This window comes from Vombatus ursinus, unplaced genomic scaffold, assembly GCF_900497805.2.
Source record: "Vombatus ursinus unplaced genomic scaffold, bare-nosed wombat genome assembly UNPS02009205.1, whole genome shotgun sequence".
Lineage (NCBI taxonomy): Eukaryota > Metazoa > Chordata > Mammalia > Diprotodontia > Vombatidae > Vombatus > Vombatus ursinus.
The window spans coordinates 35,797,695-35,868,442 of NW_020948983.1; the positions used below are offsets into that span (position 1 = coordinate 35,797,695).

General features: G+C 39.5%; 1 protein-coding gene across 2 annotated transcripts; it reads right to left on the reverse strand.

The window, feature by feature from the left end:
• Window positions 1-24,260: 24,260 nt before the first annotated feature.
• FAM174B (family with sequence similarity 174 member B) lies at window positions 24,261-57,813 on the reverse strand. 2 transcript variants are annotated; one of them, XM_027852119.1, is made up of 3 exons: window positions 57,356-57,813; window positions 38,136-38,279; window positions 24,261-25,205 (listed from the first exon to the last, which is right to left on the reverse strand). In XM_027852119.1, the coding sequence occupies exons 1-3, from the start codon at window positions 57,673-57,675 to the stop codon at window positions 25,202-25,204; spliced, it is 468 nt and encodes a 155-aa protein (XP_027707920.1). In that variant the 5' UTR covers window positions 57,676-57,813; the 3' UTR covers window positions 24,261-25,201. The 2 variants fall into 2 exon arrangements, with proteins under 2 accessions (XP_027707920.1, XP_027707921.1); XM_027852120.1 differs by having other exon boundaries at window positions 38,148-38,279; window positions 57,356-57,812.
• Between the last annotated feature and the right edge of the window lie 12,935 nt (window positions 57,814-70,748).

Genomic DNA, 70,748 nt, shown 5'->3' on the forward strand with positions numbered 1-70,748 from the left:
CTTGCCTAAGTCCTAGCCAATGTTGTCAACAAGAAACCTATTTCAATAACCATCTTGCCTTATTGTCTCTAAATTCGCAGTTCTTTTTGAAGTCTAAACTGTATCTGGTACATATCTATATCCACCCACATGACATTCCAAAGCAGGAGTTGCAAAATCAATAGTGGTACCCCTGCCCCAATCAGGCCACACCTAGAACAGTATATTCAGTTCTGAATGCCACATTTTGGGAAGGATATTGTTAACCTGGAACCTGTTCAGAGTTGGGAAACTAAAGTGTTGGGGTCACTGGAGAGTATGCTGAGCAAAGATCAGTCAAAGGAAATGGAATGCTTAGCCTAGAGAAGAGACTCTGTCAGTGGGTTTAAATAGTCCTAAAGCTTGATCTCCATGGCTAGTTCTTCTAGAAAAAAAAATGTAAGGCCTTGAATGTTTGTTGAATAACAAGTGGCTGTCATTTGGATTCCACCTAAGTGATGTTTCTGAGTATCTGATTGGCAGAAGAGAAATTAGACTTTTTTCATTGGAGTAAACAATAGAACTAGGGAGCAGGAGTGGAGAGGGAAAGGAGGAGGAATTGTGGAGTAGGTTTTGGTTCAATACAAAGAAAAGCTTACTAACTCTGCCTCTAGGAATAAGTATAACTTAATGGAAAGGGTGAGAGCCTAGGAGCAGAGTTCAATCCAAATTAAATTCAACAAACATTTAAGTGCCCAAGCCAGAAACAAAACATCACCCACTCTTAGGTAACCTACAGCAGGTTCAACTTTCACCTTCTACCTATTCATTTAACTATCTGTGCAATGACGGACAAGTCTTTTAAAGGCCCTCATCTATACATTGAGAGGGTTGGGCTATTTATGACCACTCAAGTCCCTTTTAGTTGTAACATTCCTGTCTCCTCCTTTTTGCTTCAGTTTCTCTTTATATACTTCTTTCTTCAATCATGTCCGAGTCTCCTATATCCTAAAATAGCTTCCATTTGTCCTGACTGCCCCTTTGGGGCTATCGTTCTATTTCTTTCCTTCCTCTTGTTGCCAGACTTCTCTGACGAATGGTTTACAACTACTGCCTCCCCTTCTTCTTCTCCTATTCCCTTCCTTCTCAAACTTGCAATCTGGCTTTCTAGCTCCACCATGTTGTTGAAACTGCTCTAAGGTCACAAATAACCTACTTCTATCTGGATCAAGGCTTTTTGCAGTCTTCATCTTATTTCCCTGCATTTTGTCATTTGGTACACTAAACAATCTCCTAAATTCTTCAAACCTTCTCCGCTCTTAACTTCTGTGACAATTTGTTATCATTGTATTCTCCTCCGAACCTCCACCCCCACAGACACACACCTGTTTCCTTTGTTGGGTTCTAATCGTCTTCCCCATTACCTCTCCTTTGGGTATCCCCAAAGACTCTGCTCTGGAACTTCAGTTTTTCTCCCTATACTTTCATTCTTTCTTAGTCCACTCATTTGATTAATTTTCACCTATACAGTAATAATTACCAAATTACATCTCTGGACCCAACCTTTTTTCCTGCAGCCCATTCCTTATTTACCCCTCCTTACAATACAAACCCACTTGACTGTCCTACCATCATCTCAGACAAATTCTGTGTTAAAAAAAAAACCTCATTTTTTCATCTTTCCCATTTATGTCAAAGACGTTACCATTCTTGCAGTCTGCTAGCAAAGAAATGATGAGGTCAATATCTACTTCTTTATACTTGTTGATGTCATTGGGAATTTAGAAGAACAAAAAAGGCCATCTTCTCTTCATGTGCGTTTTTTTGTTGCAAAATGAGAAAGATTTCATCTGTCTTTATATTCTCTGTTTTTTAGTTCAATTAGACTATAGGATAAAATATTTCTAAATCAAGGTATTCACACAGTGGCCTATAAACCATAGTTATAGAGGGAACCAGGCTAATGCTGTATCCCAGGAAAGAACTCTTCTCTGTCTTTAGGGTTCACCTAGAAGGTAATAATCACCTACATTTCTGTCCATTCAACTTCAATTCCAAATTCTTTGACATGAGTCAGAGTCTCTTTGAAAAATATCTTGGATGTGAATAAAATGCTAGTTTTATCTCTGAAATGGTTCATTAATAAATAACAAAGTGTTTATAAATATGCAAAGCATACGATTAGTCAATTCCACAAGTTCTCTGAGATGGGAACATTAAAAGCATGCCCTACAGAGAAGAAAAAAAAAGTCAAAATAAATTTAGAGTCTCTCTATAACATACAAGCAATGAATACCGAATAATTTGCTTCTGATAGTTGTTACATAAAAGCAAATCATTTGTCCCTTTGAACATGAACGACATGTCATAACTATAATTTACACATATGGAAAACTGTATAAAGACTGAGTTATCAATGAGAACAGTAGCAAATAACAGCTGTTTCAACAAAATTTCATGTATCCTGACTTGTACTAATCATCATTTTATTTAAGCCCAGAAGACCATAAGAAATGTTACTCATTCCACTGAAATATATCTCTCTTGAACATTTAAATTAAAACTTGAAATAGTCATGTTATTTCAATGGTTTATTACAAAGACAGTAAGGCCTCTCACTATGAAATTCTGCAGCCCCTCCAGGTATGTAGTTACAGAGCCAAAGACACAGGGATTGGAAGCAGTGTGTGTAAACTTCATACTCTAGACTCCCTCCCACAAAAAAAAAAATTTCTGGGGTTTCTGTACTTATTGCAAAACAAGCAGAAGCCTCTGTCTATAGGGGGGTGGAAGTGGGGACAGAAGGGGGGTGTGGAAGGCGGGAAGAGAGGAGAGAGAGAGAAGAGGAAAAGGGAGAGAGAAAAGAGGAGAAAGAGGGAGGGTGGGGGAAGGAGAAAGCAGGGGGAGAGAGAGACACAGAGACAGAGAGGAAGAGAAGAGAAGAGGGGTAAGGGGTTGAGGAGAGGGAGAGGGGGAGAAGAGAGACAGAGACAAAGACAGAGATAGAAGCAAAGACAGAGAGAGACAGAGAGAGAGAGAGAAAGAGAGATCTTTGCCTTTCATATCCCCTCATCCCCGCACAAAAAAAAAAATGCTGGGGATTTTTTATGATACTTAATCCTTTGACAGAATGAGCCCTCAGTAAGGCATCTCATTGTCATCTTCAGATAAAAATTCTCTACCTATCATCCCAGAACAATGTTGTCCTTTCTTTGAAATATTCCCTAGAAAAATTGCACTGCCAATCTCCTCGGTTTTATATGATTAGGTTTGCAATCCCATCTCTCTGGAGGTTTATTCACTGCTCAAAAGAAATGAACTCATAATCAGGGGTATACTATATTGAATAGAGGGTCCAACCATCCCTTATTTAAGTCCAGGCATGGTCAAGAGATATAATTAGCACACATTTCCATTTTTATCTTAACAACATTAGCAAATATTAAAGAGATTGCATGGCATAGTGGATAGAGTGATAAACAAAGTCAGGAAGAACTGAATCAAATCTGGCTTTTGACACTAGCTGTGTTACTGTGGTTAAGTCACTTGAACTCTCTAAGTTCAGTCGTTTCATTCTTGTCCAATTCTTCGTGATGCCATTCGGGGTTTTCTTGGCAAAGATACTGGAGTGGTTTGCCATTGCCTTCTCCAGCTCATTTTACAGATGAGAAAACTGAGGCAAACAGGGTTAAGTACTTGCCCAGGATCACACAGCTAGTAGGTATCTGAGGCCATATTTGAACTTAGGAAGAAGAATCTTTCTGACTCTAGGCCTGGTGCTCTATCCACTGCACCACCTAGCTGCCCTGAACTCTCTAAGACTTATCTACTAAACTTTGAAATGACTTGAATATGTTAACGAACTAGTCCCAAGGTGGCACAAATAAAAAGTTAGTCTGTTCCTCCAAAAAACCCTATAAAAATGAGACCTCAAGCTCCTGGCCCCCACAAAATCTTCCATTTCCATTGGGTCGATGCTGCCTAGCACTCCCAACTCTAATCCATATTTATGTGAGTTATACTGTCTGCCTCTCTCCCTTCCCACCTCCTTCCCACTGCTACCTGCCTTCCTTCACCATCCCATCCTTCTGTCATCACTCAATCTGCCTTTGCAGCCCTTTCGCTGCTTCTCTCTGCTGTGTCTTTTGCCCCTACACCCTCCATGGCTAACTAAAGTGTGATTGCCTCCCCATTTCCCACTGCTAGTTTTGATCTTTCCTGGTAAGTACCCAAAGACCTAGTTGTGCCTGCCCCCATTTCATAATTACATAAATTATCAATTCACTTGTTCTGGGTCCTATGTCTTCCTTAATGATGTCAAAGATTGTGAATGGTTTTTAACTGCCATGTCACATTGTTGATTCATTAAATAGCCTTTTATTCTACTGAAATACCCAAACTTTTTCAACATGATATCTACATCCTAAATTTGTTGCAACCGATTTTTTTTAACCCAAACGCAAGACTTTAGATTTTTCTCTATTAAATTTCGTCAGATTTGGTCCATTTTTTTTTTTAAGATCTTTTTGGATCCTGATTCCATTGTCACTTGTGTTGTTCTAGCTCTGTGTTAGATTATTAAATTTGTAGTGTTTTTACCTTCATAACAACATGGAGGCAGCTAGGTGACTCAGTGGATAGAGCACTGAGCCTGGAGTCAGGAAGACCTGAGTTCAAATCTGGCCTCAGAAACTTACTAGCTGTGTGACTCTGGGCAAGTCGTTTAACTTCTGTTTGTCTTAATCAGTGGATTAAGAAGGAAATGGCAAACCACTCCAATATCATTGCCAAGAAAACCCCATGGACAGCATTGGCTGCTATGGTTCATGGGTCACAAAGGGTTGGACATGACTGAACAACAACAATAAATAATGTTGAACAGATAAAGGATAAGGACAGATCCCTGGGGAACCCCTTGTAGATACCTCACTCCAGATTGACAAAGATCAGTTAACCACAACTATTTCAGATAAATCAGGTAAGAATCCAGCTGATTTTACTGTCTTTCAGGCCACATTTTTTCATTTTTGTTGATTTGGAATGATTGACTTTGTGAAATGCTTGCTAAAATCCAGTTTTATCACACTCATGGCACTTTCTTGATTTCAAGTCTAGTAACCTTGTCAACAAAGGAAATGGGGTTAGTCTGGCATAATTTGTTTTTGATAAAACAACCTGACTCTTATTGATCATTTCTTCCCTTTCTGGAAGCTCACAAACCACCCTTTAAAAGTAACAAAATCAAGTACACAAGTTCATAATTAGAAGAATCTATCTTTTTTTCTTTTTTACATGTAGGCAGCTGAACAAAGCTGAAGAAAATATGAAATCATGCTCTCTGGATCCACTACAAATTTATATTACATAACTTCAGCTAGGTCTTCACTACTACAGGGTAAGCCTTTTAGGCTTCCTTTGTTATTAACTCACTGTCCCACTCACCACCATGACTCTTCCAAACCTTTTCATTTCTCCTCAAAAGTCCCATTTTCATCTCTCCTCATATTTTAGAAAAAAAATTGAGGCAATTCCTTGAGCACTTCCTCTTCTCCCCTTGTCCTCATCTCAAATCACCCAGATGCCTCCTTCCACTTTTCTCCTTATTCAACAGTCTCAAATGATGAGGTGGCCTTTCTCCTTGCCAAGGCAAACTGTCATGCAGGCACGAGTGATCCTATCCCAGCCCATCTTCTCCAGCAAACGGCCCCCTCTTATCATCCTTACTCTCACACTTATCATCAGCATCTCTCTGTATACTGGCTGCTATGTCCTGTGAGGCCTCAAGAATCCTATCTCATTGCAGCTGGAGCTTGAAGAAGTACTGGACATTTCAAAATAGATGCCTCACAGATATCTTAAACTCAACATGTCCAAAACTGAACTTATCCTTTTCTCAAAACCCTCCCTTCTTCCTAATTCCCCTATTACTTTTGAAGGTCTGACCATCCTCCCAGTCAGCCAGCTCACAAATTAGGTGTCACCACCAACTCTCTACTCTCTAATATCCAATCTGTTGCCAAGCCCAATCAATTTTATTTGCATGGTAGTTCTTGTATACACTTTCTTCTCTCCTCTGACACTGTCACCACCCTGGTGTAGGCCCTCATCATCTCACATCCGGACTCCTGCAATAGCCTTCTGTTTGCTTTCCCTGTCTCAAGTCTCTCCCCACTCTAGTTCACCCTCCCCTCAGCTGTCAAAGTGAGCTTCCTAAAGTACGAGTTTGACCAGGCCACCTCCACCATTCAATAACAAACCATCCTTTAAAGACAACAAAATCAAATACACAAGCAGTTGGGGTGTTTAGTAGCATTCAGATAGGAACAATAATGGGGTGAGAGTGAGAACTCCCTGTTCAATACAACCCTGCCTCTACTCATTCTACAGTGGTTAGTTCACTCCCACTCCATTAGTCTCCCTATCCAAGTGCTACTGAACACCCCAACTGCTGAAGCACAACACCACCTTCTCCAACTTCAGTCATGCACTTCCTCATTTCCATCTACTTCAAACCTACTTTTCCCCAATTCCCCATTCCATATCTGCCTATCTCTTCCACTGAGCCCTCTGGAATGCCTGCTTTATCATTAACAAACATCTCATATTAAATCTCTTGAGTTCCCTATTGCCTCAAGAATCATACATACCATAGAGAACTGAACCAAATTTATAAAAATAAGAGCCATTCCCCAGTTGATAAATGGTCAAAGGATATGAACAGGCAGTTTTCAGCAGAAGAAATCAAAGCTATCAATAGACACATGAAAAAATGCTCCAAATCATGACTAATTAGAGAAATGCAAATTAAAACAACTCTGAGATCCCATCTCACACCTATCAGATTGACTAAACATGACAGAAAAGGAAAATGACAAATGCCTGGAGATGTGGAAAAATTGGGACATTAATGAAATGTTGGTGGAGTTGAGAACTAGTCCAACCATTCTGGAGAACAATTTGGATCTATGCCCAAAAGTTTATAAAACTATGCACATACCTTTTGACCCAGCAATACCATTACTAGATCTGTACCCCCCCCCAAAGAGATCAAAGAAAAGAGAAAGGGATCTATTCAAACAAAAAATATATATAGCAGCTCTTTTTATGGCGGCAGAGAATTAGAAATAGATGAAATGCCCCTCAATTAGAGAATGGCTGAACAAGTTGTGGTATATGACTGCAATGAAATTGTGCTACAAGAAATGACAAGCAGGATGATTTCAGAAAAACCTGGAGAGACTTAAATGAACTCATGCAAAGTGAAGTGAGCTGAACCAGAAGAATATTTTACACAGTATCACCAATATTGTAAACATGATAAACTATGAAAGACTGGGCTACTCTGATCAAGACAATAATCCAAGATAATTCTGAAGGACCCACGATAAAAACAAAATGCAATTAACCTCCAAAGAGAGAGCTGATGAACTCTGAAAGCAGACTGAAGCACACTTTTTTTTTAAAATTTTGTTGTTGTTGTGTCTTTTCATTCAGGTCCAACTCTTCATGACTCCTTTCGGGGCTTTCTTGGCAAAGATACTGGAGTGGTTTGCCATTTCCTTCTCCAGTTCATTTTACACATGAGGAACTGAGGCAAACAGGATTAAGTAACTTACCCACGGTCTCACAGCTAGTAAGTGTATCAGGCAAGATTTGAACTCAGGAAGATGAGTCTTCCTGACTCCAGACCCAGTGCTCTATTCACTGTGCCACCTAGCTGCCTTTTTTTATTTCTATGTTTTATTTTGCTTGTGTTTTCTTTCACAACATGACTAATATGGAAATATGTTTTGCAAGATTTCATATGTATAATCAATATCAAATTGCTTGCCTTCTCAAGGAGTGGGGAGGAAAAGGAAGGAGAGAATCTGGGACTAGAAATTTTTTTTAAATGATAGTTTAAAAAATATTTTTAACATGTAATTGGGAAATATTTAATGAAATAAATAAAAATAAATTTTAAAAAGAACCATATATAAAATCCTCTTACTCTTTTTTTTTTTTTGGCTAGGCAAAGACGTTAAGTGACTTGCCCAGGGTCACACAGCTAGTAAGTATTATGTGTCTGAGGCCAGATTTGAACTCAGGTTCTCCTGACTCCAGGGCCTTTGCTCTATCCACTGCACCACCTGGCTGCCCCAAATCCTCTTACTCTTAAAGCCGTCCATGACCCTCCCCACCTTTCCAATCTTTTTACTTCTTAACCCCACCTCTGTTCCCACATATGCTGTGATCCAGTGATATTGGCCTCCTCATTTTTCCTCTCACAAAATACTCCATGTTCTGATTCTGGACATTTTCATTTGCTATCCCCCATGCCTGGAACTCTCTCTCCTCATCTCCAACTCCTTGCTTCCCTGGCTTTCTTCATGCCTCAGCTAAAATGCCACTTGTGCAAGAAGTCTTTCTTGATCCCCCTCCATGCTTGTGTCTTCCCCCATGTTGATTATCTCTAATTTGTCTTGCAAAAATCTTGTTTCTACATAGCTGCTTGCATTTGGTCTCCACAGTAGTCTGTAGACTTTGAAGGCAGGGAATTTTTTACTTTTTTTTTGTATCCTGTTACACTGTTAGCACAGTGTCTTGCACCTTGAGCACTTAATAAATGCTTGTTGACTGCCTGGTTCCAAGGGCCCTTGGAGCCAGTCAGGTCAGGAGACAAGATGTGGTAGCCTCTGAGCAGCATCTTCACGGACCTCCAGAATCTGAGTCAGGAAGACAGAGCTGGCCGCACCACCCTCTTGAACCTCACATAGTTATGAGAATAAAATGGACCTACGGATGTCAAAGTGCTCTGAAAAAAGTTAAAAGCTCTGTGCAGATTTAATAACTCCACATTTGCTCTGCACAATCGGGTTTCATTTCCAAAAGAAAGTTACTACTGTCTATATAATTTATCCTCTCAGAAAAGTAATTATAAGAGCATGCCCAATGGCCATGGCAAGTTCCTTCTTTATCCTTCTTCTTCCCATTACTTGTCAGGTCTTGCTTACCCTGTGAAGGATGAGAAAGAAAGACAGGGTGACAGCTGGAGCCCCAGTGAAGAATGTGACACTTCTTTCAATAATATCCTTTTTTGTGGGAAACTCTCAAAATTCCCAAATTCAAATATTTACACAATTCCAAGGCAACCCATTCTTAAGATGCTTTGGAAAGTCATTGGAAGAAGTGAAAAAGGTGGGATGAGTACTATGCATGTGGGGACATGCTCATTAGCTCCTGATTAACTTTTTATCAAGACTATTTTGGAAAACTACAAACCTCAGCCTTCTCCAGTTCAGCTCTGGTATAGTCCCATTTTTCTAGTTCAAAGCAATAACTACAGCTGGGAAGATAGGGAGGGAAAATAGAGACCATGTGCATTTCTGTCAATATCCTAGGTCAGGAGGGAGAAAAGAAAAGGAAAATGAGTGAGTGTATTTGTTTCATTCCAACTCTCTTTGTTCCAGTAACAGGACCAAGTATTCCAGGAAACTTGGAAAGGGAAATACCAAACAAGTAACAGGTTTCAGTAGTGGGAGATTTCCCTTTTCACAGATATCCTAAAGTTGATTCCCTGCAAAGAATCAGGTCTTTCTTGGTCTTTTAGGGGGTGATGCTTAGCCAAGAGACAGCAAAGATCTGATTCTTCCTCTTGTGAGCCTATCTACTGTATAAGCACAGGCTCACATGGGGCAGGAAGTATAACCAGGCAGGAAATAAATAGCTTTGTCCTAGGAGCAGAATTCATCTGGATGTCTCCTGTTCACTGACATCACTTTTCATACTCTCTTACCTCTGGGATTCTTTTCCTGGACCTTGCCAGTTATACCTCTTGGCTTCCAGGATTTCAATTACCAGGGATTCTACTTATTGCTTGGCTGTGTTAGGCACTGGTTGTTGTTGTCATTTTTCATTTGTTTCCAACTCTCCATGATACTATTTGGGGTTTTCTTGCCAAAGATACTGAAGTGGTTTGCAATTTCCTTCTCCAGTTCATTTTGCAGATGAGGAAACTGAAGCAAACAGGGTAAAGTGACTTGTCCAGGGTCACACAGCTAGTAAGTGTCTGAAGCCAGATTTTAACTCAGGAAGATGAATCTTCCTGACTCCACAGCACTCTATCCACCAGCCACTTAGCTGCCTCATCAGGCACTGGGGGAAGATACAAAATAGATATTATAAGCTGCCCTCAAGGTGCTTATAATTTAGACAAGATGATAAGACATCTATAAAGATAGGAATAAATTCTTCCAGATTCTTCCAGTCTTATTTACTTCTACATACAGTGAATCTATCACATGATGCATTAAACCTTCAGTTCCAGCCTGACCCTTCTTACATTGGTAGACTCCTAATAATGGCCACTTGCAACTTATAACCCCTTAATGTCTCCTTATTTGGAAATGGTTCAACAGTAGAGATGGCAAAAACAGCTAAAATGTAAAAATAGACTAGAAATTTTATGTGAACTAAACAATTCTTCTCCGGCAGAAGCTTATACATACAACAAACAGCATGGCAGAGTAAGCAAAGGAGAAAGGTTAAGCTTTTGGCTTCCAAGGTCCAGGTGAGTACATTGATTACGAGAGATATTGAAATAGCTAATATGGGAGCATAGAAACAGGATCAAAGTCAATCACTACTAAAACAGACCAGCAACATTGTAAATCACCAAATAAAAGGAAGAAACATCTGGAAACACCCAAAATATGCAGTTCAACTCTATAATCCTGAAAAAATTAGCAAACAACATTTGAAGGGGGGGAGAGAAATAGCACTCTGTTATAGGTGCTGAACATTCAAAGTACCTCTCCAGAAACAGGGAAAGAACAGAAATGTGGGTCAATCCATATGTTCAGCTCAAAAATAAAAAATCATGGTTTCTTTTCTTGGCTCTGGCACCAAATAGGTAATGGCCTTGGGCAAATCATTCAACCTTTATGATTCTCAGATTCCCCTTCTGAAAGATAAAGGATCTTAAAGATAAGACAAGATGTCTTTAAAAGAAAAAAAAAACCTTCTAGCTCTGAATTCTATGAAAGCACCCTAACAGAATTCTGCAGTGACTGAGAAGTCACCTAACTGAAAGCTGATCCCAAAAGCTGAACTTAATTATTCAAACACAGATGCCACCATCCTCTCATTACATCTGTCCCTCTATTTCAGGGCTATATTTGAATAGTCACAGGTCACCTACTCTGGTCTCTCCTTTACCAGACCCTACCATTATTTTCAGTCTTGGGTATCCTCCTTAACAGCAGTTTCAGTGACCAAATGCTATATCAACTCCAGGAATATTTCACCTACTTCATTCGTGATTTAAAAAACAGATTTCATAGCACCTTGTCCTCCTTTTCTGTACTTATGTTCTCATTTATATGATATTTGTCCATTGCATAATGGATAGAGACCCAACTTCAGAGCCAGGAAAGCCTGGGTTCAAGTTTCATATCTAACTCATACTAGTTGTATCACCCTGGACATGCCACTTAAATTCTCAAGTGTTCTACTCAACACCAGCACTATAGGTTACAAAGAAGATGCTAGCCTGAATTTTTAGAGGGAGTTTTCTCATCCAGGGACTTTCCTACACCAATTAAATCACAGGCTCAGTCCCTACCTCCATTATATTTAACTGAGACCTGGGAAAGACTTAAAAAGGCCAAGTTCTTCCACTGTGTCCACTGTATCCAAGCCATCTCCAGTCATCCTGATCTATAGCTTGCCACTGGACCCGGATGGCTAGGGAGGAGAAAGTGAGGCTGTTGACTTTGCAGAGCCCTCCCTCACTTAGATCTAATTTACTTGCAAACCATGGCATCACCCTCCTGATGTCACTGTCTTCCTTGAAAACAAAGGGCAAACAACATTTGAGTACATCTCATCATGCCCATTAGTGTGTAAGCTCCCTAAGGACTGGAAGCATATCATTTCACATCTTTCTACCATGTAGTACGCGTAGTAGACACTTAATAAATAGTTATCTCAGCTGTAATGTCAATGCCATCCTTTCTATCCCTAGGCAACTGCATCTTAGTTAGAGATCACCTAACCAATAAACATTTATGAAGCACATTTTATGAGTCAAGCACTGTGCTAAGTTCTGGGGATACAAAAAAGAGGCAAAAGACAGTGCCTGTCCTTAAGGAGTTTATAATCTAATAGGGGAGATAACATGCAAACAAATATATATGAAGCAAGCTTTATACAGGATAAATAGGAAATAATTCGTGGAGAAAAGGCACTAGAATTAAGAGGGGTTCAGGAAAGCTTCCTATAGAATGCAGGATTTTAGTTGGACCTTAAAGAAAGCCAGGGAAGTCAGTAGTCAGAGTGAAAGGAGGCAAAGCATCCCAGGGAGGGCAGCCAAAGAAAATGCCCAAAGATGAGAGATTGAGCATCTTGTTTGTACAACAGCCAGAAGGCTAGTGTCATTGGATCAAAGAGTATGTGTCTGGTAGTAAGGTGTAAGAAGACTGGAAAGGTAGGAAGGGGTTAGACTATGAAGGGCTTTGAATGCCAAACAGAGCATTTTGTATTTGCTGCCAGAGGCAACAGGAAGTCACTGGATTTTATTGAGTGTGACATTGAGGGTGACATGATAGGATCAGCACTCTAGGAAAATTACTTTGGTGACTGAATGGAGAATGCATTGGAGTGAGGAGAGACTTGGGGCAGGCAGATGCACCCCAACAATTTATTGCAACAATCCAGGTGTGAGGTGATGAGGGCCTACACTAGTAGTGATGGTGTCAGAAGAGAAAAGGGGGCATATTTGAGGGATATTTCAAAGGTAAAATCAACAGGCCTTGGCAACTGATTGGATATGGGACATGAGAGAGAGTGAGGAATTCAGGATGACCCCTAGGTTGCAAACCTGAAGAACTTGGAGAATGATGTTGCCCTCTACAGTAAGAGGGAAGGTAGGAAGGGAGAGGGTTTAGGGGAGAAGATAATGAGTTCCAATTTGATGTTTACTGCACATCCAGTTCGAGATGTCTAAAAGGCAACTGTAGGTCAACAGATATACTGAGGAAGAATAGGGAGGTTTGAGAATCATCAACATAGAGATGGTAATTAAGCTCACAGGAACTGATGAAATTAACAAATGAAATAATATGGAAGGAGAAGAGAAGAGGGCCCAGCACAGAACCCCAAGGGATGCCTACAGTGAGAGGGTGTGACCTAAAGGAGGATCCACTAAAGGAGACAGAGAAGGAGAGGTCTGATAGGTAAGATGAGAACCAAGAGAGAAGAGTGTCCCAAAAATCTAGAGAGAAAAGAGTATCAAGGAGTGAACAATCAAGAGTGTCAAAAGCTTCAGAGAGGTCAAGGAAAATGAAGATCGAGAAAAGACCATTGGATTTGTCAACCAAGAGATCATTAGTAACTTTGGAAGGCGCAGTTTTGGTGGAAGGATGTCAGAAGCCAGATTGTAACAGGTTAAGAAGAGAGGGAGAGGAGATAAAGCGGAGGCACCTATTGTAGGAGTTTAGCTACTAAGGGTAGAAGAGAAATAAGTTGATAATTAAGGATGGAAGGACTAAGTGAAGGTTTTTTCAGGATAGGGGAGACATGGGCATGTTTGTAGGCAGTAGGAAATGAGCTAGAGAGGAAGAGATCGACAATAAGTGAAAGAGTAAGGATGACAGAGGGGTCAATCTGTTGAAGGAGACAGGATTGCTTGAACAAGTAAGAGGGGTTAACCTTGGTAAGGATTTTTAGGCCATTTCATCATGTGAGACAGGGGTGAAGTGGGAGAAAGTAGCAGAAGGCACCTGAGTGATAAAGAAGGAAAGGGAAGGGAATATACATTTATATAGCTCCTACCATGTGCCAGGCACTGTGCTAAGCACCTTACAACTATTATCTCATTTGAGCCTGACAACAACCCTACGAGATTAATGTTATTAGTATTTCTATTTTACAGGTAAGGAAATTGAGGCAAACTGAAATTAAGTGACTTGCCCAGGGTCACACAACTAGTAAGTACCTAAGGCTGGATTTGAACTCAGATCTTCAGATCAGACTCCAGGCATAGCGCTCTATCTACTGCGCCAACTAGCAATAGTCAGATTCTTTACTGCCTTCCACCTCTAGAGATCAATGTACTCTAATAGCATTGCCATTCCATTAGCATAGGGTCTTACTTAGCAGTATGCAGCCTGGCACAGTAGAAGGAACCCAGGTGATAGAGTCATAGGCACTGGGCTTGAAACCTGACTCTGCCACTTATTAACTGTATGATCATAGACAAGTTACTTCATTTCTCTGGGCCTCAGTTTCCTCATCTGTTAAATGGGCAGGTTGGATTCATGATCTCCAAGTATTCTTCTAGCTCTAAATCTTCACCTATCTATTCTATGAGGTTTCCCTATGGACAAAGTCTTGAGGAGGAAACAAAGATAAGACACAGTACTGGCCTCAGAGAGCTTGCAATTTATTAAGAACGATAAAACAAGGTACTTTCAACATTCACAGCATGAGGGATCTTGTCAGACTGGTGGGGGGAGGGAAGTAGGGGTAACTCTGGGAGATCAGGGAAGATTTCATGGAAGATGGAGCATTTAACCTGGGCCTGAAATGACAGGTGGGAAATTGGGGACCGGGAGGTTGAGAAAGGGCATCCCGCTTCCTGGCAAGAAGGAATGAACCAGTAAGGGACCCTGCAAGGCAGTGCATCCATTAAAGCAATGCTAACGGCCCCACCAGAAGGTTCTGCTCCCAGCAGGCACTTGATGGATGTGGAAGGCTAAGGCATTCAATAAATGTCACTGACATGCAGATAATAAGGGACAGCAGGGTTCCTCCCCAGCAGCTGCTCCATGTTGGGCTAAAGTGGGCCTAGTGCTTTGGGGATACAATAAAGTAGATTGGCAGGAAGAGGCACAACCAGGGATCGCAGTGACAGAGAGAGGCTAGAAAGAACTAGTCAAAGATGGGGAAATTGAAAATGTGCAAATGGTACAAGGAAGGTTCTGCAAAGCAGGAAATGGAGCACATCTCTGATTTCTGCATCCATATGTGAGTTCTATGACTCTATTCTGATCACTCACACTAACCTAGTGCCCTCTATTGTATCATCCTGGATGGACAGTGAAGCCAACTCTGACATCAGTCCCAGAAACCTGAATATTGAACACCCAGTCTGCTCTAACCTAAACCACCTCATGAGGGAAGTCTGATTCTGTCCAATTTGTCATTACTTCAAATGTTGTTCTGATAGAATTATTCTAGATCAGCCTTATGCCCTATCCTCTTGATAACTGCTAATACAGTCCATGTTTTCTCACCTGTTGGTCTTTGCTCACACCATTCCCTACACCCAAAATTCCCTCCATTTCCATATCTGCCAATTCTATTTACCATTCATGGCCCAGGTAAAATATCATCTCCTCTGTGAAGCTTTTCCCTATTTCCCAGTCAGCACTAATTCCTTTCAAACTTTCATAGAACCTTAGTTGTACCTGTCATATGCAAATGTCATGTTGATTTTAAGTCATATCATACATGCAAGATACATGTTGTGTATGTATAATATACCAGAGACAGAGACAATCTCATTTATCCTTGTGTATCTTTCAGTGCCTAACAAAAAGTTGAACAATGATAATCTTCAGCTGAGAAAAAAACTGTGGTCATACATCATTCTTTTTTGACATGCCAGGATCACTGTGTTATATTAGGGTTCTATCTTGAAGTGCTAGTTTAAATAAACCCTTAAAGCATCAAACAGAAATGGGAAGTTTGGACTGAACTAAGCTTTCCAGCATGAAATAAAAGATTTAAGAAATGCAAATATGCTTTTATAATTCAGCATCACTTACTATTAATGGCTATATAGATAACTACATGGCAAAATCTTAGCTAAAGCAACAACTGGTCATGAATTTGCTAATTGTCTTTCCCTACTTTGGTCATTCACTTTATTACGTGAGGATTAAGGTCAATTATTTTGTTTATATCAACATTCAAAAAATATTTAAGTATCTACTGTGTAAAGAACACTGTGGTCGGCATTAAAGAACTAGACAAAGCACAGATAAGACACGGAACTTATTAGCCTAGAAGGAGGAATAAAATTCAAATGCAGATAACCAATTGATACAATATTATATAAGTACATTATAGAGATGTGTAAAACAAGTATGTGAAATCTGAGATGGAAGGTTGTTACTGACCAATGAGTCTGAGGCTCCAGGAAGGGATAGCATTCAGGCTGTGCTTTAAAGGAGGTTCAAGAATTAATTGGCAAAAAGAAAGGAAGGTATTCCAAATACAAGGAGTAACAAGAAGAAGGCACAGAGAAAGAAATCATAGGAAGGTTCAGGGACTGAGGCTTCGACCAGAACATATATACCAAGGAGTATAATAAGACATAAAACTGAAATTTAGGCTCAGAGAAAAGTTGAGAAAATGTTTCTTCCTCCCTTTTTTCCAGAGGTTAGGACTTGAGACATAGCAGAGTACACATTCTCTGAGGCATGGTTGATGGCTTGGTCGATTTTGCTAAATTGCTTTTCCCCTCCTTTCTTTTTTTTAATCTTTGTTACAAGGAATGGCTCACTGGGTAGGGGAATGGGAAGGGATACACTAAGAAATTAAGGTGATGTGAAAAACTATATTTATCAATAATTGGTTTTTTTTTTAAGACAAGGCTAGAAAGATAGGGTAGTGCCAAATTGTGGATGGGCAAGCATATTAGGCAAAGGCATTGGAAATTAACCCATTAAGTAATAACGATCACTAAAGATCTTTGAGAAGAGAGTATGACAAGAATTATGCATGAGGAAGATTATTTTGGCAGCAGCTATGAAAGATGCATGAGGGGAGGGAGACCGGAGAGTGGAATCTGAAAGATGTTAGCTCATTAATCCTTTTTCTGCCCCCATGAGGTGGAAGAATGTAATCATACCAATTTGATATAGAAACTAAGGCTGCCTCTGAAGCTATCTGACTTTAAGCAAGTCAATCTCCCTGAGCCTCAGTTTCCTCATCCGCAAAATGAGGGGTTTTGATTCCATAGGTCTCCAAAGTCTCTCAGTCCTAGATCTATAATCCTAAGTAACTGCCCTGGGATATGATGACTACTGTACATCTGACAGTCTCATCACCAGGCTATGACTCCTTTAAAAAAAGGTGCATGTGCTGCATGTACATGGTGGCACATTTCAGTAGCCCCTGACCCTGAAGAGGCTAAGGCTGGTAGGTTGTTCAAACTGGAGAGTTTTGAGCTGGACTAGGGCTAAGGGCCTTGAGATGTCTGCATTAAGTCTGAGACCTATGATGAGGGGTAGGGGAAGGGCAGAAGGGGATCCAGGTTGCCTAAGTTGGAAAACAGGGAAGGTCAAAGTTTCCATAACAATCAGCAGTGACATCAGCCCCTGAATTGCTGCTGCACTTCCAGCATGGGTGACACAGGGAGACCCCGGTCTCCAAAAAATAAACAAAAACACAGGTATGGTACAGCAAGTCACATTCAAGAAAGTCTATATGCTAAGTGGTTAGTAGATGTCAAAGGTGGAATTTAAAACTAGGCTTTTCTAATTTAGGTTCTAAGACTTTAACCACTAGACTTCTTATGTGTGGTCTTCCTTTACTTTTTTCTTTCTTGAATGGGTAAAGCTTCAAGATGCTTATCTCCCCTAACTAAAGCAGGAAACCCTATCTATAAGTCTGTCACATTCAAGAAAGAAAAAAGTAAAGGAAAACCACACATAAGAAGTCTAGTGGTTAAAGTCTTAGACCTTAAATTAGAAAAGCCTAGTTTTAAATTCCACCTTTGACATCTACTAACCACTAAACTTCAGCAGCTTCTTCAGCAACATGCTGATACCACACATAATACCTGCCTCACAAAATTATTTTGAGATTCAAGCATAATCAATGTAAACCTTACATTGCCAGCCCACTCTTCTCCCTAACAATGATCAGTTTACTACTAAGCTTGGGAGCTTGGCCCCTTTAAAAACATGTGTGTGTGTGTGTGTGTGTGTGTGTGTGTGTAAGTTGGGGTCTGGGGGGGGTTGACAGACTAGCTGAATACCATTAACCATGATAATTCCATATATTAACCTCTGGTGGACTACATTTGTGGGGAGGTGGTGGCTGCCTTGATTAGGTAATAAGCACCCAAAATCCCTTAGCTCAAAAGCACCTCATACATTCTACCACTAGAAATTCTTTTCAGTTAATTAGCCCTTTGGGGAAACAAATACTTCCTGGGAGGGGCCAAGTCTAGTGATTAAAGCTACAGATACCAAGAATTGAATAATCAGGAAAGATTAGAAACTTTAGCAAACTTTAAGGCACTATGTAAATGTCATTTATTACTAATGACATATTTAGGCTCCTTGGTGAACCAGCCAGTGATAAGTAGTAGAATGGCTTAATTTGGGAAATAGTAAGGCTGGGGTTCAAGAGTGCCCCGATTCTAGCCCATAAGTCAGAAACTAAGGAAAGGCAAAGGACCAGAAAGACAGGTAGTTGAATAACTTGTTAGCCAGCTGTTTTTCTCAATCACCACTCAATGTTCCCTAGCAGCTAATGCATAGAAAAGTTTTACTGGAGACTCCATTCTTGTGTAAGAATCAAACCAAGAAACTGAACAGTCTGACCCCCAGCAGTTGCTGGGTGAAGCTTGGGGGTATTTTTGATAGGTTTATCATCAGCAAAGAATTGAAATTCATTTAGTTAACAGTTGAAATTTAAAAGCACCAGATGGACAACAGCTGTCTTTTGTGCGCAGTGCTCAATTATTTGCCGGACTATCATGGAGCTCCCTGGCAGGGGTTGGAGGAGGAAGGGGTCAGAAAGGAAGATAGTCCAGTCTTAATTGCTTGGCACAACAGGGAAGGGGAAATACCAAGTTCATGCCAAGGTAATATGGAAACCACATGAGCTAAGCATCTGAGAAATTCTTTAGCTTAAACCCAGTTTCAGGCAAACATTTGAAAACACCAATGTCACAGTTTGGAGGCAATAAACCTTAGGGTCAGCCTCACCCAGCTGTCAGCTACATTTCTAGAAATCACATCTAGCACCATTTCCCCAGGGGCAATTCAATACATTTTTTATAGTACAAACAAAGGAGCTGAGTTAAAATTTCCCTAATGTCTATGACTAGAACAGGACTCCTTCAGTTTTGTACTGAGGATCTAACTCAAATACATATGGTTCTGAGTTCCAGGATTGCCCACAATAAAGACAGAGCCAACCTGGAGGAGCAGCTCTGGACTTGGAGGCGGCAAAACCTGGGTTCCGATCCTTGTGGCCTGTGGCAAGTCACTTAACCTTTTAGCCTCAGTTACTTAATCTGTAAAATGTATAAAAGAGCACAGATTTCTTAAGGTTGTGAAGATTGAAGAGAATGTACATTAAAAAACAACATATAAACGTGAGCTGTTACTGTAGTGGAGCTATTATGTGTGGCGTTAGGAGTCAGGGTGCTTGGAGGGAGAAAAGTAAACGAGAATCTCACTTGTCCTAACAAATATTTCCTCCACTCCCTCTCCCAAATCAAAACTCCCGTTCATTTTTCTAATCTTTCCTGATTATTCAATCCTTGGTATCCGTAGCTTTAATCACTAGACTTGGCCCCTCCCAGGAAGTATTTGTTTCCCCAAAGGGCTAATTATCTGAAAAGAATTTCTAGTGGTAGAATGTATGAGGTGCTTTTGAGCTAAGGGATTTTGGGTGCTTATTACCTAATCAAGGCAGCCACCACCTCCCCACAAATGTAGTCCACCAGAGGTTAATATATGGAATTATCATGGTTAATGGTATTCAGCTAGTCTGTCAACCCCCCCCCAGACCCCAACTTACACACACACACACACACACACACACACACACACACACACATGTTTTTAAAGGGGCCAAGCTCCCAAGCTTAGTAGTAAACTGATCATTGTTAGGGAGAAGAGTGGGCTGGCTGGCACAATGAATGGTGAATGACAAATCTGAGGCTACAGAAAGTCTCCTGTAGTTACTTGTAATAAGATGCCTGAAGCAGCATAATACATCCCTAAGTGCACTTCTTGAAAGAAAATGCTATTATTCCATTCCATTAGTTATTTCGTGGTATACTTACTTATCTCCATTCTTCTTCCATTTTTATTCTAGGAGGTTTCCAAGCCTTGTCTCATAGATAGGGTTTCCTACTTCAGTGAGGGGAGATAAGCACCCTGAAGCTTTACCAAATCCTTTGGGAAATCTTTAGTGCAAGGTGAGGAAAGAAACACCACAAAACAGAGACTTTTGTCAAAACAAGTTATATGAACAATATTCTCAATATCTTGAATCATACAAAACAGGATTATTACAAAAGAAACAATGATAGGATCAGAGCAAAGGTTGTGGCAAAACAAATTTTGACATCTATAAGACAAAAAAAGAGAGAAATAACGGCCCCCTCCAAAAACCCAGTCTAATTCTAAAGAATGATCTAATCATAATGTCATGTATCATGATAGGGTAGCACCTCAGAATGAGCTGCTTATTAGTTATTATCAGTCTTCTTAAAAAAACACTTCCAGGAAACACACAAAGAAAACAAGACAAGAAAATGATTAGTCTTTCAAACCTGAAGACCAAAGGATGCTTCAGTTCTTACAAAGGGCTTTAAGTGACAGCCATTCTGAGGATTCCCTATCCCCTACTTTCCCCCAACCTAAAAAAACTAAAATGACCTATAGCTTTCCTTCAAGGATAAGAAGGTTCTTAAGAATGGGCCTTTATATGACTCTTCTCTATTAACAGTAGGATATCCCAGCAGAATTATACAAGAATGCTAGAATTCCATCTTAAAGCAGGCAGCCTTAAAAAAAAGCAATCTTCCTTCCAGTCTCATTAAATCAACTAGTAAGATTTAAAATAATGGAATTAAGAAGTGACCCAGGTCTACCTGGAAAGTCACATCATGGTGTGTGCCACCTATTGATTTGCTCTCTATTCCCAGAAAAATTTAAAAAATAGGGGGGCGGAGGGAGGTGTAGAGACCTGTTTCCAAAAACCTACTGTGTAAGCAGGCAAAAGACAAAGTACACAAAATATAGCAGCAAATATTGAGACACTTTTAAAAGAATATCCATATCAGTACTCTGCAATATAAAATACCTTACATCCATGTAGTGGTTAATGACAAATCATTCAAAAGGACCAAGGCCATTAATTTTCAATCATTTCCAAAAGTTAATGCAACTTAGAGCCTCCGTTTAAAAAAAAAATCCTATATAGTATATATTACTGAGTTTACATCAAATGCTCATAAACTCTATATTCTCTGCTCAATAAAAACTAAGAATTTTTCTTTCATCAACACAGCATGAAGTAGAAACACACAGCACAGTATAAAGCGGTAACTGGACCCACGTTGCTGAAGGAGCCACTGGCAACAAAGTGAGAGCCTTCATTCTAGTAACCAGCTCTTGGTACCATGACTCAGGCATCTTCTGCAGGCCCCCAGTTATTGTTGGGTTTTTTTCCCCAAAAGCACAGATTCAACTGATTCAAGCAGTTAAATTGTACCAGGAAAGATTCCTCCAAAATTTGTCTGCAATTATCAACGGATGACCTAAATGCCATGTAGACTTTTTTTTTTAAATCCTCCAGGAAAGCACTTTCGAGATGGCTTGGGTTTCTTGGTTCTGCTATATAAAGCCCAGGGCTTGGAGCCATATTTCTTCCCTCCTATCCATCCAGTAGAAATATTCAAGTCTCGATAATAAAGAGTCTTTGGGTGACAATGCAGCACAGTAACCTTTTTTTAGGCAAATGTTGACAATTAATGCTACCAGGAGCCACCCTTCCTCCAACCAGCCAGTCTGACCTTTGTCTGGTGAAAAGTTTTGTCTAGAAGATAGGTATCTTATCAAAGGAGGATTAGCAAATAAAACTCAAGGCTTTTTCCAAGAGTCTTTTAGGGTTAAAAATTGAAGCCTGTCATTTTTAAACATTCTTACAATGTCTCCCTCCTCCAAACCCTCCTCCTCAACAGTAAGTTATAGAATAATCAATGCTAACATCACCTTTTCAATATGCTCTCCACTTAGAAGGAAGGGGTGATAAGTGTTGAGTCATTATCTTTTCTGCCTTCCACTTGGGCTTTACATAGTATAGTGAGGAATAAAAAAAAAGTTATCTCCTTTATTGGAAAGATGTACGCTGAAGGACACTTTCCCAATTCACAATTCATTATCCAAGTGAAATGCAAGTAGGGGAATCAGAAAAAGTCATTTTCTATCTGTGGCTCAGTCGATCAATAAAGAAGGCTGACTGCAAAACAAGCTTTTTTCCTCTTCTTGAGCTTCTCCATGGATGTACATAGAGAGCAGTGTAAGACAGACTTCTCAGAGAGGAAAAAACCCCTGGCCTAGTGGGTGCAGGTTAAGCACAGTTTCTTAAGTCCAGAAAAGAGCTGCTTTTAAATTCTCGATATTGTTCAGAATGCCATTTTAAAAAATGGAGCTCCTAGAAAAAGAACTAGACACCTCTAATTTCTGGTTATTTAATTTTTAGTTAAAATGCAGCTGTGAACTCCTTTCCCTTAAGCTCATCTTCGTCATACATACATACGAAATGATGAACAACGACAATATCAGAAAGTTTAATTCAGGTCAAAGGTGAGAGACCTTGACACGGCTGGTACATAATCTTTAGAGAAATGGAAAGATCTTCCCAAGAAACTGTCCATCGTGAAAATGGGCCTTCATCATTACACATCAGGAGAGGAAGTTTCTAAAAATTTGTCCACCAGGCCCACATAGAAATAGAAGTAAAAACACACTTTTCCCCATCATCATTTTATGTTCAATTTTTTATTTTTTGGTCATTCACCAGGTTTGTGGAACTATCCAATGAACTTGATGCTGATAAAGCTTTGAAGTAAATAAGCCTTAAAGGGGATCTGTTGTTTCCCTAAGAGAAAAAGGCACCATGTTCTGTTTCAAAAAGCATCATTAGCAAAAATCATTTGTTTCAGCCAAAGGTTCACCTAAATGCCTATAGTTTAAAACTTCTAAGAATTTAAAGGGTCATTCATAATGACCAGCTGCAAATATCACTAATGATTCCAGGAATATAATTCTGACAACCAACTCATAAAGGAGAGAAAATCCAGTTTTTTGGCCCATCTTGCAAATGGAATGGGGGGAGGGAGGGAAGGGAATATTTTAAAAGACAGTGAATAAGCACAGTTCCAGTTAAAAGGTACAGAAAGAGCAGATGGTAAATAGGAAGGTGTCATTTATAGTCACCACTCTGGCTGAGAGTACATTTTCAAGAGATATGGAGTAACCACATCCTTCTCTGTTCCTATTCCCACCCCCTTTGGCAGATGACAAAAAAGGAGAAAAAAAGAAAAAAAGGCCAACATATGGAGCCAATGCACAGGGCAAAGGTCCAGGAGGCACTGTATGCTGGTTTCAATAGCTACAAAGCCTTTTCTGGTTTGATTCAAAATGCTATGGCAGTACAAAGAGGTATTCTTAGAGACAGAGTCTTCACGAGCTGCTATATTCAAAGCACCCTCTCTGCACAACTTATTTGTGACACCAGCAAACAGGGTACTAAAAAGGTCTATAGATGTCCCAAGAGTCCCAGAATGCTGGAAGCTTCAGGAACTGCTAAGAGACCTTCCCAGGGGGCTGTATCATAGACTTCCTCCAATCAACTGCAAAGTGTATAAAGAGAAATGGGTAGAGAAAGTCCAGAAAGACCAAGTAGACCAAGCAGACTAAGTAGACCAAGACAAGAGAAGGAGAGGAGAGGAAAAAATGAAGAGGAGAGGAAGAGAGGAAATGAAAGGAGAAGAAGGAGAGGAAAACTGTTTCAAGTCAGACTGAATTCCCTGGGTCCCAAAAGGTACCACTAACAGACTTTAGTGCAATGTTCAAGCAAAGGCAAATTCAGTCACTTCTGGCTGACTGGTAATCAACAGATGCACATACTTCGAAAGTTATGAGTTCAGCAATCCTTGGGAATGATGCAAATCTAACTTTGAAAGAGAAATACTTATTGCCTAAACTCATTATTCCTGAAGTATAAGAGGAAACAAAAATACATCTCTCACTTCTACATGGATGTGTACTTTATAGCAAAAGGAGATACACCAGCCCAAAGTGACAGGGATATTTCCAGTTTGAGGAAAAAATGTTTTCTCTCCAGTTCTGAATTTACTTCTGATACAGTCACTGACCAAACTCTGTTCTCGGCAGTCCAAACTGCCACTCAGTTAAATTTAGGCAACTGAAAAACACACACACACACACACACACACACAAGCACAGCTGTGGCAAAATTAGAAGAAAAATGGCACAAACTTTTACACAAATGAAAAGCTGCCTGGCATTTTATTTTCCCAGCAGAGGAGGAAAAATCATAAAAATATATTTTTTTCCTGAAATCCACAATTCTTTTCAAACCAGCCAAGCCTAATTCTGTTGAACTCACACTCTTCAAAAAAAAAAAAAAATAAGCCTAACAAAAACTACTTCATTTCAGACACCAATTTGCTCCACTGGAGCATAAGGAATAGCATGAATCAGTAGGGGCTAGTGCAATTGTCAAAATCAGTAGCAAGCCATCAAATTTTCTTCACCAATAAGTCTGTAGCATACAAACACACAATCCTAGCAAGGCTGGTTTAGCATACAGCCACTAGCCACCATTGTTGAAATCTGCTTTTCCATAAAACACACTCACCAAAAGATTAAGGCAAGTGGCTGGAATTTAAAGCAGCCAAGTGGTTGATATAACCTCAAATCTCAAGACTCAAGAGCCAGACAAGAAAAAGCATCTAATTCTAAATCGTAGAAATGAATTTTCTCCTGGCTTTTTAATATTTGGAGTCCGGGTGTATTTTTTTTTAATATTCTCATCTTGCAGAAATCTGTTTTAAAAGGAGAAAAATAAAAAAGAGTTTCTACCCTTCCCCCCTTATCAAAGAATCTCTTCAAGAAGAGAGACCTGGAGCCTGGTGGCATTTGAAAGAGACATTCAAAGGAGTGACACAGGTTAACCTAAGGTAGTGGTTTGGAAATGAAGAGCTTAATTCTGACATTTTGACACAGAAGTTCAACACAGGCCCGCCTGCTGCTGAACAGTTTATAAATAAAGTCCTGGAGTCAGAGGGAATATTTGTTTTGGTATCAATGCTTCAGAGACGATGACTTCCACCCTCCCTTTCACACTTCAGGTCCAGCAGGGCTTTCAATATCTGACTGATTTTCCATGATGTGCCCCAACTCCAGAAAAGTGGTTTTTACCTAGTAGGAAAAACAAGGAAAGAATGAGAATTAGAACCTTCCAGTGATATTTTCATTAATTCCATTCACATATTCATTTAAGGGAGATCAAAGAAGGAAGTAAAGCTAAATGCTTCTATCTTTTGGTATTCATTCTTTGGTGCTTATTTCTTTCCAGGTTATTCCTGTCATGAGATGATGATGCTGGCAATTACAAATTGTGGAAAGAAACACCAAAAAGGACAATGGATATGAGAACCCCATTGATCCTACCAATAGCTGTTCCCCTCAACCCTGTCGAGTTTAGTTTCATGATGAGACACTGGGAGATATCCTTCAGTCAGCAACTGTGTTTCCCACTCACAATCCCAATACAAAGGCAAAAGGCAAAGAAGTTCATGTACAGGCAATATCAGTCATATTGAAAATGTTTAAACATCATCTATTTTAATCACCTATCTATCCTTAGGGTCTCTCCCCTGAACATAGACCCTGCACTGCCAATTATTTATTTACCATTTCAAACATTCAAACTATTTTAATGCCCTTTCTAACTTTAGGGTCTCTCCCCTAAACATAAATCTTGCACTACCAATTATTTATTTGACATTTCAAAGTAGATGTCTTAAACTCAACAAGTTGAAATTGAACTCATCACCTTTCCCCCTAAACCTTCCCCTCTCCTAAAAGTCCCTAATCCCATGGAAGGCACCATCATCCTTAAAGGTTCTGAGGTTCATGGTCTCAGCTTTATCCCCAACTCCTCACTCTTCTTCGCCCCACCAGAGCCCATCAGTTGCCAAATAGTGTCATTTCAACCTTCCCCACGACTCTTGCATCCTACCCCATCTCTCACCTCACACTGCTACCCACTATAAAGGACTCATCACCTCTGGCCTAGATTACTGCAACAGCCTCTGAAGTGGTCTTCCTGCTTCAAGTCTCCTATCACTCCAGTCCATCTTACACACAAAGTAATTTTCTTTAAATATAGATCTGACCACGTGACTTCTCTATTCAATCAACTCCAGTGACTTCCTAATGCCACTAGGATAAAATGAAAACTCTTCTGTCTAGATTTGAAATACCTACATAACCTGGCCCCAACCTAACTTTCCAGCATCACTGGACATTTACTCCCCTTTCTGAACTCTACCATACAACCAAACTGTTGTTCTCTCCGTACTCACGCAAGACACCCCATCTCCCATTCCTGTGCCTTTTCAGTGGTCTCTTGAAATGTATTTCCTCCTTACCCCCACCTCAGAGTCCCTTTCTTCCTTTAAACTGAAGTCCATAAATTATATGAAGCCTTTCCTGATCCCTCAACTTCGAGTGACCTCTCTCCCAAACTACCTTATATTTAACTACTGTGTATATATATTCGTATTTATTAACTTTATATTTATGCTATACAATTTTTATATGTAATTGCTGTCCTCTCCACTGGAATATAAGGTTCTTGCAAGCAGGAATTGTTTCACTGTTTTGTATCTACATTCCTAGCACCTAGCCCAGTGCCTGGCATAGTAAACACTTAAAAATACTTGTTGACTAATTCATTAGAAGCATAGGTTTCTTCTCCCAAAAACTGAAGAGTCAAGAAATTTATAGTTGGCATGAATCTAGTATGTTAAGCCATATTTAAACATACATATTCACATGAATGCCCACAATAGAACGGGGCCAAGTGAATCTGAAAAGAACTGGTAACAATCCAAATTAGTTGTGCAAATGGCTCTAACAACGAAAATGGAAAAAGCATCAAGTGGAAACGGAATGCAATGTAATTATCCTCATCAAGGTGGCCCCAACAGTGGAGAACAATGCACCTCCCTCCCTTCTTTGCTGAGGCTGGGTGGGGTGGAGGGCAACTACAACCACGGGACGGAATATTCCACACGCTGTCAGACTCAATTAATGCAAAGGCTGGTTTTGACGAATTGCTTGTTCCTCTTTTTTTATCTTTGCAAAGAATGCCTTGATGGGGAGGACAGGAGGGCAGATATATTTGGAAATAAAGGTGATATAAAAACAAAAGATACCAATAAAGAAATTTTTAAGGAAAAAAAAAAGAAATAGTTGTACAAATGTAATGCTTAACTACTGATGCATTAGAAAAGCCGCCAGTAGGTATTCAAATTTACTGCTTCCCAGATCTGAAACTGTTTCATGTGGAGGCTTCCACGGTGCTCATTCTTGGTGATCAAGCTGTTCTGAACCTCTCCAATAGCCTGTGTGCTCTCTCTCTCTCTCTCTCTCTCTTTCTCTCTCTCTTCTCCTCAACGGCCCTCACACTCTTTCCCCATCCCATAATACTCTTCCCCCCTCACACTCTCCCCCAACTGTCCCCCACTCACATACACACAAATGCACACACATATGCACACATACACACACAGCCTCTCCACCTCACACAAACTGTCTTCAATGTCGAATTCAATTAAAGCACCTACTACGTGCAAGCCACTGTGCTAGCTGATGGGTACACAAAAATTTAAAAAGAACATGCCCCATCCTCAGAGTTCAACTTCTAGTATGGAGGATATAACACATATATGTATATATATACATATATACATATATAATATATAAACAGCTCATATATATTATGTGTATATATTATTGTGTATATACATGTATGTAATATATAAATATATAACTATAAACAAATACAAATGAATGTCTGAATGAATATCAATAGAATTAAATATATAAATAAATATAAATATATACATACATAAACCCATATATACACGGTAGGGCATGATGGGGCAAAGGAGAGATGCAAACAAAGTGCTTTAAGAAAATTTTAAGAGGAAGAGAATGTTTTCATCTTGGGTAAAGAGGGACAGAAGAGAGATTAGGGAGGAGACATCTAATACACTGAGCCTAGAAACAAAGAAAGGCATCTGAGGAAGAAGTGCATTTTGGACACAAGGAAGAGTCTGTGTAAATACAGAGAGGAAAAAGATGGCATGTCAAGGTCAGGGAGTAGCTAGTAATCTAGTCTGGCTAGATACAGAACAGAAATAGAAGGAATGTAAAAAATAAAGATGAAAAGGAAGGTTGGAGCTTTAGATTGTGAATGAGCCTTAAATGCCAAACTAAGAAGTTTGTATTTTATCCTACAGGCAACAGGGAGCCACTGAAAGTTTTTGTGCAAGGAAATGACATGGTTAGACCTGCATCTGAAGATTATTTGGGCAACTACTTGAAAGATAGGCAGCTAGGGTGGCACAGTGGATAGAGTGCCAGGCCTGGAGTCAAGAAGACTCATCTTCCTAAGTTCATATCTGGCCTCAGACACTTACTAGCTGTGTGACCCTGGGCAAGTCACTTAATTCTATTTACCTCAGTTTCCTCATCTATAAAATGAGCTGGCAAAAGAAATGGCAAACAACTCCAGTATCTTTGTCAAGAAAACCCCAAATGGGGTTACAAAAAGTCAGACATGACTGAAGACAACTGAATAACTACAACAACAACATGAAGAATAGAATGGAGAAAGCAGAGATTGGAAAAAGACAAGGCCACTAGTTACAAGGCTGTTATAATAGTATGGAAAAGAATCAATGAGGCCCTGAACAGGGTTGGAGCTATATGAGTAGACAGAAGAGGAAGAATGTGAAAGGAAAGCTAAAATCGTCTGAATTTGATTAGATACGAGGTTCAAGGGAGAGGAACCAACTGAAGTTTTCAGGCTTTGGTGATTGGGAGAACTGAGTCTCATCAACTGAAAAAGTGAAGTTTCCAGGAAGGAAACGATGGGGTTAGGAGGAAAGAGATAATGAGTTCAGTTGTAGACAAAGCGATTTGGAGGTGTTAGTAGGACATCCAAGGAAGTGCAGTTCAGGGGAAAGTTCAGATAGATAGATTTACATGGATATAGACACTTTTGACTTGGACTTATAGCTCTATAAAGATGTAAGAACTGAGCCATGAGTGTATATAAGGTTGCCAAGGATAAAAATGTAGAGAAAGAAGAGAACAACAGAAACTGAGGGAAACCCACGTTTAGTGGGAAAGAACAGACCAAGAAGGAGTGATCAGAGAAGTAGGGGAACCACAAGAGAGCAGCATTACAGAAGCCAATGAATAGAAAGCATTCAAGAGAAGAGGCTGGGCAACAGCATAGAATGTTGGAGAAAAAAATAAGGATTGAGGAAAAATATGAGGATTGAGAAAAGATCATTAGATTTAGCAAGTAAGAGGTCACTGGTGACCTTTTAAAAATCATTCCAACAAAACGATGCAGTCAGAAGGCAGACTGCAAAGACCTTCTGGGAAGTGAATAGAGGGTGCGAAAGTAGAGGCAGCAAGTATAGATTATTCTTTCAAGGAGTGAGGAATGAAAATGAGGAGAGATACGTTACGAATAGAGCTTGAGATTATGACAGTCATGGGAAGGTTTTTTGTTTATAAGGACAGGGGAGATTGGACATGTTTATGGACAGCCAGGAAAATTATAGTGGGCAGAGGCATATGATATGAGGGTAGTTCATGAAACAGAGCTATCGTCTCAGTAAAGTAAAAGGTAAAGTTAAATGCTGAGAGAATAAAAGGATAGGGCGGGAGTGAAGTTGGGTACATAAAGTTTAGCAGCCTTAGTGAAGAATGTGGTAGTGAGTCAAGCAGAAATGACTAAGATTGGTGTACAAAGGTGAAGGCACAGTTGCGGTTAAATAATATAACTACATAGAGGACCCAGTCTCAAAAGTTTCCTGACCTCCTCCAGAAGTGCTCAACAGCTTGGGAGAATGAAGACTAAAAGCAGATGATAGGGGAAACCCACTGTTAAAAACTGAAGGAATATGGTGATAACAATCACAGTGGTGCAATAAAAAGCATACTGAACTTAGGAGTCACAAGAACTGAATTCAAGTGACTTTGGGCATATCATCTTCTCTGGGCCTCAGTTTCCTTATCTGTGAAATGAGGGAGTTGGACTAGATGACTTCTAAGGTTCCTTCCACCTTTAGATCTTAAGACTACGCCTGTGAAATCTGAGACCAATCCAATTGCAGGAAAATAAAACCCACAGAAGAACAAAAGGTCTTGCCTCAATATTCCCAAGCTCCTCAACAGGAAGTCTGTCTTCCCATAGACTTGAGCAGTTGAGAACCTGAAGGAACCTTAGAAATCATCTAACTTAACCCAATTTTTTATAGATCAATCATCCAATAAGCATTTATTTAGCACCAACTATGTGCCAGGCTAAGCACCAGAGATACAAAAAGACATAAAAGATAGTCCCTGTCCTCAAGGAGCTTACAATCTAATGGGAGAGACAACATGCAAACAAATCAAACAACCAAGGGCCAAAGGAATAAAGCAATTTGTCTAATGTCATCCAGTTAGTGGCGAAAGAGTAGAACTAGAACTTGGGTCTCCTGCCTCCCACTTCAACTTCATAGCTTTAAGTAACAGATTGAAAATCACAGAACCTGAGAGTTCAAAGAGACATTTAGACCCTCTAGTCTAACCCATACAGAAAAAGAATCCCTTCTATGCCATGTCCAATAAGCAGGTTCAAAATAATAAAAGGGAGAAAGAATGAGCATTTCACCAGTTTTTCCTCCCAAGAAACAAAACCTAGGCCAAAAATTGGAAATTAAGGGGATGCCCATAAACTGGGGAATGGCTGAACAAGTTGTGGTATATGAATGTAATGGAACACTGTTGTTCCACAAGAAATGAAGAGCAGGTGAACTTCAGAAAAACCTGGAAAGGCTTACATGAACTGATGCTGAGTGAAGCGAGCAGAACCAGAGAATACTGTACACAATAACAGCAACACTGTTTGATGACTAACTTTGATAGACTTAACTCTTCTCAAAAATACAAGGATCTATGACAATTCCAAAAGACTCATGATATAAAATACTATCCACATCCAGAGAAAGAACGATGGAATCTAAATGCAGATTGAAGCATACTATTTGCACTTTCTTTGCTTCTTCATTCTTGTGGTTTTTCTCTTTAGTTCTAATTCTTCTTTACAACATGACTAATGTGGAAATATGTTTAATATGATTATACATGTATAGCCTATATCAGATTGCATACCTTCTTGGGGAAGGGGGAGCGGAGGGAAGGGGAGAAAATTTAGAACTCAAAATCTTGTAGAAGTGAATGTTGAAAACTAAAAACAAGTAAATAAATAAAACTTAAATTTTAAAAAAGAAGCAAGATCTATATTCTGCTGTGAGTATGCTGCCAAACAGTTCAATGCTGCATGTAAATTTAGAGGTTCAAGCAGATGTAGGTTATTAATATAGTAATTTTCAGGCACAGCTACTTCTGATTAAACTTTACAAGACAGAAGTTGAGAGAATGACAGAATTTCAGAGCAAGCAAGGAGCAAACTTGGGGAACCCCTTAGATTCCACTCCATTTCCTTCCTTGGGCCTTGGAAGAGGCTAAGGGGCTATTTGGAATTCACTCTCTTCTCTGCCTCTTAGAATCCTTGGTTTACTTCAGGTGCCATCTACTAAATGAAGCCCTTCCTATTCCCTATAGATAGTATCCTCACCCTTGTGATAATTTATATTACGTTTGCTTAACTGTTTAATGTTGTGGAATGGAAGCTTCCTGAAGGTAGAAAGCTCTGCAGTGCTTTTCATTTTTGTCTTTGTATTCCTACTCTAGCTGGAGGCTTTATACAAGGTTAAGTACCAAATGTGTGTTGGAAAGAAAGGTCCAATACACACTAAAATATTCATAGCACTTTGTGCAGTAGAAAACAACTGAAACAAAGTTGAGGCCCATAGACTGGGGGATGGCTAAACAAAATGGTAGCTGAATGTGATGCAATATTGCTGTGCTGTTAGAAACAATAAATATGAAGAATTCTGAGAGTTGCCAGCAAGTCTGACACAGAGCAAAATAAGCATAACTAAGAAAATAATATGCTCAATGACAATAACAATGTAAAGGAAAACAACACAACAGAAGACTGTGTAATTATTATGACTAAATTTGACCTCAAGGAAAAGACAAGAAAATCCACCCCTCTTCAGAGGTGGAGGACACTATATTTATGTACTGTGACATATATTGTCAGACTTGGTTGACTTGAGGGTTAGTTTTACTTGACTAGTTTTTTTTTTCCTTTTCTTTTTTCCTCCTTCGTTACAAAGAATAGTTCTCTGAAAAAAAGGGAGTAGGGAGAGATAAATTTTGAAATTAAGATGATGTAAAAACATAAACTGTCGATATAAAATTTTAACTATTGAATAAACTGAATGAATTCAATCCCATTTCTGCACTGTACAAATGAAGAAACTGCAGAGATTAAGTGACTTGTCCACAGTCACAAAGCTATGCTGAACCTAGAATAGAGGTCTCTGAATTCTCAGAGCAGTCAGTGCTCAAAGTTGTGTATCAAACCGGGTAAAGATCGGAGGAGAAATCAAAGCTTACCCAAGGACTGCAAAAATGGACTTACTGATTGGGTATACACCTTACTTTATGAATAAGTTAAATGTTGATACAATATAACCTATAAGAGTTTACGTTAACAATACATTCTAGTACAGGCCTAATTCAGGTCAGTCTAGTGATTCACAGATTTTCGATGCAATGACACACTCATGGCCCATAAATGCAATAAAAGTGACTTTACTAGAATGAAGTTAAAAAAAGATACATTTCCTAAAGTTAAAAAGAATACTAATGCAGATAAAATACTACTTCTCTCAATCTCTGTGGTTACCACGGCAATCAGCAATGCTACGTTGGAAAGATGTCCCTGTGGGTCAATAGGAATCCCACTAAAACCTCAGACATTAACTCCCAATGGGGGCGGGGCCCTCTAAGTAAGCAAGAGAAAGCAAAGAGCTCTCCCCCCCACCCATTCCCTTCAAGGACTAGCCCAAACTACACAAAACAAGTGCTACTTCTACTGTGGACTAGCAGCTTTTGTGCAGGCAAAAAAGTAGGTACCAACTGATTGGGGAATGATGAAACCAATTGTGACACACAAATACAATGGAATATTATTGTGTCATAAGAAAAAACTACTATGAATTATTCAGAGAAACATGGGAGACATATGAATGGATGCAGAGTGAAGTATACTAAACCTGGAAATCACCCCATAGAGTAAATAAAACAATGTAAAGGGAAATAATAATACAATTGAACATTGCGTGATTATAAAAACCAAGCATGGCCCTGAAGGACAGATGAGAAAATATATTTCCTTTCCTTTCATTAAAGAAATAAAGAGACCATAGGTATGCAATGCTGCACATATGTCAAACACGACTGATGTCTTGGCTGGTTTTGCTAAATTTTTTGTTTAGGTTTTTAAAAAATAATTTGTTACAAGGGAAGGTTTGATAGGGAGGGGAGTAGAAAGGGCATACTAAGAAATTAATGTGACATAAAAGCAAAAAGCACCCATGAAATGTTAGAAAATTATATATTTAGTAAGTATTAATACCAGTCTTCAACATTTTAAGCTGAAGCCTAGGTTGAGATGGACTGACAAACCCTCTTCCAAAGTGAGGTGGAAATTACAACTGATCAAACTGGGAAAAAAATCATTTTCTAGTCATCAAAGGGCACTCCAGCTTCTCTTCAAGTTACCAGTCATTCTGCACTGTTCATGGCCTCTTCTAGGATTCTAGAAGTCATTATTTCAAACCTTCACTTATTAACAACTTAAAACTATTTCCACATTTATCTCCATCCTCCCTAGTCTCAGTGATGATGCTACTAATGTCAGCAATCCAACCCTCAAAAGATTATTATGGTTTAGGTTGCTGTCAGGATGGGCATGGGTGAAAATGAAGCCTTCCTAGCAAGTCCATTAATGAGACCTCAGAAGAGGAGAAGCTGACTAAACAGTCATCACATCAACCCACTTTAACTTGTGCCGCGCCAGCATAAAAGCACCCAGACAGACTCTGAACTTCAGCCCCTTGGTGCAAGATTAGCAAGCTAGGTCTTTTTTATCCCATTTCTGGCATTTTGGACTACTTCAGATCAGTCCCAGTCTGAACTTCAGGGAACTGCAGCCTGAAAACTGTACAAGAAAACCATTTCTTAGACCTATAAAAGGCTAGGCACACTCCCTAGCATGCCAGCGAAAAACTCAACAGCTTCTAATCATATTCACATGGACAGACATCCACAAAGAGAATGTGAAGGTGGGTATTTCTAGAACTGTGCCCAACCCTATGCCCATCCCCCTCCCTCGGCATTCCTCCCACTACTCCACAAGGGTCACTTTATTTTTAAACAAGCAGAAGTTCCTTTGCCAGGAGGGAGGGGAGAGTTCCCTCTCCGGAGGCTGTGGCAGAAGAAGTAGCAGAGATGACTTGTTCTCCTATCAGTGTCAGTTTGTACTATAATTGTCAAAATGGCAAATGTTCCCTGTCAGATAAATGAGCACCAGAGCCAAGATATGGAGATTCAGTTCAACAAGCATTTATTAAATATTATGGGCGTGGCACGATGCTACATAGGCTTAGGGATACTGAAAAAAAAATCAAAACAGTCCCTGCTTCAAGGAATTTACATACTACTGGGGAAAAATAACATAAAAACAGGTAAGTAAATTTAAAAATACATACCAAGTCATTAGTGAACAGTAAGTGCACCAACAGCTGGGACAAAGGCCTCTTGTAGCTAGATAGCAAAACAGATTGAGCACTGGGCCTGGAGTCAAGAAGACCTGAGTTGTGTGACTCTGGGCAAATCACTTAACCTCTGCTTGCCTCAGTTTTCTCAACTGTAAAGTGGGGATAATAATAGCACCTACCTTACAGGGTTGTTATGAGGATAAAATGAGATAATATTTTTCAAGTGCTTTAGCACAGGGCCAGGGACAGAGCAGGTCTTAAATAAATGCTTTCTTCCTAACTTCCTTCCTTCCTTTCTTCCTTGTAGGAGGTGGCATTTGAGCTGAGCCTTTTAGAGGAAGAGAGCCTTGGGTGGTAAATGGCAGAGGTGAGAAGGGAGAGCATTCCAGGCAAAGGGACAGCCTGTACGAAGCCATGGGAAGAGAGATGTGGAATGTTGTCCACAGGAAATACGAAGCAAGCCAGTGTGGCTGGAATTTAGAGTGCCTGAGATGCCCAAGGAATGGCCTGCAGGGTTTTACAGAACCGTAGGCCCTGGTTGCGTGGTGAGGATAAGTAAACTGCAGCATATTACCAATATCAACTTGTACTCAGGAAATAAATCGATGTACCTGTAACCGTATATAGTCCTCCTAACCAAACTCTCAAAATTCAGGTTTTAACCTTTTGTAACATGCAACCATTTTAATTCCTTCCGAGTGACTCAAGCTGGTTTATCCACCTTTAAATCAGCCTGCTTTTCTTGCTAATGAGAGTTGGAAGCATGTGTTTCTGGAGGAAGAGCCTCAGATTTGACCCTAAAAATTAAAGATTTTTATCTCATGGATTAGAATGTCCTGTTTGGGGGAAGAGTGGCAGGGCAGGAGGAGGGGTGGGGGGTGGGGGGGAGGATGTAACCAGAGGCAAGCTAGCCTGCCTTCTCCTTTCTTAATCAAATTTCCAACCTGGTGGAAAACCTCAGGAAAATTAAACCTGTCTTTACCCTCACAGCAGGATATCAGTCACATGGTGTTATCACAAGAACTGTGTGTGCAGTAATCCTCAGATTATTGTCCTGGTGCAGAAAACATGACTTTCCTTCTCCCTCTGTGCAAAAGGGCTGGTGGGATATCATGTGCTGAAGCCATCAAGACACAAGGTCATGATTCAGTCACATCTCTAATATTAAATGTATCTTTTTCCGAGAGGAAGCCCAAGGACCATGGATGAATTATGACTAAATAGGAAATAAAAAAGAGTTGCTTTTTTCTTATTTAGTCACAAGGTTGCTCTGACTTTGCTCTAACTTGAAACACGCCCGTCTTGGAATAAAAAAGTAAACTCCATGCTATTCAGTAACTCACCACATGACAGTCTCTATCTAAAATACAGCTAATAGAGAAGTTCTCCAAAATTAATCTAATCATCCACATGCAAAAACAAAAGGGGATGAAAAATGTATGTTGCCCAGGTATAGCATGCAGGTACATAAAGTCAAATTAGCTTATCAATCTGGGGCAGATGAATACCGCTTTGGCTTCAGGATCTAGGAGGAGGGTCAGAAGGAAGAGATGTAAGAAACTGTCTTGAACTGCATTTGGAAACCAGGCACATCTTTTCAAGCATTCCAAACTGTCCATTGCCACACATGACTATTTCTCCAACAAAATCTTCTCCTAGTGATACTATGTATCTGTGAAGGATGCAACGTGCTCTCAGAAGAATTTTTTAAAATTATAAATAAACCCAAAAGGCAACAGGAAGATACTTCATGGTTCGAAGAGGGCGGTAGCATGTTCTTGAGGATTCCAGGATACTGTAAACGAATTACTAAAAACAGATATGACCAGAAAAGGGAGCAGGGACAGTCACAAACAAAGATGAAAAATGGCCATCTTGAGTGGTATATTGGAACCCCCAAGATATTAAAATAATAAAAGGAAAACCTTCACCTCCTCCAGTAGATCCTCTTTTGGAGATTCATGAGAAAATATGAACAAGAATCACACAAAGTGAATGAGAAGCCTTGGAGGCCTAGGATTTGCTCAGATAAATTTTAGTGTATGCCAATAGCCTTAAAGACAAAATACAGATTCCTTGGCTTGACATTTAAAGTTCTCGGCTTAAGCCTATCATTCTAGACATGTTACATTATCCCCCTTCACACATTTTATGCTGTAGTCAAAATGAACTATTTACTATTCCCTGAATTCAATGCTCCCTCGCCTGCCTCCAAATCTTTGCACAGACCACCCTACATGCCTGGCCTGCCCTCTTCTCTTCTATCTCTTAACTCCGTTAAAGGTACAACCTAAATTCCACCTCCTATGGGAAGAACTTTCTGTTCTCCCTAAGTGTTGATATTCTCCCCTTCCTCAAATTTTCTAGCACTTGCCTAGCTTCATAAACATATCATCCAGAAGGATACAAGCTCCTGGAAGGCAGATTTTCATTTTTGTCTTTATGTCCCTATGGCCCAGCTCTGTGCTTTGTATGTGTGTATACATAGTATACATTTCACAGATGTTTTATTTGGCCTGGCAATCAGGAGATCTTGGGTCTGGTACCAGCTTTCCACATGGAATAACTGTGTGACTTTGGTCACTTAAACTTTCTGTACCTCACTTTCCTCTTCTGTAAAAGGAGGACTTCAGACTAGACTTAGATGACTTCTTAAGATACTACCCAACTCAAAGAATCTATCTATTCTGAAATATTCCGGGAGGGTAAGGGCTTAAAATGTTCTAGAAAAGACAAAGTCATAAAAAAAAAAAGAAAAGAAAAAACCAAGTCATTCTGATTTTGTTCTGATTTACTGAAGAAGCATCCCTGCGTTTAAAGCTTGACAAGACAATGAACTCTTTTCTATGCGTTAATCTACCTTCTGACTTCTGAACCCACTAAAGCAAGGCTAGAAATTCCAGTCTGCGTGCATCCTGTTTGACTGGCACAAATTTATATAATCATCTTACACAAGGGCACGTGCATGAGAAACAAGAGCTGGAGCTGATTATTTTAGACCCAGTGCCTACAATTTCCTCACTTAGATCAAATTTCTCAGTTTATCCGTTTCTCAGTTTGGGAAGCAGTGAAGTGGAAGGGGGTGGGAAATGAATGTTAAAGGACAAAACATGAGGTTGTGTATACTCACTCTCCATCCTGTTAATATTCCTTTAAGAGGAGATCAGATATGTATACTTTCATAAATGGGATTCTTCAAGCAGGAACTTACAGAGAGAACAAGTATACACAAAGAAAAGGTTTTGCTAGACGTTACCTTCATGGGCCTGTCATGTCAGAGCTCAAAATACAGTTCACCCTAATCACCAAACACTAGAAGCCAAGGAGGAAGCTTTTACCAGAGCTACTGATATTGTACCTGTACATATACCTGTATTTGACATCAAAAACTGTTGAGTCTTCCTCATCATCATCTTCTTCATTTAAAGGAGTCATTTCTACTCTCTCTGCTGGAGTCGTAATGATATCATATTTCCGGGTTTTCTTTATTCTCTTTCCAGACCTAGGAGGGAAAAAAAAATACTTATAGAACAGAGAAAGAAAAGAAATAGGGTGCCCTGGCCTTCACCTCAATCTGCAAAGGCAATGGGCTTATTATAGCTCTCTGACGCAGAAGACCAATTCCCACTGTATTCCTTTCTCTTGAACTGGCAACTGAGTTCATTCTCAGGATCCTGGTTTCATATAAACCACACCATTCCAGAGCAATCTTTCTGCTTCTAACACTCTAGCCATTGTACCTCCCAAGGGCTACCACCAACATGCCATCTCCTGGCTGTGCTAATTAAAGGTACTGAATCACTGGAGACCTGTGGCAGTCTGCTAACCAAACAGGGTTGAGGAAGAAATGTTATTCCTACAGAGAGAGGAAATGAGAAGGAAATTTAGAGATTTGAGCCTCTAAAATGTTATTTTATAGCACACTGACAGACCATTGAGAATATGGTGGAAAGTCTGAAACCTTGGTCTACTGCTCTGCTCCTAAGATATCATTCTGCCCAACCTGAAGAACCGTCAAGAGATATGGTGATATATTGTGGGGCAACGGAATATGCATTGGACCAGGGTTCTCTTCCTGCCTCTGCCACAGGCAGCCATGAGACGTTGGATAAATCACATCACTTCTACAGGTATCAGGTTTCTCGTTAATAAAATACAAAGATTGGGTTACACGAGTTCTAAACATCCTGCCAGCTCTGTGATACTCTAAGAAAACAAGCTTAAATGAGAATTAAGGCGGAGGACTATCTTTACTGGAGAAATACACAAAGACACCCAGCCACAGCATTTTTCTTAAAAGTACAGAAAACACTCCTTGATTAAAGTCCTATACTAATGCCTCTACATGTATAAAACACAGGTATAAAACAGACTTTGAGTCTTTAAGACTATGCTAATAGAGCAAAAACTCTCCTAAGTCCTACTGTATTAGTAAGACTTTTGAGTATGGACCCAGTGACAGGCCCTATCATCTTAAGATTACACTGAGTGGCTAAGTTCAAAGAACTTCATCACCAGAAAGTTGCCCACTGGGTGATGATAAATCTATTGGCCACAGCAACTTACCACAACTATAGACTAAAGCAAAGAACTAAAGCCTAGTACCTTGCATTCAGTAGACACTTTAATAAAAACAAGTGCTCACATTCATAAAATTTCTTGTGGTTGTTCAGTCATTTTTCATGCATGGCCAACTCTGTGACTCCACTTGGGGTATTCTTGGCAAGGATACTGGAGTGGTTTGCCATTTCCTTCTTCAGCTCATTTTACAGATGAGGAAACTGAGGCAAACAGGGTAAAGTGACTTGCCCAGGGTCACACAGCTAGTAAGTGTCTGAGGGCAGATTTGAACTCAGAAAGATGAGTCTTCCTGACTCCAGGCTCCGCACTGTATCCACTGCACCACCTAGCTGCCCATTTACAAAATTATGGATCACCAAACTCCTAAAAATATTAAATGTGTTGGCATAGAACCAAACCTTTCTTGTCAAGTTTCAAAGCCTAAAACCCTTAGAGCTGAATTTCCTCCTCTATCGATGAGTAATCATAGGACTGCTCACAACTCTTTTTCTAATGGGAATTTCCCCTTCTATTTTCTTTTCAAGAAAAGGGATGGTGGTTCATTTAGTTTAAAATAGTCAAGGATACAGACAAGTTTCAAACACTACAAATTATGCACCTTTCACACAAAAGAAGCACATTTTAATTTCACAAGGCTTGGCACCCTTCTCACACATTGCTCTGAGGCACACCACGTTACGCTCAGAATTTTGAACACGTAAGTAAAGTGGCCAATTATAGCTGAAAGTCAGGAGGATATTCCCAAGGCAGTAATAACAAAATCCCATAAGCGTCAAGTTTGGGAATCTGTTTTTAAACAAAATACAAGCCACACATAATAGATCCTTTATCATATACTCCAAATACATGAGCATAAAGCTATTTTTCTTATGCAAATCACTACCAGAAAACAAGCATGTGTATCTACACATACTCTTAGAAACCATATTCAATGAACACACAAGATAGGCTATGCTATGTGCTTTAAACAAATCCACGTAATCAATTTGAAGAGGATTTATGATGACAGTGAGTTACTGTAATAAACTTTCACCTAGGGGAAAGAAGAGGGTTGCTGTGGGTCATTAATGGAGAAAGGCTACATAGTATTCTCTGTCTCAAACATCTCTCTAAAACAATTACTCAAAAAACAGAATATGTAGCTGGTAAATTCACGCTGCCACACAGGAATAAGATTAATAATGGTATACTTTTCATTTGTTAGCACCTTTCTCAAGTCCCGCTTTTACATATGGGTGCTTTTATGCACTTTTAAGCAAGACACATAGGAAAATTCAAGATAAAGAATGAAAATTTCTACCTCCCAGACTCTGCCATGATGGTGAATGGACAGTACACCAAGTTAGTTCATTAGTATGGATGTCTTTAGACAGAAAGACAACAAGCTAGGCCTAGAAATGAGGGGGAAGACAAGAATATCATAGATGGAATTTGGAAAACACAGCAGTGTTTTCAGTGATCCTAAACTGCTCATTTCCACAGAAGTCCATCTCTTTCATGACAACAATAGTCTGCTGGTGCTAAATGGCTGCCTGTTATGGAAAAACACAATCTGGGAAGAATAAAAATTGCAGGTGATCCAAAAAGCAATGAAAAGCTGCACAGTGAGGCAGATATATTATCAGTGACAAAATGCCAGAAGAAAGACATTCTAGGAAAAAAAGAATAAAATACTATTAAGGAAATAAAAAAAAGAAAGACACATTCTGGGCACATATGACCAAGTCATTCAGGCAGAAAGACTAATAGCCAATAGCTGGGCAACCCAAATGTTACACAAGTATATCAAAGCTATTTAAAGAGCCAAAAAAAAAAAGTGAAAAATCCTTAATGAAGGATTCATGGAAAGACATGGATGAAACTTGCATAGGATGAGAATGCACTGGTGGAGAAAGTACCCACACTGATGAGATCACAGATTCCTCTAAGTAAATAAAGAAAGACAGAAATTAGAATGTGATTATTCGCTGTATAAAAGCACTTTTATCAAAAAATTCACTATATGATTGCATTAAAACTGCAAGTAACCCCTGGTACATTTATGCAAAACTCTTCAGAGATGTGCCTATTTCATAAAGTTGCATTGATCGATTCTTTGGAAAGGGAAGAGATAAGCCTTTGGAGAGAAAGGAAAGCAGGCTAGCAGGGGTTCACCAAATTGACAATATATAAGTACTCTAAATAGACAATAAAATATTTAAAGTAAGCCTTGGATTAAGGATTTTAGAACAACAAGTCCCTTTTAAGGTCACCTAGTCCAAATCCTCCTTTTGCCCACGAGGAAACTGAGACCTAGGGAGGTTAAGTGACTTGCCCAAGGTCACAGAGGTGGTAAATACTGATGCCAGATTTTGAACTCAGGATCTCAGACTCCAAATCCAACATTCTTTCTTCTACTGCATCACACAATCTTAAGTTTTGAGCATCACTGACCTACATCCTTAGATATTCTGTCCTTCCTCGCTTTCAGAAACACGAAAGCACATACAACAAAACTCAGCTTTGAGCCCAAGTTCAAATAGTACAGGTAATCAGGACAGAATAAGCTCATAAGGCTCAACGTAGGAATAAGAGAGGGGGGCAGAGTTACAGGGAAGCAACTGGTCCAAAGAGAAAATGTTATCATGGGGGGGAGGGGCTTTAGAAGGACATAAGTGGGCCAGTGATTGTTAACGCCAATGTGAAGATGGTGGGGCCAGCCCCCTCTCTTCATCATTGCATTCTTCCCTCTCTTTCAAATAGGAGACAATTCCTAAATCTTTTAGTTCTGGCAAAAAAAAAATCTCTAGGTGAGTTAAAACTCCTCTAATTACTCTGACAATTCTATTTTGAAAGGTCTGTTTTTACTGATGGATAAACTCCAGTAGTCTGTCCTTCAAACACACTTGGCCCTTATGACTAGAATGACCTTTCCCTGTTGAATTCCTGCCCATCCTTCAATAATAATAATTTTTAAAATGATGATGATGAGGATGATAGCAGCTACCATTTATATAATGCTTACTATATGCCAGGCACTATGCTAAGCACTTTATAATTATTATCTCATTTGATCCTTTAAACAGTGCAACACAAATGTCGCTCTATCTGTAAAGCCTTTCCTGATTCCCACCATCCCTAACAAAGTCCCCCTTGAACCTTCCCTAGTCCTTTGTATTGTACTTCCCAGATATAGTGTTACATGACAGTAGCTTTGTGTCACATACCTTCTACCCCCACTAGAATATAAAATCCTTGATGACAGGGGTTCATCTTGCCTTTCTTTGTATCCCCAGAACTTACCATGGTGCCTGGCTTAGAGTAAGTGCTTAATAAATTGATAGCTAGACTGCCGGTAGGCTCCATGAGGGCAGGAACAACATCCCCTCTTCCTCCTACTCCACCATTACTCAGAGCCTAGCTTCCAAGGAAAAACTTTAATAAAAGGAAGTCAAAAGAATGACTTAACAGAAGACATTAAAGTAAGTACCATTAAAATTTACCAGATTCCTAATTTCTAACCTCTAAAATCAAACTACTAACCCACTCTTCTACCTTCATGTTATACTATACCCTGGGAAATCATTTTGGGTACTTCCTGGGTGATTTAGAATTATTCCTAGAGTTCTCATCAAAACAAAAAGTCAACACTCCCTCCTCAATGCTCCATCACCCCATGTGTTTGGGGAAACTGGCTCCCAAATCAAGTCTGAAAATAAGTCTTCAAGCTTCAAAAGAACTTATGGATCTTAGGAACTAGGTAGGAATAACAAGGGCTGGAGAAAGAAGAATGTTTAGCATCCAGAGATTAGAAAGAGCCTAATAATTGATGTTACGGTCTAGCTAAACTTGTCCAAGCCATCATATACAGCTACTCATGCTTTTGCAGCATCACATGGACAAGAAAATGCAGAGTCTCACCAACTGATTCTAGACTTGGAACTTCACATCTATTTGAGTAAATGGCCCCCACGTAAAACCACTGCTGAACTGAGAGAAAAGACTTCAAAAAATACTCTAAATTTATCACTGAGGAGATCCCTCAAGGCTCAGCCAAGGCTTCAGAAAAGAGCGAAGTGCCTCAGACTGAAGTCTAAACTTGTTTTCCTTCTTCTCAATTAATTTCCCAGTCACAACACTAAGACCACTTGCAAAGCTTTAATAAGGTCCCTAAACATTTACTAAGTCCACAGGAGAACCTACAGGGGAGAAACATGGAGGGCTTGAAGTCACTACCTGTAGAGCCAGTTCTTTCTAAGCATGCTGTCTCTATTAAGAGAATAATTTAAAACTCTGAAAATTATCCCAACGGTCATTAGAAAAAGCCTTCATGCATGATTTACACAACAATTTTGATGTAATGAACTTTAGAAATTACATTTCTAACCACTGATTCTCCCCAAACCTCACAGAAAGGAAGCAATTTTTATGCTGTTCAACTGTCCTGGGTGTTAATAAGGTGAAACTGAAACTTGTGAAGTCTTTAATGACATCTAGACAAGTTCTTGCCTGTGGCTCAACTGGAGGTAATGTCAAGTGAGGGGTGAAAATAGAAGCTGGATTGAAAGACCACATAGAAAAATGTGCCGTGCACTGGCAGAGTCAAGATTCCAGCAGGGGTCAAAAGTCTTGTCAAATATTTCTCAAATTAAAAATATATGCTTTTTCCCTAAGCAGCTGGCTGCCAATTAGAAGAGAGGAAAGGAAAGGAGGGCCTATCTCAGCCCCACTCTTACAAAGAGACCCAAATAAGGCTTCCAATAAAACATCCAAGCACAAAAAGATGCGCCTAACCTGATGATGAGAAGCCAGATTGTACCAGACCAGAACAGCCTCAACAATGAAAGCAAGATCGTGCATGCACCTGGTCATCCTGTAACCAGCCTCACCAATTTTCAGAATCTTCCTATTTCCTGAATAGCTCTATAATCTAGTAGAGTTTCCCAGTGGATAGATGTCACTCCCAGATCAGCAAAATTCACATATATTGATGACGAAGGCCAAATAGAACAAGGAGGGGAAAGGAACAACTCTCTGGTCCACCTGATGTAGTTTAAAAAAAAATTTTTTTAAGAGCAGAAATTAAGCACAAGATTGGCAGATGATGCTAGATGAAGTTCATTTGTGCAGAGTTCAGATAATGAGAGATCAAAGCGATAAGGCTACCAGATGACAATTCTTTTATCTTTGTTTCCCCGAATTATTCCCAATTGAAGCCTCTCTCTTCCCTGGAATTTCTCACCTGTTGGTTTTAGTAATAATAATTGTAATAATTAGAGCTAATGTTTAGATGGTGCTTACTATGTGCCAGACACTATGCTATAAGCACTTTACCAATATTATCTCATTTGATCCTCACAACAACCTTGAGAGGTAGGTGCTATTATTATCCCCATTTTACAGATGAGAAAACAGAGGCAAAAAGTTAAGTGACTTGCCAACGGTCACACAGCTAGTAAGTATCTAAGGCTGGATTTGAACTCAGATCTTCCTGACTCTGAGCCCAGAGCTCTATCTACTGTGCCACCTAGCTGTCCACACAGAGTTTTATCAGGAACCTACTGTACTATCTTCACATTTGTATCACTTGAAATTGTTATTTATCACATTTCATATCCCAACTTAAACTTGCCTGGGCCACAAAACTCCTAAAAGAGTACACAAACAAGGCAAAAATAGAAAATACAACGTGAAGTGAAAATAGAGCTGAGAGATGACTGCCCAGAAAGGCCTTCTTTCATGTTTGGAGTTTAAGTTCTTTCATTCTTTCATAACTTAAAATGTCACAATTTTACTTTAAGAAAATCTGTGAACAGAGGAGAGTTTTTGTAAGCCAGAGTCTTGCCCAAGCGTGAACATTTATGATCTACGTGATCTCAGACCAATCACTTCACCTCTAGGGAGGCGGGTCTGCATCTTTAAAATAAGAGGGTTTGTCCTAAATGCTCTCTGAGATTCCTTCTAATTCCAAAATCCTATAAATAATGTAGGGATTTTAAAATTATAAGAAGGGGTCAGGAGACCAACGATCAGTCAACCGATTCAGAAAGCAGCCCTCCTTATCTATACAACCAAGGGTTAAATTTTTGTTTGTCTGAAACTACATTCCGAGGTGAGGTATTTATCGAATGGGGCTAGAAACTGTATTTGCAGTTTCTCTAAGAACTAGCAATCAGGGGTGGGGAACCTGTGGCCGCACATGGCCTCAAGGCCACAGGTTCCCCACTCCTGAACTAGCTGAATGATTTTTGACAAACTGCTCAATCCATCTAGCCTCAATTTCCTCATCTGCCAAATGGGAATAAATTTTGCCCTAAGTCTACTTGACAAGCCCAAGGACTCAAATGCTATAGACTTCATGAAATCTCTCATCATCTCTGCCAGAAGTTTTCTTTTTCTCCTCAAAACTCACAGACTCAACATTTTAAAGCCAGAAATTGTCTTATAAGTCCTTCACTTCCCTAAGCATTTGTCATTAGTACCACTTAAATGGCACTTGCCACATAAATGCGTTGCATTATAGCAATATTTGTTCTGTATCATATCTCTTCTGTTAAACTATAAATTCAAGGAGGACAAGGACCCCATCACTGTTTCCCCAAACTTTATAACCTACCAGTCTTGCACACAGTAGAGATTTAATATTTGCATAGTCGATGCTTACTGTTTGTTGAACAAATAATGAATACAAGTATTTTGAAAAGGCATAAATAATTATAAAAACATAAAGCAAAATATTTATTGTAATTAATACCTAATTTGTTACCAGGATAACACAGTTTATAATAGAACTTAAAATACTATACTGCCCCAAAACAGGAAAGAGAAAATTACTAAGTACTACAGGCCTTAGAATCAACAACTATCCATTCCCAGGCAGTGACTAACACTCAGGTCAAATACTTCCACCTGCTGATAATGTGACTGCCTAACCTAAGTAAAGCTTTTAGAAATGAGAGGAGAGTAAACCAGAAGAGGAAACTATTTAAGACTATAACGACATTCACTTGGCTAGTTATTCAGTGCAGCTAACAATCAACAAGAAACTGCAGATGACTGTAAAAATAGTGACCACTTTCAAAAGTGTCAATCATTTTCTTCTTTATCTAGGCCCTACCATTTCACCTTAACCTGATTAAAGCCAGACTTCTTTTTCAATAGCTGAGAACAGGTCACTTTGCTGGAACTTTTCAACTCACTGCCTGTGACAATGAAGAAGATCAATGCCTGAGTTGTGTGTGTAACTGGAATGCCAGAGCCCACGGCTTCGTCAAGCCCAACACGAACATTTCCTGCACACTTGATAAGGGGGAAGGGGGGAGAGAAGTGTCCCAAGATTGTGCTGCTCAAGAAATAATTTGTTACTGTAATCAGATTCTCCGGGGCAGCTGTCAGTATTGCTCTGATGAAAACACCACACAAAGATGGAACGTGAACCTTTAAAACTACAATGACAGGTGGCCTGGATTGCTAGCCAGCAAGTTCAATACAATGCCTTAAGTAGATGACATTCAAGCACAAAGGCATTACTATGGAAGCATAAATTTCCCCACCATTAAGCTTATTTACATTCTCAACTTTGGTGAGAATGACAGATCTTTGGTGATAGATCTTTCTATCCTGGGGATTGGAGAAGAAAGACAAGGAACAATAAACAATGAACAACTATTCCCCAACAAGTCCAACAAGAGAGAAGGAAGAGGGTTCTCCAGAATTCTACAGATCCATCCACATTTTCATATTCTAAGGAGGAAACGTATCTTCATTGCGGCAATTTGTAGGCATGTAAGTTCTCTGGGGAATTAGTGAATATTATAGCTTACTCAAATGGACTTGGGAGTCAGAAAGACCAAGGTTCAAATTTCATCCCTAACACTTCCCTATATGACCCTGGGCAAGTCTCTTAACCTGGAGGATCTTCTGGCTTTCTCATCTGTAAAAGGGGGTAACAACACCTGTAGTTCTTCACCTCAAGGGTGAGGCTCAAATGAAATAATGCATGTAAGCCAAAGCACTACATAAATGTTAATTATGCGATGCTATAGGAGTCAAGAGGATCTGAATTAAAGTCCCACCCCAACATTTATGGATCCTGTGACCTAAGCAACTGTGCTCTTCTGCATTGGTGCAGGAATTCTCACCTAGAATTTCATACACCAATGAAATCACAAGCCCTGCTTCCCTCTTCCCTCCATACACACAAAATGGTGTTATGTTATGTGACATTGATTTTTAAGAATTTTTTCAAAAGGCCAGCTAAGGGGTACAGGGGATAGAGCACCGGCCCTGAAAACAGGAGAACCTGAGTTCAACTCTGGTCTCAGACCAAACACTTAACACGTACTAGCTATGTGACCCTGGGCAAGTCACTTAACCCCTATTGCCTAAAAAAAAAATTCTTTCAAAAAGGATACCAAGAAAATCTTTATGCTTCAAAATCTCCCTAGGTCACAAAAACTGCATTGCTTCCAACTGTATGCATCAAAGTTACTGCCCCCTGGTCACATCCTTTACCACTTAACTTTTTTTAACCCATCAGATCTCCCTGTTATGGGATCCAGTTACTGAACTGGGGAAGTGGTAATACACTAGGAAATAGAGTAGGTTTGAGGAGTAGGAGGTGGAGGAGAGATGGAGAGATTGAGAGAGGAAAGTGTTCCCCCAACTGTTCACAGTCTTAGAGAGTACTGGTAAAAATAACTTCAAACAGTTAAAACATTTGGGGGGAGGATTAAAATCTCAAGTCTTCTTTGCAACACTGAAGTTTCCCCCTCCCAACACACACACACAAACACACACACACACAGAGTCCCCATTCCTCTCCTTCATTTAACCTTTAGAAGGCAGATAAAAACTGGTACCATTAATCTTCCAGGAAGTAACTTCTCAATGTTCTCATGAAATCTTTCCAAACTCCTCTCATCATCACACCAGGTCTTTGTGACCCTCTATGTTTAAAGTGTTAGCAGAGTCACAGGGAAAAAAGTGACAACAATTTCTGCTAGACAAGTTTCTCCAGGTTTGTACTTATGTTTATAAAGAGCTGAGTACTTTTTTTTATTAGTCAAACAAATAGGGTTTGGGATTGCCAACAGAGAATGAGAAAGCCATTCTCCAGAGAATTTTTGAAAAAGCATTATTATTAGGAGTTGACTTTGCCACAACTACCGTATACCTAGAAAAATTGTAACCTATGAACTCCCATGGTGTAATAGTCTCACTATATCCCATGCTGGATGCTTCATATTTGTGATTTGTGTAAGTATTGGGAAATCCCAAAGAAGAAGCTTCCTCTACCAAAGGAACCTGCTCTACAATTTAGTCTTAAAGAGCTCTCTGGGGCATTGAGAGATTAAGTAACCCATCCAGTCACACAGACAACATGTTTTAGTGGTAGGGCTTGAGAACACAAACCTTCCTGATTCCAAGGCCAGCTCTCTATCAGTTATGAACAACACACTAACTCTCATGAGCCCCAAAGCCTTTATAAGAAACCATATGGCAAAACAGAAACTACTGTAGAAACATCTTTACCATGAACCTGTCTCTCCCACTCCATCACCAATTCTGTGAAAAGCCTTGAAAATTTCAGCTCTTGAGGGCAGCTAGGTGGCACAGTGGATAGGCCCCGGGACCTGAATTCAGGATAGACCTGAGTTCAAAATCAACTTCAGATACATAACACTTACTAGCTGTGTGACCCTGGGCAAGTCACTTAACCCCATTGCCTAGCCCCCCCCCAAAAAAGAAGCTCTTAACCCTCCTCTCTTCTCACACTTGAAGATTTTATCCTTTCCCACTCTTCAATTATCACCCCCATGTAGATACCACCATGCTATGGGAAGAACACTTGATTTGGGGTCAGGAACTGTGTTCACATTCTGGCTCTGAAATCACTTAGTCACTTTGGGCCTGTTTCCTCAAATGTAAAATAGAGGAGTTGTACTATATTATCTCAAAGGTTGATTCCTGCTATAGATTTATTTTTCTATGAAATTATCCATCTCCATTCTTGATCTGTCTTCTGGCTCCAGTCTCACATCTCCAAAGGTCTGTTCTACATTTCCACTGACCTCAAACTCAAATCTAAAACTTAACTCATTGCCTAATTTCCCACACTAGCTCTCCCTCTTGACTTGTTTCTTTCTTTAAAGGGGGTCATCATCCAGAGTCACCTTTTAACCCTCCCTTTCCCTTGGAACTTTCATCTAGTCATTTGATAAATTCTGTCCATTTTTGGAGTACTGGAAGATTCCTTAACTGCCTCCAGTGTCCAAGTCATTCAGTACGCTATCAGTAGATTAATTATGCTATCCCTTTGATAATTTTATTTATTCCCCTGCTCAAAATTTTCAATGGTTGCCCATCATCTATAGAGTGAAGTCCAAATTTAAGGCCTTCCACAATCTAGACTAAAATCTACCAACATTAGCTCTATCTTCCCCAACTCACCATTACAGCCAAAATGGTCTATACATTGTCTCCTAGAAATGTCTTATGCTTTCTACATCTGAACCTTTGCTCATACCATTATCCTTACCTGTAATACCCCTCCACTTTCTTCTTCTTTAAACCTTTTATAGCAAGTCAACAAACATTTATTAAGCACCTACTGTGTACCAGGCACTACACTAAGCATTAAGTACACAAAGAAAGGCAAAAGAAAATCCCTTCTCTCAAGGAGTTTAATGAGGAAGATAACATGAAGATAACTATGAACAAACAAGCTATATACAGGATAAATTGGATATAATTAACAGAGAAAAGGCATTACAATTAGGAGAGGTCAGGAAAAGCTTCCTGTAGAAGGCAGGATTTTAGCTGTAATTTGAAGGAAGCCAGGGAAGCAAGGTGGCAGAAATGAGGAGAGAATTCCAGGCATGAGGGACAATCAGTGAAAATACCTAGAATCGGGAGACTTTTAGAGCAGTGCTTCTTAAACTGTGGATTCCCATATGCGGGTCATGTAACTGAATGTGAGAGTCGTAAAAAATTTGGCAATAGTAAAAGGTTTCTGAACGTGCAACAACAAAAAATTAATTCAAAATCAAACGAGTAGGGGCAGCTAGGTGGAGCAGTGGATAGAGCGCCAACCCTGAAGTCAGGAGGACCTGAGTTCAAATTCGGCCTCAGACCAAACTCTCGACACTTACTAGCTGTGTGACCCTGGGCAAGTCACTTAACCCCAATTGCCTAAAAAGAAAGGGGAAAAAAAAGCTCACCACGAACATACAACATGCATGTCATCATGCCACACAATGCCAATGAACGCTGCCAGAATTACTTTGGCTCAGATTCAAGACTACTGTTATGTTATGAATTGCAACGGTTTTACTGTAGATACAAAACCGTTAAATGAATTTTGGCATGGGATTAGGTCAGAATTTCCAACAGTTTCTGAAATGATCCTAAACATACTGCTGCCATTTTGTACTACGTATTTATGCAAAGCAGTGTTTCCAGTATTGACAATTATAAAATCAAAATATCGATCAACTCTGAAAAACGTTGAAGATACTGTACATCCTGCAGTATCAAATATTCTGCCAAGATTTAATTCTTTATGTAAAAATTAAAAAGCACATCCATCTCATTAGTATGTAAATGTGCTTTCATCTTTAATAAATGGTAAAATTATATATGTACCAAAGAATTTCAAATAAATTTCTTTATGATTTATTATCAATAAATGTTTGATTTGTATACCTATTTTATATACCTATACACCCGGGGTCACGTAAAAATTTCTCAGGCAAAAAGGGGTCACAAGTAGGAAAAGTTTAAGAAGCCCTGTTGTAGAGGAACAAAAAAGAGGTCAATGTCACTGGATCACAGAGTATGAAGCTAAAATCTGAATTTATTTCCATCTGTTCTGTCATTTCTGGGGGAGACTCTGTGAAACATATTCATCAGCTCCTTCATCTTTCCCTTTACAATGTTTTATACATAAAATACCTCGTGCTGTGTCTATAAGACAAGCACTTACAGGGACCTTAGAACTCAGAAGCATTATGTAGTATGATACTATATAGGAAAAAAACATATTTAAACAAAAGGCTCAGGAACAAATTAAAGGGAAGATTTTCTCTTTTCAACTGGGAGAAAATACCAAAGTGACATTTCATGCAGACCCACGGCTTAGCATATGAAGTCTAACCATGGTGCTACAAAACTCAATTCATGTTATTGACGTAATGGAGAAACCCAATATCTAAGCAGATGAGGTCTCGAAAAGAAGAAAAAAATCTAGACCCTTGGGGCTCAAGAGTCTTTAGTCTAGGGAGGTAGACGGTCTGTTCCAAATTATTTTGGGTACGGGGAAACCTCAATTTGAAAGGCAGTTTTGTTTCTTAAAAGTCGAATACAAATTAAATTTTGGTAAATTGAAACATAATTTAAATGCATTAGAAGAGAGTTTAGTATTTTAAAGTTGAGTTGAATCTGTCAAGTGAAATACTGTAAAAATGGGGCAGAAGGCATAGAATGAGAGACAGTAGGAAATGATCTCTAAATCTTATGACTTCTAACAAAAAAAAGGCACTCACTCTCACCCTGATTTGTATGCAGTTTATTTAACACCTTCACTCACTAAGCATTAATAATAGTAGTTAGCATTGATAAGGCACTTTAAGCTTTTCCAAGTACTTTACCTATATTATCTTTGTTGATCCCCACAACCACCCTGGGAAGTAGATGCTATTATTATCTCCACCTTGCCGATGAGAAAATTGAAGTTGAGAAAGATTAAATGACTTCTCCAGGGTTACATAGTTAATAAGTGTCTGAGGTAATATTTGAACTCAGATCTTGTTGATTCCAAGTCCAGCACTCTATCCACTATGACACTTTGACACCTTATTACATTACGAAACATAAAACATTCAATAAACGGTTCTGTTCTACAGTATTTTTATAACAATAAACAAACCAAAGTAATATTGATGTTCTCTTTTAAAGTCATAAAAATAGTCAGTGGAGCTCCTTTTCGTTGCCAAAGATACAGGGGAATTTTTTTTTCATGTAATCTAGATGACAATTTATAAGCAACAACTAGTCTACTTGGAATAGAGTGAAAGGAGGCAAAGGAGGAGGGGGATGTTTTGTTTTGTTTACTGTTTAGTTTCTGCCTAGTACACAGCCTAAACAGGACTCTCAGGGTCTCAGAAGTCTCCCTCCAGAAGGAAAGAATCCTACCTCAAAGTTTTGCGGCTGATCCAAACCAGGAAATGTTAGCTGACCTATATTGCCCAACCCCAAGAACCAAAGAAAACTCTCCTTTCAGATAGGAGTTTATAGTGATTTCTAGAGAAGTAATTGAACAAGAAGAAGAATACACATTAAATATAGCTATGTAAGCAGAAAGTAAATGGGAGCAAATGGACAAATAATTCTAAAGGATCGAGTGATGACATTTTATGCCTCAAAACCCATTTACTTCAATGTAAACAGTTGTGAAGTAAGTCTCACTGGTCATATTGATATTTAGTATTGTATTTATAACAGATTGTCTTTTTGTTCACTTTAGTTCCCTGGGCTTCAATTTTTTCAGCTGTAACACAATGGGGATTGGCTTCTGAGGTTCCTTCCAATTCTAGATTGATTGTCCTTCAGAAGGGAAACATCACCTTCCAGGCAGGCCGCTTTGCCTGGAAGTCTGCCACTAGGTCAGTTTACCTTGGCTATAATGCTTTTTTCCCAGCTCCTTCCCTTGGTTCACATCTGAAAGCACAGTTTATCTGGTAATTCGAAAATCCAGGAAGGGCAGGAGGGAAGTAGTCTTGCTACAGATGTGTAATTTGTAAGCTGGGCATTTGTAAATCACAGACTGACAATACTCTTCTTATTTATAGAACCTTTGGTCCAGTCTCACCAGACCCTACATGCCTTGAGAGGCAAAACTGGTAAATTTATATTCAGAAAACATGTGGGGCTGGAAGAGCAAGTGATGGTGCAGTTCTAAAGTACCTTTCAGCTCTAAATCTGACCTATGATCTCGATGCCAGGAACAAAAGTAAAGAATTATTAGAAGGAAAGCCAGAGGAAAAGTGACTCTCAAGGGCAGCCCAGGAGCTACTATTTTGACCTTGAGAAAGTAAAAAACAAAGGCACCACTTCCTCCAGTTGATCTATTCTTTTGACTCCTCCTTTTTTCCTTCCCTTGAGCCCTGTTTTTGGATTAGGTGATTCACTTAATGGAGGTACCTGCAATTTTGCAAACACTATTTCCATTTTTTCCCACATCATCTCTATTTTTCAACATTCATTCAATACCAACTGTGTACATGGCAGTGTGCTTGTAGAGGTGGGAAATCATAAGATATAAGCCTTCAAGAAGCTTACAATTTAGTAGGGAAAACAGCAATTAGACAAATACCTATATTACTAGAATGTATGATAACTGTAGGGGTAATGGATAAAGTGCTGTCAGTTTCAGAGGAAGAGATCACAGCCCTGAGGTAAAGAAGCAGGGAAGGTTTCATGAAGGAGGTGGAATTTGGGTCATTAAAGTCCTGGTGGGGGGTTTCAACAAGAACCACAGAATCAAACACATAGCAAAAGGAGAGTACAGGACATGAATGGGGATGGTAAGCAATCAAGCTTGACTCAAGTATTTGCTTATATCAAGTGAATAGAGTGAAAACACCTAAAAATGAGGTACTTAGGTTGTGCTTGGTGAAGGATTTTCCACCCCCACCCCTAAACTTACCTCCTCCTCAAAAAAAAAAAAAAAACTGGCACACCTATTTAGGCTATCAGTTCTAATCCAGCTTTATAACAATTAGCCATGCAAACTATCCTTAGGGAATACAAGTAAAAGAAAATTGAAAAGGAATTTCCTAAAAGTAGCATTTTTATAAGTATTAGGTTTACTGAGTCTATGATTAGTTTCCTTTTTGCCAACATAGGTAGTAGTTAATTAGATTCTTTTTGCCCACAGGTATAGGATCAGAAGCTTATTCAAATAAAAATGGTCTAAGAGGAGGAGAGAACACCAATCAGTTTGTCATGACAGCTGTTTCTCGGCAAGACTAATCTCTTTTTATCATTCCACTCCCAAGTAAACAAGAATCCACCCCCTTCCTAGCCTGTAGAGTAAGCTGCATGACTCAAATATGCAGGGCAGTCGTTTCACATCTGGAGCCATGCTGGTTTATATTCTATTTCCCATTCTTGGGGCAATAACAAGGAGCATGCTGGTTGAAGAGTAAAAAATTTTCTTTAATTTTTTTTTAGACTTATGGGTTTGGTTTCATGTTTTGGCCCCAACTAACAACTGAAATCTCCAAGCAACTGCTTCTCTAGCCACTTAAGTTCTCCAATTGGAAAGCCAGCAGAACTCTGGGATTTATGGTTTCCCATCTCTTGTTTTTCATGGCCCCTTTACTTCTGGGACACAGTGTGTTGTTTATTTTCATTTCTCCATAAGGAAAACCCTTTACCCAAAGTTCTGCAGCAAAGAATGGAAAAAGTTTTCATCAAGAACCATAAAGTTCCTACCTAAGTTTCTTCCCATCTGTTGATGGTGCTCAAACAATTAGTGAGCAGCTGGTTTCATACATACTCCTATGAATACAAGAGACATCAAAGTGTTTGTTTGCTAGCCCAGAGATGGAGGTGCCTGACCCATGAAACCCTGACCCCCTACAGGTTATGGGCAGCTGAACTCTGCTGGGCAACAAGACATATTTATTACACTTCCTGCAGGATCAACATCTTGCAGCCATTACACAAAATGCCACTTCAGCGCATTATTGTGTGGCCACACACAGATACACCGTTCCCATGGTGAACATTAACTCCTCCATAAGCTCTCAGACACAAAACCACTCCTATCTCCCATCACCACCACCACACATGCAGCCTGAAATATAATCAACCTGTTACCTCAGCCCTAAAATCTACAAACTTTTCATTTAGAAGTTCCTTAGTGTGCAACCCTGTTTCACTTACTCAACTTTTGAGTCTCGTTATTTATATCCCAATTAATCTACTCTGTTATCATAAATAATTTTTTTTTGTGAGGCAATCAGGGTTAAGTGACTTGCCCAAGGTCACACAGCTAGTACATGTCAATTGTTTGGTCTGAGGCCAGATTTGAACTCAGGTCCTCCTGACTTCAGGGCTGGTGCTCTATCCACTGTGCCACCTAGCTACCCCTTTAAATAAATTAATAGCTTATCTTTACATAGCGCTTTATGGTCACCAAGCACTTTTACAGACATTATCTTTCTCTCTGTAACAACCATGGGAGCATGATGCATTGGAAAGAGTATTGAATTTGGAGTCAAAAAACCTGGGTTCAAATCCTAGCTCTGTTGCTTACTAGCTTGACCCTGGGTAAGTCATTAACCTCCCTGGGCCTCAGTTTCCTCAACTGTAAAATATGGAGATTGGGTTAGATGACCCTTTACTCTCTAAATCTGTGGTCCAACACGAGAGGCCATCATGGTCTAAGTAAAGAACAGACCTTGGAATCAAGAAGCCTAAGATTAAGTCTTTTCTCTGACACGTATTAGCTGTGTGACCTTGGGCAACTCAAAATCTCCTAGGCAATTCATTTTACAAATAGATTGTTAATCTTCATAGGTGAAGGTGAGTCCTGTACACAGATGAAATCATAGGTAGACAAAAAAAAAAAACCACCCCTGTGATACAAGTAGTACAAATACTGTCATCCTCATTTTATAGATGAGGAAATAACTCAGAAAAGTTCCAACTATTACACAAAGCTAACAATTAAGTGATCTTGAATTCCAAATACAGGTCTTCTGATGAGGCAACTAAGTGGTACAGCGCACAGAGCACTGATCCTGGAGTCAAGAGTTCAAATTCAGCCTCAGCACCAGCTCTGTCACCCTAGGCAAGTCATTCAACCTCGGTCTGCCTCAGTTTTAACTCCAAAATGGGGATAATAATAGCACCTACATCCCACAGTTGTTGAAAGGATCAAATGGGATAATAAAGTAACATATAAGTGCTATTATGATTTTTCTAACTATAAGACCGATGCTTTTTCTTTTTTTTTTTTTTAAGGCAACTGGGGTTAAGTGACTTGCCCAGGGTAACACAGCTAGTAAGTGTCAACTGTTTGGTCTGTGACGGAATTTGAACTCAGGTCCTCCTGACTTCAGGGCCCGTGCTCTATCCACTGCGCCACCTAGCTGCCCCAACCAATGCTCTTTCTATGGCTTCTTAAATCTGCAGAGGGAGAAGGGGGAGGGGACAGGGAGAGAAAACGGGATTATTTACACTGAGAAAATGAGCTGCCTGGCCACACAAAGAACTAATGCTAAAGCCACAACTAGAGCAAATAAATCTCGAGACTCCCTTTTGTGGAGCTCTAACCCTTGTAACATCCAGCCTGTAGCAGCACCTGTGTTCTCCGATTCACAAACGCTGCTCTGAGGCTAAAAACTAGACTAGAAGAAAAGGCATCAGAGGCCAAAGGCAAGGACCATGGAAGCTAACAAGAAAAGCCTGAAAAGCAGAGAGTTGTGTGACTGAGAAAGGACATCAACTGAAACACTAAAAGGGGAACCGAAAGCAAAGGGGTCACAAAAACCACTGCATTCCAGAGTCTGAAGGAACCTTGGAGATCCCTATCATTTCATACACTAACGAACTGAGGCCCAAAGAGCTGAGGGTGTCCATGGAGTAGTCCTAAAGTTTCTGCCAAAATGTATAAAAATCGAGACACCACTGCAAATACAGTAACATCAACCCTAGGGAATGGGGATCCCAATTTGCTACAATTACCCTACAGCAAAGAGTCAAGATTTCCTTAGAAAACAAAGCATACGACTTGATGTGTCTCAAATTGATTATGATGACAGCTGTTGCCCAGCTGTGGCGGCCCTAGAGCATCTCCAGGATCAAGGACACCGACCCTGCTGGTGCTCTCCAAGGCCGTCTCCTAGAACACACCTCATCACCTGGCATGAGAAGAGACAGGGGGACGCAGGAGGGGGGAAGCGGGCGGGAGAGGGCCAGCCCGAGCACCGGCTGAGGAGAAGCTACCTGAACACCCGGAGCAGCAGGCAGGCGATGAGGAAGGAGGTGAAGGCGCACGCCACGATCACGGCCGCCTTAAGGGTGGACAGGTCCCGGAGCAGGCTGGAGATGCGGGTCACCAAGGTCTCACTCCGGTTGGTGCTGCCGCCCACCGCCGCCTCTCCCTCCAGCTGGGTGACATTCCCTGGCCCCGACTCGGGGCTTACCTCCGGCGGCACAGGCAGCTGAGGCTGCGGCTGCTGCTTGGGGAAAGGGAAGAATACGCTAGCCCAGGCTCCGGGAGCCAGCAGGAGTAAGAGCAGCACCGGGGAAGGCAGCGCTCTCATGATGCTCGCGGCTGCAGCTAACCAGAGCCTTGCGCTCAGCCGGAACCGCGCTGGGCTGGGCCGAGGGAAAGCTCCTGGGGTCGCAGGCAGGAGGAGACAAGGGGCAGTGCAGGGGGTGGGGGATTCTGCTTTGCAGGAAACGGCGGAGGCCGGAAGAGCCCGCGCAGCCGCCGCCAACACGTTGCACCGAGCCATTCGATGGGCTGCGGCCCCACGTGGGCGGGTCTGGGCAGCAAGACGAGGCGAGGGGAGGCGAGGCAGGGGCGGGGAGCAGCGCATCGGCTCTGTCCCGGTCCCCCGCCCCGGCTCCTTGCGGTGCTGAGCGAAGGGGACGGCTGGGGATGCGCCAGCAATGCGGGCACCCCTCTGGCCACAGCTCTTCCCCCTGCTTGGGCTTCCAGACGCCTTTTCTTCCTCTCAAATCCCCACGGGGACCCTGGTGAAAGTTATTTAGGTCCGAGTTTGGCCAGCTCTTTCTCACGAGCCCAGAACGCTAGTAACTATTAGTAATAACAATTATAACATTTCGGTATATTAACTTACGTACGGGCTGAGCCACAAAGTACGACTTTAAGAGGTAAATGACTCATTTCGCCTATTCTTCCTCTTCCCTGGAGAAAATGAAAAAATGCAGAGGGAATTTAAAAAAAAAAAAAGTAAGAATGCATGAAGTGAGAATGAGTTATCCATCTGCCAGACTCAGTTATATTTTTCTTGGGTCTTCTTCAAAGACAAGGAGACGCTACTAACCACAAACCCCCAGTAGCGGCCCACATAAATATATCACCTCTACTGGAAGAACAACTCACAGCTCGAACTAAAGACGTTTAAGTGACAGTCTTATCTTTTGAAGGATCAGTCTTTATTTTGTAGAAATATTTATTGTAAAATTAATAATATTCATTGTAAAAACAAAACAGCCTGGCAGAGTGGATAGAGTGGAGCGTTTGGAGTCAGGCAGACTTAGGTTCAAACCCAGTCTCTGACACTAGCAGTGTGACCCTGTCTTCTATGTACTGCAGGCCACCGCAGTTGAGATTTGAGAGTTGACAGAATTTCCCACATCGGAAATCCCCTGCTGCTGAAATCACAACTCCTTGCTGAATGTGTATTATGTGGGAAAAGCCATCTATCTTTCCCTCAAGAAACTTATATAATTTCCATTGCCGTTATTTGGCAGGGTTGTTTTCTCAGGCATAGATCCTATCCATGTTTAAGGGTCTGATATTTCAGAACTTCTTGCTATGTCCTAATGGGGTAAAACAATTTGGTTCTTGAATGCTGCGTTACCATTATAATTTGGACTTTGTGGACCCACAACCCCGCAATTAACTTCCTTTGCATAAGGCAGAGATTTGCAGTACTGTTTTACAAGTTGCAAACCGAGACAAGAGAATACTTACGGCTAACATAGGTTATTTTAGAAGGCAGCAGCAGAACCAAGAATGAAATTGGACTTAACCCCCTCTCACAGCCACCCTTCTAGAAAGGCTTGTCTACACTTGTTGCCACCATTTTTTCCATCACATATACACATACCACTTTCCCCACTTAATCTAATCCCTTGCAATCTGGCTTTCTACCCCATTTAGCAGACAGAAACTGATTTCTCCAAGACTACCAATGATCTCTGCTGCTTAATCTAATGGTTTTTCCTTAGTTCTTATTCTACTTCACCTCTATACAGTTTTTGACACTGTTAAACTCCTTGACACTCTCTTTTCCTTTATCTTCTATGACACTGATCTCTGTGGGTTCGATGCAATCCAGCAAGCACTTAGTAAGTGCTTACTACAGTGCCAGGCACTGTGAATAGGTACTGTTGCTATAAAGACATAATAGTGTTTGCCCTTAAGGAACTTGTATTCTTCCTCTTCCTACCTGTCTGACTATTCTATCTCAATATCTTTTAGTCAATTATTATCCTCTACCCTGCCACTAAGTATGGGGGTCCTCCAAAGCTTGTTCTGGTCTGCTTTTGCTCTTTACAATCTCTTCTTCAAAGATCTCATTAGCTCCCCCAGGAGCTACTTAAAGATTCTACTTGCAGGCCCCTAATTCTCTGTATCCAACCCTAATCTCTCCTGAATTTCATCCACTCCTTTATTACCAAATAACTGCTTGATATCTCCACCTGGATGTTATCACAAGCTCAAAAACAGAACTCATCTTTCTCCAAAATTCATCTCTCCTCCAATCCCTCTGATTTATGTTAATGTAGGCATCATCCTTCTATTTGTCTAAGTTTACAGACTTGGAGTCATCCTTGACTTGATGCAAATTTAAAAAGTAAGACAGTCACTCCCCTCCAGAAATTTAAATTCTGATAGGGTAAGAAAATACATAGAACATATAGGAGAGTAGTAGACAAGGAAGGTGATTTTGGTCTGGGAAGCCACAGGGACCATGAAATGGGGCCCAGGACAATTGATGGACTTATTCTTTCCAGGAACTATAGCACTGATACGATTATCATTTCGAGACAGGAGTGGAAAGAGGGAAGGTGGGAAGGGATTTAATTATTGTTTGCAAAGCATGAAATAGAAGGGGCGGGGTTAGGAGTCAGGGCTGGGGTAGATATGCAGAACTCTTACCTGATCAGGATTCCAGGACCCCAGGGCAAGGACTAGAGTGTCAAATCAGAAGTGGAGGCTAGAGGTGGTAGGAGGAGAAATGGCATGAAGATACCCACAGATCAGTAAAGAAAGAGAGAAGAAAATCTCATTATCTGCTCAGAATTGTTCATTGCAATTCATCTGAATAGAATTGTCTTTCATTTATTTATTTACTTTTTAAAATATTATCTAAGCTGTGAAGGAATTTAAATGGCAAAAAAGAAGAGTTCACATTTGATCCTAAAGGCAATAATGAGGAGTCACTGGAACCTACTAAGCAGAGCAGTGACATGACCAGAGGTTTGGAATATCACTTTGGTAGCTGTGTAGATGGATTGGGGATGGGGAGACTAGATCAAGAGTTTCTTAACCTTTGGCACACTAGTAAAACTTGTAAAACTTCTCAGGGGGTTTTTAAATGCATAAAATAAAATATATATGATTACAAAGGAAACCAATAATATTGAAATACAGTTATTAAAACTTAAAAAAAACAAACCTCACAGATCCCAAGTTAAAAACCCCTGAACTAGAGGCAAGGAGTCCAATTAGGAGAATATTGCAATAGTTCAGACTATTGAATTATAGTGGACAGAGGTTGGGCGGGGAGGGTCTTGCAGATGTGAGATATGTTTTTAAGATCTAATTAACAAGAATTGGAAGGGAGGAAGGTAAGAAAAAATGAAAAACTGAAGGTTGTAAACTTAGATCTCTAGATATGTGGTGGTGCCACTTTTTCCATCATTTTTCATTTTCTCCAATTGTCTATTTTTTAGCCACCTTCGCTCCACCTTGTACACAAGGATATCATGAGAGACTTTGTCAAATGCCTCACTGAAATCAAGGTGTACTACATCTTTGAAATTCCCTTGATCAACCTACAAGTCTATTAATCCTGTCAAACAATGAAATGAGGTTAGTCTGGCATGACCTGCTCCTGATGAACAAGTTCTCTGAATAGCAGGGTTTGTTTTCTAGACATCTGACTGCTGCCTCCAAAGGACCTAAAAACAGTTTTGCCTAGGAGTCCTTTTTTCTGGGGGGGAAAAAAAAACAACTCCCACAAAGCATATGCTCCTTCCCCCTCCCCCCACAAAAATAGGATTTTATATTATGTTGTTAAGGCAAGGGATGTTGTATTTTCAAAAGAAGCTTTTCAAAACAAATCAACAAATATTTATTGAGCATCAACTACATCTTAGTAAAGTATCAGTCTAAGGAACATAAGGATTCACATTCCTGCTGGACAGACAATATGTAAAAGACTCAAGTAACCCTTCAAGACAACAATAGAAAGCAGTCATAAAGCAGTATGTGTTTTATTACCCCCAATGAATTATGCAAACAATATTGCTATAGAAATTAGAAGAAGCTAGACCAGGATGGTACAAAGAAGAGGGGAGAACCAAGTTAGTACTTGGGTTTTATAGTTAAATTAAGGATTATATGCATTTTTATTGGGTCTGCAGGATCATCAATACATCCCTGAAACCCAGTTCTGATGATATTACCCCAACAGTTCTACATGTAATAGGTATGGGCAGATAGGATTCATGACACAATAATTCAATCATTTCTTTTTTTTCCTCTCTCCTTGTATACATTTATTTTTAATATTTATTTAGTATTTTATTTTTCCCCCAGTTACATGTAAAAACAATTTTTAATATTCATTTTTAAAACTTTCAGTTCCAAATTTTCTCCCTTCCTCCCTCCCCACCCCCCCATTGAGAAGGCAAGCAATTTGATATAGGTTATACATGTGTAGTAATGCAAAACGTATCCATAATAGTCATGTTGTGAAAGAAAACATAAACAAAAAAAGCTCAAGAAAAATAAAGAAAGTAGGGGCAGCTAGGTGGTGCAGTGAATAGAGCTCCAGTCTTGGAGTCAGAAGGACCTGAGTTCAAATCTGACCTCAGACACTTGACACCTACTAGCTGTGTGACCTTGGGCAAGTCACTTAAAACTGATTGCCTCACCAAAAATAAAGAAAGTTAAAAAAAAAAAGAAAAAAACTATATGCTTCAATCTGTATTCAGAAACCATCAGTTCTTTCTCTGGGGATGGATAGCATTTTTCATCATAAGTCCTTCAGAGTTGTCTTGGATCACTGTATCGCTGAGAATAGCTAAGTCATTCACAGCTGATCATCTTACAATATTGCTGTTACTTTATACACAGTACATTTCATTTTGCATCAGCCCATGCAAGTCTTTCCAGGTTTTTCTGAGAGCATCCTGTTCATAATTTCTTATAGTATAATAGTATTCCATCATAACCACATACAATAACTTGTTCAGCGAATCCCCAAGTGATGGGCATCCCCTCAACTTCTAATTCTTTACCCCTAGAAAAGAGCTGTTATAAATATTTTTGTACATATGGGTCCTTTTCCTTTTTGTTTTTTCTGTCTTTTGGGATACAGACCTAGTGGTGGTATTGCTGGTCAAAGGGTATGCATGGTTTTATAGCCCTTTAGGCCCAGTTCCAAATTGCTCTACAGAATGGTTGAATCAGTTCGCAACTCCAGTAGTGCATTAAAGTCTCATTTTTCCCAATCCCTTCCAACATATATCATTTACCTTTTCTGTCTTATTAGCCAATCTAACAGGTATGAGGTAGTACCTGAGAATAATTTAATCATTTCTAAGGGCAATTTACCCATGCAATAAATGGAAGAAAAGCCCTATAATAAATGCTCATTAAAACAGTGTGAGCAGTGGCTCCTGGGGAAGTGAGTGAGCTACAAGGAAGACAGATGGGCCTTACAGTTCATGGTAGCAAGAAGAAAAAGTGGCAGAGACAGCAAAGGCCGAGGTGTTCATGATAGCTCTGTGGGCAACCTAGCAAATCCAAGAGCTATGAAAGCCACCAAAATCTAGTCATATCACCTGGTGATGGGAGAAACAGGGCCAAGAACTATGAGAGAGAGAGAGAAAGACAGGATGCCAACCAGGCATATCAATGCCAGAGTGAGGGAGTGAGCTGCTGAAGGGAGAAACGCTGATTTTGCTATCCATCAACCTCATTCGTTGAATTAATTAATTTGTTGTGATAATTTCATTTTGTGGGCATCATGGGATTCAGTCATTTGGAGACTGAGGAAGGAAATGGCACTCAACAGAATGTAGGCTACAACTATTTTCTTGCTATTCAAGATAAAAGACTAGTCACTTCTCTATCTTTACCTGCACTTTAATAATGCTATGTTCCATGCTTTCTAAGCTTAGTGCTTAGAGGAAAATTAAATATTCTTAGGAGAACTGGAAAGAAATTAGATTGTGGTTTTCCCAGAGAGACTGCTGGGTGGAAGCGAAATAAGCTATAAAGTTATTACTGAGAAGACTTCAAGAACAAACACTGTCCAAGTGAGCCCAGAGCTGTAATAAAGGGACCTGGATTACATGTAATAGCATCAGAGAAGGAAAAGAACAGTAGAGGACAAATTCATCCTAACGTTCCTGCCCACAGGAATCCCTCTAGCCTTTAAAATAATCTCTTAGCCTATTTCTTTTTTAACACAAACTGAGAGCAACACAGCACTCAATGAGTACTTTTAAAATTCTATTGACCTCACCACCCCCCCAAAAATTATTGCCAGTTATTGTAAATAAATTAATAACACACCAAAGTCAATTTTTTCCCATAACTCAGACTATAAAGGTCCCATCTTGCGTTAGAAAATCTCTCTATAATGTAATTATAGGAGAAAGTAACTTTTTTTTAGAACTGAGCTCATTCATAAGGATCAGATCCCCATTCTCAACTTGTTCCCTTTGTCAGTGCTCCACTGGTTCTGATGAATAGCCTGATGCCACTAATTTTACTTTCCAATGGGAAATGAAAGTTTTATCATCTGATATTCATACCTAATTTTATAAATTATTCATCATTTTTGCATGGAAGTAAAATAGCCTCCAGCAAGAATATTTCAAAGAAATTTTTATACAGTGTTCATAAAAGAATCATGTGCTAGTTGCCAGACAGTTTGTACAAGTCCTGAAGCTAAAATACACTAAGCACTGTCTCTGTTTTTTAGCAGGAAAAAGATTGTCAAAGTTCTGTCTCTGTTCATTCTTGGTAGGTACAAAAGATCTATGTTTTCTTTGAAATTAGTATGGGCTTTCCCTAGCCAGTAGCATTTTTGTACATAGTTCCAAAAATAATTTGAAATATATGTATGCATGTATATATAACTTATTGAATCATTTTTTTAAACCTTACCTTGTCAAATACGTGAGCATGTAATTTCTACATCAGAAGAAAACGATAAGAATGAGAAGAAGGAGAGAAAAAAGGAAGGAAAGCCAACCTCTGATAATATTGTCAGATGGGATTATGACAAATGGGATCAAAACTAATTAAGGTTTTTATAATTTCTTTTTTTCCCAATTCTGGAAGTTAGGTTACTTTATTATAAAGATGAAAACACTGAAAAAATATTACCATTGGATAAAAAAAGAAAGGGTCTACTTGTCATTCTGTTTCTGTCAATATCACACACTTTTTATAAGAAGTGACTTTACATATTTCATTCTCTGAGTTAATCAATTCAGTTTCCTGCTTTCTAAAATGACATTTGGGTCTATTCTTTATGGTAAGAAGCATCACTATCAATATCAAGTGAAAGGACCATTAACTTTAAATTGTAGCTAATGAAAAGCAATGATTCTTCCATATATTCAGGTCAGGCTAAGTTAATAGCACTATGTTCAAGTTCTTTACATTTATCATTTTGTCAATTTTTATATAGTCTTTTTGGTATATAAGAATTTTCCCAAAAAACAATGGAAATGACAGGGTTTTTGCCAAGTAAATAACTATTTCAATCTCTATTTCTCAAGCATCCCCTCAGAGGGACAAATACATAATGAAATAATACCAGTTTTAACAAACCACTCAAACGGCATGTAAAAGTGCCACCCACTTCTTTTTTTTTTTAATTTCAAAAGGAGCCACTTCGCAGTATTGAAATGAATAATGCAGAGATGGAAATATCCACAAAACCTTTGAATGGAAAGATTGTTCTTTCTGTAGCTACTTATTCATTCAAACATGTGCCTGGTCTATATTAAAGTCTCTGTGGGTTTCCAGGTAGCAAAGACCAGCTGAACAAGTCCATACAGTGCTACCAACTTTCCCCTACTAAAGCCTTTACATAGGGAGCCATCTTTGACTTGCAGTTTATAAATAGTGTTTATGGGACTGGATCTAGTTGAAGCCTTGAAAACTTGCCAGTTGCTGCTTCCTTGTGCTATGTCTATTATCCTATCAACAGGAAGCATGAAGTAGTGCATAGAGCACTATATTTAAGTCAGAAAGACTTGAATTCCAATCTTGCCTCAGACACTTACTCACTATATAACTCTGGGGAAGTTATTCAACTATAAAATCAGGGTAATAATAGCACCACCACTATAGAGTGGGTTTGAGGAGCAAATGAGATAACATATGTAAGGTACTTGGCAAAGTTTAAATTGCTATGTACATGTCAGATATTATTAACACCATTATTATTAGATTTAGGACCAACCAAAAGGACTTCTTTTCAACAGACTTATTCCCAATGACTTCCAACTATTAGCATCATTCCTTTGAATTAAGGCATTGTTTCCATAAAGTCTCTCTTAAAATGCAAATATGAATTATATAAATGGAATGCATTAACCCATGATCCCATTTTTCTTTAAGGAGTCTTAATCTCATTGGTATGGGTGATTTTTCCACCACTTCAGGTCATCTCAATTCCTTCATATCTTAACATAGTTTTCATAAGCTTCTGTAGCCCCCTCTCTACCCCCCCAAAAGATCACTACTTAGGAACCAAGCTCTGATGATAATCCTCTAGAAACTTAGTTGGACTGGTCCTGGATCCCTAGGCTTATACCTGAAGTTTTTCTAGAGCTTATGTTCTGCTCATGTAGCATTTCAGAACCCATTTGTCTTTCCCTCTCCCTACCCTAACTAACCCCCTCTACACACATGCAACACACCATACACTATGATGAGACAAGTGATAGAAAACTATAGTTAAACATTATTACATTATACTGAATTGATTTGTTAATTACCAATAAGGCACAACATCCAGAAAGAAAAGAACATAGGACAAATAAGTTTTGATAGACTGAAAGATGTTAAGAAATGTCTGCAGTTGGGGATCTTCTTAAAAGACAGAGGCATACCAAAGGGTTATAAAAATGTGCATACCCTTTGATCCAGCAATACCACTTCTAGGGCTGTATTCCAAAGAGATTTTAAAAAAGAGGAAAGGAACCACATGTACAAAAAATATTTATAGCAGCTCTTTTTGTGGTGGCAAAGAATTGGAAATTGAGGGGATGCCCACCAGCTGGGGAATGGCTGAACAAGTTGTGATATATGAATGTAATGGAATACTACTCTTCTATAAGAAATAGTGAGCAGGAGGATTTCAAAAAAACCTGGGAAGACTTGCATGAACTGATGCTGAGTGAAGTGAGCAGAACCAGGAGAACATTGTAGAAAGTAACAACATGTTGCAATGACCAACTTTGTTAGACTTAGCTCTTCTCAGCAATGCCATAATCTAAGGCAATTCCAAGACATGAAGGAAAATGCTATCTATATCCAGAGAAAAAACTATGGAGTCTGAATGCAGATCAAAGCTTACTATTTTATTTTATTTTCTTTTGTTTCTTGTGGTTTTTCCCTTTTGTTGTGATTCTTCTTTCACAACATGACTAATGTGGAAATGTGTTTAATATGATTATACATGTATAGCCTATATCAGATTGCATGCTGTCTTGGGCAGGGTGGGATTTAGAACTCTAAATCTTATAAAAGTGAATGTTGAAAACTGAAAAATAAATAAATATTTAAAAAGATAGGGGCATAGATATGTTATATTAGTGTGAGAAGCAGGCAGCCATAAGGGCAATTATGAAGGTACTCAGCCCTTGGGAGGTAGGGTTGCCAAAAGTGAGTTTGCCTATTTTTGACAGTTCCTCTTTAAGTGACCTCAGGCTCTTTAAGAACCTCCTGGCTTTACCTAAGCCTGAAGAACAACTCCCTTGGTATCATTCCACTCCCAATAAAAAGTCCTATTTCTTTTGTCAAGTTAAGACACAGGATTAGTTTAAGGGAGATATAAATCTAGCCCTATGTTACTTCTTGTTTACAACATGACTATTAATGGTAGCCACGCAAGGTTATGGGTAGACAAGGGACATTTTGAAAGAGCATGTTTATAAATTTCGCTTCAGTTTAGTAGTACCTCAGCTGAGATCTAAGCACCATGAACTGATCAGCTTTTCAATCTTATTGTTTTTTACAAAGTACATTGTGAGGTCCCTGTGGCATATTATAAAGAAAATGAGATTTCTGAATCTAAAAAACAAAGAAAGTGATTTTTAATCTTGTTCTTGCTATTTGCCATCAAATAATCTGGGATGAGCTTGTAAAAGCTTTGGTTTACTCATCTGCAAAATAAGAGGCTTGGTCTAAATGAATTCTAAGGTTCCTTCTGTTGTGGTTTCATGGTGTGTTGTGGTGGCACCATCTCAAAGAATTCAGTCAGACCACCTCTAATCCAAGTACAGGCATTTATTAAGGATCGACACCCCTCAGAAGTGGGCAAGGTTCCAAGAGGAACCAGCAACTTAGTAAGACAACACAAATAAATTTATAGTGTATTGGTGCTGATTACACAACAGAAATTATGAATATTAAAAAGGCAGGAGGCATTTGTTAAGGGATTAGGTAATGGGGAGGAGTCCCTTCTATGGTTTGATTGTCAAATGTTCTGGTCTTGCTGCTTTCTGATTGGCTAGCTATTGTGGTCCTATCTGGTCAAAATGGATAGGTAGGCAGTGGGCTAAATGGATGATGTGATTGTGGTCGAGTACAAGGACACACACTGTTCAAATATGTGAATTGGATCTGAGGGCAGTGACTAGCTAGGGGCAATGGCTGTATTGAGTCTGGGGGCCTGAGATGTGGTTAAAGTCAGATTGTGTGGTTAAATCAGGACATGCCTGCTGTTCAGGGGGGCCCATAAGGAAGTTAGAATATTGGGACTAGGGGCAGTGTTATTAGGATTCCATCACTTCTAGTTCTTAATCCTATATGGCTTGATATGTTGACTCCATAACCCAACTCAAGTACTACCTTCTACATGAAGTCTTTTCTCATTGCCACCAGCTACTAGTATAACTCCCTTCCCAAAAAGGGATAGTTCCTGCTCTCAAAAAGTTTACATTCTAATGAGAAAGTCAAGATACATAGGGATCAGTGATCAGGAAAGGGTATTTTGATCTGAGAAGTCATAGAGATTGTAAATGGAACAATAAGACACGACCTTTCCAGAACAAAGGGGAGTGTTGATTCTACTATACTGCCCTTAGTGAGGGGAAAGTGCATGGGCATGACAATTTAGAAAATGGCTGGAGTAAAAAAGCATGATCAGAGCTACATAATGAAGTCTTACCATTCAGAATACCTGGGCCACAGAGAAAAATGGAGAGCTTTTAAGTAAATATTAGTGGAGGCAGAAACAGAAGCAATATGGTCGCCAAAATACATTATAGATCATCTGAACAGAAAAAGGAAATAGAGAAGATGTTTGGGAAACAGACTACAAGCCTAGCTCAGAGGTGAGTAATGGCACCTGAGATGGGAGAGATGTCTTGAGGCCCACCCCTATGCAAGCTAGGCTAGTTTTTCTTTGAAAGGTATTGGAACTATCTTAATTGGCTTAGGGCACTGAAAGCTCAGGTTTTTGATCAGGCTTTCTGATGGCCCAGGTTAAAAAAGAAAAAAAGAAAAAATAACCAGGGCACGAGAAGTCAACAACTGCTCCCTTAGTTTTCTGATTGATGGACCTTTATGGATAACACAGAGGCAGGAAAACTGTGCCCAATACTATATCTTTGCTGAATATCCTTCCCCAACTATGGCTAAGTATTCTTCCATTTGGTAACTATTAGGTGTTCTACAAGTGTCCCATTTGATTCCAATCTTGAATTTGAGCTACCAAACCAGCCTGAATCAGGTCTTCCCTATTACAGCATTTCACAAAGGTAAATACTAGGTGCTAGAGGGATTTAAATTAACTGTACATTTTTTCTGACCAAATCTGACCAAATAATTTCTTGACTTTCATTAGTGTTGACATGCTTCAAGAGGTGGAAAAACCAAGGAGGGAAACATCAGTACTGGATCTAATTCTCACCAACAAAGAAAAACTGGTTGCTATGATAAAAAAAATACAAAACATGAATACCTTTGAGGGAAGTGACTACTACACCTTTGAATTTATGATCGAGAAGGATGGAAAGTCAGAAATATTCTAATATGCACCTTCAGTTTGGGGAGAGTAGATCTTAGAAGGTTAAGAGAAAGAAGAAATAGAATTCAATGAGTTAAAATTATATAGGGAAAAGCAACAAAAGAGGGATAGGAAGCTCTCAAGAATGAAATTCAGAAAACACAAAGAAAAATAGTTCCAATGGAGGAGAAAGGAGAGTTGTCAGAGAGTTGAACAGCAAATTTGTCAACTAACCTGTTTTTTTAAAGACATGCAAAAAATAGAAGAAAGGCAGGGTAACAGTGGATGGATACAAAAACATGGCACAATCCTGTACTAATAATTTGAGGAGTTCTAACATTCAGAATGATCTGAGACTGATAAGGAAAGTTAGAGTCACAAAAAGAACTTTTAAAAAGCTATATTAGGGGGGAAAGGATCAAAAGAAAAAGGATAAGACTGACATTCAAGATAGATGAGACTGTAATGGATGACTGTGTGAAGGTAAAGCTACCCAACTTTTGTTTCTCTCCTGGGTTTTTTTTTTTTCTGCCAAGGAGAATGATCATTGGACGTGAAAGGTCAGAATGAAAAAATGGCTAATAGGAAGTTGATACCCAAGAAAAGTAAGGAGATAATAAGAAAGTACATAGCTCCCCTTAACCAGTTCATTACTAGTATACTCAAAGAACTGAACACTAGTCAGTGATCTTTGAAAGATGATGTAAAGAGGTACAGGAAGACAGCAGAAACGTAAATGTCATCTTGATTTTTATAAAGGTGGCAGGAGGGAGAAGAATGGCATATACAAAGTATAGGCCAATTAGCTTGACTTTAATTCCTGGAAAAATCTTAAAATGTGAATGAATGAATGAATGAATGAATAAAGAGTAGAAAACTGGTTCAATGGTAGGACGAGAGCTAGAGCCAACTCAAACTGACTCTTGAGCCCATTGTTAAATTTTTAGCATGTGCCTTTAACCTCAGAAATTGGTAAATACTACAAATGAAGGCTTTAATTTATTGTTTTGTTGATTTCTAGACTTAAGGATGCAATATAGAAAATGTTAGTAATGCAGATTAAACATAAAGGTGTGTTAAGTGCACATTTCCCACACACACACAGAGCCAGTTATTAAACATTTACCTATCAGCATATGCTACTGTAG

Excerpts from the sequence above, each read along its gene's own strand:
- FAM174B (XM_027852119.1), bottom strand. The coding sequence starts at position 57,675 with ATGAGAGCGCTGCCTTCCCCGGTGCTGCTCTTACTCCTGCTGGCTCCC. Across the intron at positions 38,280-57,355 it reads CTGCTGCTCCGGGTGTTCAG|GTCTGGAAAGAGAATAAAGA; the intron begins GTAGCTTCTCCT and ends TTTCCCTCCTAG.